The sequence below is a fragment of the Pristiophorus japonicus genome, chromosome 11, assembly GCF_044704955.1.
Source record: "Pristiophorus japonicus isolate sPriJap1 chromosome 11, sPriJap1.hap1, whole genome shotgun sequence".
Classification (NCBI taxonomy): domain Eukaryota; kingdom Metazoa; phylum Chordata; class Chondrichthyes; family Pristiophoridae; genus Pristiophorus; species Pristiophorus japonicus.
The window spans coordinates 102,874,133-102,946,221 of NC_091987.1; the positions used below are offsets into that span (position 1 = coordinate 102,874,133).

Sequence of the window (72,089 nt, forward strand, 5' to 3'; positions counted from 1 at the left end):
TCGCTACTGTCTTTAGTCAAGAAATGTGTCCTGAATGGGGACTGGGCAGCCACGTACGTGGCATGCCCTGGTGAATTTAAACCATTTCACAGGTGCAAGGATGAACTCTCGATTCAGGCCGATTGCCAACTATGGGGAAACCGAGTAGTCATGCCCCAGATGAGCAGAGAGGCGTTCATCTGAGAACTCCACAATGAGCACCCGGGCATTATGATGATGAAGGCAATTGCCAGGTCATACGTTTGGTGGCCAGGGATAGATGCAGACCTGGAACTTTGTGTTCGCAGGTGCAACACATGTGCCCAGCTGGGCAATGCGCCCAGGGAAGCCCCCCTTAGCCCCTGGTCCTGGCCCGCCAAGCCATGGTCACGCATCCGTGTGGACTATGCAGGTCCTTTCATGGGAAAAATGTTTTTGATTGTAGTAGACGCCTACTCCAAATGGATTGAGTGTGCCATTTTAAATTCAAGCACATCCTCTGCCACAGTAGAAAGTCTATGGGCAATGTTCTCCGCCCACGGTCTACCGGATGTCTTGGTCAGCGACAATGGCCCGTGCTTTACAAGCATTGAGTTCCAGGACTTCATAGCAGGAAATGGTATCAACCATGTCAGAACGGCACCATTCAAGCCGGCCTCAAATGGCCAGGCGGAACGAGCAGTGCAGATAATCAAACAGGGGATGCTCAGAATCCAAGGGGGTTCCCTACAAAGCTGCTTATCACACCTCCTGTTGGCCAATAGATCCCGACCACACTTGCTCACAGGGCTTCCACCTGCAGAGCTGCTAATGAAAAGGACATCTCAAAACCAGGTTATCCCTCATACACCCCACCATGAAAGAAATTGTTGAGAGCAGGCGCTGGTCACAATATGACTACCATGACGGGAATGCGAGGGTGTGATGTATTGATGACCCTGTCTTTGACCCTGTCTTTGTCCTCAACTACGCTGCAGGGCCCAAATGGCTCGCAGGCACTGTGATTGTTAAAGAGGGGAATAGGATTCTGGTAGTGAAACTTACCAATGGACAAATCTGCCGCAAACACGTGGATCAAACAAAAAGGAGGTTCAGCAACCCCATAGAAGAAGCGAGGAAGAACATGATGTAGAGTTCACTCCACCACAGGTGACCGAACACTGGAACCAAGTGGAGGAGAGCCCAGTCACTGTGGGCAGTCTGGACAGGCCTGAGGCACTGCAAACAGCAGACACTCAGGCCAGCGCCCAACAACCGGAGCCCCAACTCTGGCGCTCTACAAGGGAGCGTAAACCACCAGAGAGACTCAATCTGTGCTCCCAATAAGACTTTGGGGGTGAGGTGATGTCATGTATTCAACTGTCATTGTAATCCATGTATAAACTGATCTAAGTTGTACACCATGAGAACACTGACCACTAGGTGGTGAACTTGTGGGAGACACGCCTAACCTGGACTTTCAGGTGTAAAAGGGGAAGCTCCACCCACCTTCATCACTTCAGTGCTGGAAAATAAAGGTTACTGGTCACAGAGTGACCTTCTCTCTAGTATGGGCCTCGTGTGCATTTGTACTGTATAGTAAGGACATATTACAATCCATTTGGAGTACGCATCTAAAACCACTAAGAACATTTTTCCCAAGAATGGGCCTGCATAGTTAACATGAACCCTGGACCACAGTTTGGAGGGCCAGGACCATAAACTTAGTGGCGCCTCCCTGGGTGCATTGCTTAACTGTGAACATGTGTTACATTTGTGCATGCAGGACTCCAAGTCTGCATCGATACCGGGCCACTCAGGTGGGATCTGGCAATCGCTTTCATCATTACAATGCCTGGGTGGGTGCTGTGGAGATCACTGATGAAAGTGTCCCTGCCCTTTTTTGGCACCACTACCCGATTACCCCATAGGAGGCAGTCTGCCTGTATAGACATTTCATCTTTGCGCCCCTGGTACAGCTTTATTTCCTCCTGCATCTCAAATGGGACACGAGACCAACTCCCATGGAGCACACAGTTTTTTACTAAGGACAGTAAAGGATCCTGCCTCGTCTAGGTTAAAATCTGTTGGGTGGTAACAGGTGATTGCTCACTCTTGAATGCTTCCATTACCATGACTCAATCTGCGGGCTGTGCCATCTCCACCCCTGTGGTGGGCAATGGCAGCCTACTGAGAGCATCGGCACAGTTTTCTGTGCCTGGCCTATGGCAGATGGTATAGTTGCATGCGGAAAACATGAGCGCCCATCTCTGGATGCGGGCTGATGCATTCGTATTTATCCCTTTGCTTTCAGAAAAGAGGGATATAAGCGGCTTATGGTCGGTTTCCAATTCAAATTTGAGCCCGAACAGATATTGATGCATTTTTTTTACCCCGTAAACACACGCTAACGTTTCTTTTTCCATCATACTGTAGGCCCTCTGTAAAGTCCTGTCCCCTCAGTACAGATTCACAGGAGGCATATAGTGAAGTCAAGGTCACTCTGGAACTGCACCTTTTATTTCACAGCTCTGGAATGCTGCACTTGCCTGAGACCTGTCCTTATATACCTGTCTCTTGCAAGTGCACCCCTGGTGGTAAAGTATGCTGGTGGTTACAGGTCATATCTTATTACAGTCATGTATAGCATGTTAGGATACAGTTATATATAATAATGTAAGATATATGACATCACCCTCCCCCAAGGTCTTATTGTCTTTATAGGTTCAGTCTCTCAGGTGGTCTACGCTCTCGTGTGGAGCGTCTGAGTTGTGGTTCAGTTGTTTGCCTTGGTGTCTGTTTTTCTTTGGGTGTGGTTGCTGGTATCTCGCCTGGGCTGTCTGTTTCAATTGGTGTGATTGTTGTTGACTCGCCTGGGCTGTCTGTTGGGATTGCCCTTTCCTCAGGTTGTTCCCTCTGTCTGTCCACCAGGTGTGGTGCGAGTTCCACATTGTAGTCTGCCGTTGGTTCCGCAGAGTTGTTGGTAAATCTGCTTTTGACTTGGTCTACATTCCTCCGGCAGGTTTTGCCATTGTCCATTTGTGCTACCAGTAGCCTGTTTCCTTCCTTGCCTGTTACTGTCCCTGCAAGCCATTTGGGACCCCTGCCATAGTTTAGTACAAACACTTTGTCCCCTATCTCATTCCATCTCCCCCTCGAATTTCTGTCATGGTACTCAGTCAGCTTACAGCGCTTTGCCTCAACGATTTCGTGCATGTCTGGGAGGATTAATGAGAGCCTTGTTTTTAAAGTCCTTTTCATCAACAGTTGCGTGGGGGGGATCCCAGTCAGTGAGTGCGGACGAGATCTGTATGCCAGCAGCAGTCGCGACAGGCGACCCTGCAGCGTGGGACCTTGGATTTTAAGCATGCCTTGTTCAATGATTTGCACTGCTTTCTCCACCTGGCCGTTGGAGGCCGGCTTGAACGGTGCCGTCTTGACGTGATTTATGCCATGGTCAATTATAAAGTCTTGGAATTCTGCGCTGATGAAGCACGGACCATTGTACTGATCAATATGTCATGGATTCCGTGCATTGCAAACATGCTTGCGAGGCTCTCCACAGTGGTGGAGGTTGTGCTCGAGTTTAAAATGGTGCAGTTGATCCACTTTGAAATGATTCTACAACTACGAGGAACATTTTGGCCATGAATGGGCCCGCATAGTCTTCGTGCACTCGCGACCACGGTTTGGTAGGCCAGGGCCAGGGGCTCAGTGAAGCCTCCCTGGGGGCACTGCTGAGTTGAGCACAAATGGTGCACCTTCGGACGCAGAGCTCCAAGTTCGCGTCAATACCAGGCCAACAGACGTGGGATCTGGCTATGGCCTTCATGAGAATGAACCCCGGGTGCTCGCGGTGGAGCTCCCGGACAAATGCCTCTCTGCCTCGCAGAGGCATGACTACTCGGCTGCCCCATATCAGGCAGTCTGCTTGTAGTGATAGCTCATGCATGCGCTTGTGAAAGGGTTTTAATTCTTCGGGGCAGGCATCGCGAGCCTCTGCCCAGTCACCGGTTAGGACACATCTTTTTACTAAGGATAACGTGGGGTCGCTGGCCGTCCAGGCTCTGATTTGGCGAGCTGTCATGGGCAAACCTGTGGACTCAAAGGCATTGATTGCCATGACTATCTCACAGTCCTGTTCGTCAGACCCTTCCGTGGTCGCCAGGGGTAGCCTGTTGGGCGCGTCGGCACAGTTGTCTGAGCCTGGTCTGTGCCTTATGGTATAGTCGTAGGACGCCAGCATGACTGCCCATGAATTCGCGCCGAGGCGTCGCCGTTTATTGCCTTGCTCTCAGATAGGAGGGACGTGAGGGGCTTGTGGTCGGTTTCTAACGAGAACTTGGCCCCGAAAAGGTATTGGTGCATCTTTTTGACACCGTACACGCACGCGAGCGCCTCCTTCTCTACCATTCCGTACCCGCGCTCTGCCCGCGAAAGTGACCTGGAGGCATAAGCTATGGGTTGTAATTTGCCCGCACTATTGACATGTTGCAAAACGCCCCCGACCCCATATGCTGAAGCATCACATGTGAGAACTAGCTTTTTACCTGGGTCAAAGAAAGTCAAAACACTGTTGGAACACAGAAGGTTGCGTGCCTTATTGAAGGCACATTCCTGGGCGTCCCCCCAAAACCAATCGCACCCCTTCCTGAGTAGCACATGGAGAGGCTCCAGCAGCGTTCTTAAGTTCTGCATAAAGTTCCCAAAGTAATTGAGTAGCCGGAGAAAGGCGCGCAGTTCTGAGACATTCCGGGGCCTGGGTGCCAGGCGAATTGCTTCTGTTTTGGACTCTGTTGGGCGGATTCAATCAGCGGCAATCCTTCTGCCCAAAAATTCAACCTTGGGTGCGAGAAACAGGCACTTGGGTTTCTTGACTCGTAGGCCTACCCGATTCAACCGCTTTAGTACTTCCTCCAAATTACGGAGATGGGAGTCGGTGTCCCTACCCATGATAAGTATGTCGTCTTGAAATACAACCGTCCCCGGGATGGACTTGAGCAGACTCTCCATGTTGCGCTGGAATATGGCAGCTGCCGACCTGATGCCGAATGGGCATTGATTGTACATGAAAAGGCCTCGATGTGTGTTGATGGTGGTGTGTAGCTTGGATTCCTCGGCCAATTCTTGCGTCATATACGCAGATGTGAGGTCTAATTTTGAGAAAAGTTTACCTCCAGCCAATGTGGCAAATAAGTCCTCCGCCCTGGGCAGCGGGTACTGGTCCTGTCGGGAGACTCGGTTTATGATAGATTTGTAGTCCCCACAAATTCGTACGGATCCATCAGGCTTCATGACTGGGACGATGGGACTTGCCCAGTCGCTAAATTCCACAGGTGATATAATGCCCTCCCGCAGAAGCCTGTCTAGTTCATGTTCAATCTTTTCCCTCATCACATAGGGTACAGCTCTGGCCTTGTGATGGACCAGTCTAGCATCCTGTGTGATGTAGATTTTGACTTTGGCCCCTTTGAAAGTGCCCACACCTGGCTGAAAGAAATGTTCAAATCACTTTATAACTGTTGAGCAGGAGGTCCGTTCCTCTCATGACATGGCATGGACATCATTCCATTTCCAGTTTAGTTTTGCCAGCCAGCTTCTCCCCAGCAGTGCTGGGGGGTCTCCGGGGACAATCCACAGGGGAAGTCGGTTCACTGTCCCTTTGTGTGTGACAGAGAGCATGGCGCTGCCGAGGACTGGTACGATTTCTTTGGTATAGGTCCTTAGTTTGGTGTCGACCCTTGTGAGTTTTGGTCTGTCTCTTTTATGCGGCCACAGTTGTTCAAATTGTTGAGCGCCCATGAGAGATTGACTCGCTCCCGTATCCAGCTCCATGTTGACAGATATCCCGTTGAGTAGGACCCTCATCATTATAGGAGGTGTCCTGTTGTCGGAGCAGCGGCCATTGATTGTGTTGACCCGCTGTACACCGGTGTCCCGGGTACTGTCCCCACCATGTTCTGGTCCGCTTTCCGACCCATCCGATTCGTATACCAGCCGAGCTGCTGTTTTTTTGCACATGCGGGCCAAATGCCCTGTATATTCACAATTTCTGCAAACAGCCTGCTGAAATCGACATCCCCTTGACGAGTGCCCACCCCCACACCTCCAGCACAGACCTGTTCCATTGTTCAAAGTGTTTCCAAAGAATGAGCTGCGTCTGGCTGATCTCTCTTGAGCTTCTCTCAGTTTGTAGTTGATTGCTCGCATTGTGGGTTGATGAGGTGTGAACGGCCGTTCCTGTGGCCTTTGATGGCTTCTGCCTGCTGTCGAGAACCTATTCTCTCGGTTTTGTCTGTGTGTGTGGGTAGCAGCTTGTTTAGTGTTGTGAACTTCTTCTTCCGATATTTCGTTAGTTGTCGTACCTGCATTGTAAATCAACTTTGTTTCTTCTTCCCCTACCAAGAATATCTGTGCAACCAGTGCTGCTGCCTCTAAGGTCAGGTTCTTGGTCTCTATGAGCTTTCGGAATATGCCTGCGTGGCCTATTCCTTCAATGAAAACGTCTCTCAGCATTTCTCTCCTCAGTTCATCGGAGAACTCACATAAACTAGCCAACCTCCGAAGTTCCGCCACGAAGTCGGGTATGCTCTGGCCCACACAGCGTCTGTAGTTGTAGAACCTGTGTCTGGCCATATGTAGCTTGCTCACTGGCTTCAGGTGGTCTCTTACCAGTGTGCTCAATTCTTCAAACGACTTGCTTGCTGGTTTCTCGGTGCCAACAGATCCTTCATTAAAGCGTATGTTTTCGAGCCACAGCTGGTCAAGAGATGGGCTCTTCTCTTGTCTGCCTTATCGTTGCCTAACCAGTCTTTGGTTACAAAGCTTTGCTGGAGCCTTTCTATAAAATCCTCCCAATTGTCTCCCGCATTGTACTTTTCATCTGATCCGTTGTTTGCCATTCTGTGGATTCTGTAATCCCGTAACTCGTCGCCACTGTAAAGTCCTGTCCCCTCAGTACAGATTCACACGAGGAATGTAGTGAAGTCAAGGTCACTGTGGACCTACACCTTTATTTCACAGCTCTGGAATGCTGCACTTGCTTGAGACCTGTCCTTATATACCTGTCTCTTGCAAGTGTACCCCTGGTGGTAAGGTATGCTGGTGGTTACAGGTCATATCTTATTACAGTCATGTATAGCATGTTAGGATACAGTTATATATAATAATGTAAGATATATGACACCCTCTCAGCCTTAGACAGACTTCTGGATGCATAAGCAACCGGTTGCAATTTCCCAAATTCATTAGCTTATTGCAATACACACCCAACCCCGTACGACAATGCATCACATGCTAGTACCAAATGTTTACATGGATTATACAACACAAGCAATTTGTTTGAACATAACAGCTTCCTAGCTTTCTCAACAGTATTTTCTTGGCTTTTACCCAATACCCATTCCTGTCCTTTACACAGTAAAGAGTGCAGGGGTTCTAACAATGTGCTGAGACCCGGGAAGAAGTTCCCAAAATAGTTCAGAAGTCCTAGAAACGACCACAGCTCCGTCACATTCTGTGGTCCCGTTGCGTTCTTGATTGCCTCCGTCTTTGAATCGGTGGGCCTGATGCCATGCGCCGCGATTCTTTTCCCCAGGAACTCCACTTCAGGTGCGAGGAAAATGCACTTCGAGCATTTTAGCCTGAGCCCCTCACGATTAAGCCGACTAAGGACCTCCTCCAGGTTCTGCAGGTGCTCGACGGTGTCCCAACCTGTAACCAAGATGTCATCCTGGAAGACCACAGTGCGCGGGACTGACTTCAGCAAGCTTTCCATGTTGCTCTGGAATATCGCTGCGGCCGATCGAATCCCAAACGGGCATTTGTTGTAAATGAAGAGCCCTTAGTGCGTATTGATGCAGGTGAGGCCTTTCGATGACTCCTCCAGCTCCTGCATCATGTAGGCCGAGGTCAAGTCCAACTTCATGAACGTTTTCCCTCCCGCCAGCATCGCAAATAGGTTGTCTGCCTTCGGTCGTGTGATGTATGTAGCACTCAAATCATTGACTCCACACAGTATTAGGTGTTGTAGTAACTGCTGTGACCTTGGTCCTTTATTGTGTAACTCCAGAGTGCCTCTCAGGTGTGGTGAGCAGCCTTTTATACTCTGTCTTGCAGATACTTTCGGGTCTCTCACCACAGCGCCCCCTGTGGTGCACCATTGTAACTATACATTTAATGTACCTGGACAATACATAACATCTCACTCCCCCGGCCCCCCAGTTCCAAAAGCACATTTCCCTCCCCCCATGTAGAGATTATGCTTGCAATCCAGTGCAAGCATGTGGTATTTGCAGTCCTTGCATGGGTGATGAAGAACACAAACATAACCTCCAATAGAAAGCAGGTACACATAGACAGTACATTTGTATGGTACATATAGATGCATTGAAGAGTTATATCAAAAGGTTGCAGGTACACTGAAGTTATTTAATCCCAGCTCCACTGGGTGAGGTATGGTGGCAGCATACTGCCACTTTTTGCCCGAGGTAATGGGCTGCGCTGAGACAGGGTATCGCAACTAGTGCGTTGCCTCAGTTCTCAGCAAATAGTTGCCTTTGCAGCTCATCTGCAGCCGCTGAACCATTGCATGAATCACATTAAATCGGAAATCGCATTAATCCATTAGTCATGTTAGTCACAGATCCGTTAACCCTTTTACTTGTGCATTGTGATATTAACTCTTTTCACCAATCATATCAATCATTTTAACCACAGTAATCATTTTAGCATCAAAATATTAACTCGTCATAAATCATGTCATCATACAAATCACAGTAATCATTTTGACTCACTCTTGCCCTTACAAAAGTCTCTTTGTGGGGACCGCCAATGGTGTAAGGCCCCTTTAAGACTCCCGGGTACATTTACCTTTTAAGATGCCATCTTGTTTTTCCCACGAGGCTTCCACTGGGTGCCGCCATTTTAGGTGCTCTGCTTGCCTTTCTCTGCAGAACTATGCTGCCACGTGGCTCACCACCATCTTGAGCTCGCTGTGCTGAAGCCGAAACCACGGGACGCTTGGGTGTCCCTGTCCTTGAACACTTGCACCTCGGAGACCTGCTCGTACTTGGAGAGCACTTCTTCCAGGGCCTGCTCATCTGTGTCGAGATTGAGACCACCGATGAACAGCTTTCCTTCTCCGGACCCTTTTGCGAGGTTGGTTTGCTTGTTGTTTTCCCTGCTGGACTCGAGCCTGTTGCTGCTTAACGGCTCGCTCTTGACTCTCTCTCGGGATCCACCACACTTCGACCGCACCCAGAAGCCACAAAGCACCGGCCCCCGCACCGCTGCATCCTCTGGAGCACCCCACGCAGCTGACCTTTTTGCCCGGGAGCCGCCACACACACACACGTCCTCCGGTACCGGCCTCTGCCTGCGGGTCGACGGTGCCTGCTGGAGCAGCCCGTCGAAGCCCTTCTTTCTTCTCCAACTCGGTCGGCGCTGCTACTTGTGAACACGGGGGACAGCGGTCTGTGGAGGAGTTAAATCTTCCCAGCTCCCACAGACCTTTCCCATCCATCTCCTGCCGAGTAGCGTCGGCCCATCGCCTGCAATGATCCACAAAGGTAAACCGTGCGTCTCGCCACCGTGAGATACCTGCACATCCGCTCTGCCAAGAACAGGTATCAGTTCCTTGGTGTAGGTACGCAGCTTCGCCGTGACCGGGACCAGCTTGGGTCGTGCAGCTGGGTTGATCCACAGTTTATATCAAAAGTTTTCTTACTCATCAGCGATTGACCCAACCCCGTGTCCACTTCCATACTCACTGGGACTCCGTTAATCTTGACTTCCATAATCACTGGGGTCGAATTGTCGGTACAAGTATACAGTCCAAACGCATCATCTTCTGCTACCTGCTCCTCGCTGGATAGCGGATCATCTACCATCTCCTCAGCCACATGGTGAGTCGTGTTTCTTTTGCACATATGCTGAAGGTGGCCTTTCGTGTGGCAGTTATTGCATGTATACTCCGCAAACCTGCACCGGTGAGCCCCATGGCTTCCTCCGCAGCACCAGCATGGTGCTACTCGATTAGCCCCTCTCAGCGGACTCTGAGTTCCAGGACCCTGAGGTCCGTGCTCGCTGCCCTCGGCAGAGCCACGTTCTGCAGTTTTGTCCGTGACGGGCGCTATCCTGTGGACAGTGCCTGCCGGGTTCGAGACTGTGTGGATCATCTGCTTGGTGCTGCAAGTTGAGGTCATAAATGCCCGGCTGATGTTGATGGCTTGCTGCAGGCTGACTATAGGTTCAGTGGATAGCAACTTGTGAAGGAGACCCTCATGGCCAATCTCCATAACAAAGACGTCTCGCAACGCATCGTCAAGGTGTGTGCCAAAGTTGCACGGCGCCGTGAGTCTCCTGATGTCCACAGCATATTTGGTGACATCCTGGCCCTCAGGTCTGCAGTGGTGGTAGAATTTGTGCCTGGCCGTGATGATGCTCTCCTTCGGTTTCAGTTGGTCACGAATGAGTTCAATCAGCTGCTCATATGACTTCTCATTGGCGCTTGAGGGTACCAGCAAATCCCTGATGAGACGGTAAACCTCATCGCCACAACTGGATAGCAATATCGCCTTACGCTTCTCTCTCAGTGCGTTCATGTCCCCTGTCTGGTCGTTTGCTATAAAGTAGTATTCGAGCCTTTCCGTAAAGGCCTCCCAGTCATTACCCACTGTAAAATCCTTTAGCGAGCCCAAAGTAGCCATGGTTGCATGAAGCTCGTCCGTGCCATCGTCGCCAATTTGTGATGTATGTAGCACTCAAATCACTGACTCCACACAGTATGGTGTTGTAGTAACAGCTGTGACCTTGGTCCTTTATTGTGTAACTCCAGAGTGCCTCTCAGGTGTGGTGAGCAGCCTTTTATACTCTGTCTTGCAGGTACTTTTGGGTCTCCCACCACAACGCCCCCTGTGGTGCACCATTGTAACTATACATTTAATGTACCTGGACAATACATAACAGGTAGCAGGTATTGATCCTACAGTGAGAAACGATTGATAGTTACTTTATAATCACCACAGGTTCTGATGGTGCCTTCTCCCTTGAGGACTGGCACAATCGGACTGGCCCACTCATTGAATTCGATCGGCAAAATGATGCCTTCTCGTTGCAACCTGTCTAGTTCAATCTCCACCCTCTCTCTCATCATGTAAGGTACCGCTCTCGCCTTGTGATGGATGGATTGCGCCCCCGGAATCAAATGGATCTGCACTTTTGCTCCTTGGAACTTCCTGATGCCTGGTTCGAACAGCGAAGGTAACTTATTTAGTACCTGGGCACATGAGGTGTCGTCGACGGATGTCGTCCCAGTTCCAGCATATCTTTCGCAGCCAGCTCCTGCTGAACAGCGTGGGGCCATCACCCGGTACCACCCAGAGTGGTAACTTGTGCACCGCTTCATTGTAGGAGATCTTTATGGTAGCACTGCCGATTAAAGGAATCAGTTCCTTTGTGTACGTTCTCAGTTTACTATGAATGGGAATCAGGACTGGCCTTGAGGCCTTGCTGCACCACAATTTATCGAAAGTCTTTTTGCTCATTATGGACTGGCTTGCGCCTGTGTCCAGCTCCATGGACACCGGGAATTCATTTAATTCAACCGTCAGCATTATCGGGGGATACTTTGTGATAAATGTGTGCACCCCATATGCCTCTGCCTCCTCGGTCTGAGGCTCTGGTTCGTCATGATCCACCATTGATCTGTCCTCCTCTGCAACATGTGGTTTGCAGGATTTGCAGGGTTTGCAGCTCGCCTGCACATACATTGGTGGTATCCCATTGTTCCACAGCCCTTGCAAACGTATCCTTTGAAGAGGCATCCCCACAGCACCAACAAGGTGTTAATGGCCTTGTATTCACCACCCTTAATGGTGGACTCTACATTTCAATTAGAAAATAACATTACTTTTTTCACAATACTTGCAGCAGCACTCGTGTGCTGAGAAATTTGTTTGATATTGTCACTGGTGCCGATAAACGCCTGGGCTATTGCTATGGCTTTTCCATGAGGCCATATGTTGGTGCCCCATAAACAGTAAGTAGGATCGCCCTTCGTTTGGCAACATTTGCTGCTCCTTCCAGCTCGTTGACCACGAAGTATTGGTCGAGTCACTCCACGAAGGTTTCCCAATCATCTCCCTCCAAAAATTTCTCCAGGATGCCCACGGTTCTCTCTATTGTTGCGGTGGGGTTCATCATTTGTATCTCATCGCCAGTTGTTATGTCTTGAATAAAGAGTCAGACTAGATATTGCAAGCTCAAAGTAAGGTGTAATCGTAGTCCTTTATTACAGATTTTAGAGTGCCTCTCCAGTCTGTGAGGCCTCCTTATATACAGGTGCTCCCTTGGAACTACAGGGGATAAGCCCTCTGGCGGTTAGACATGGTATTTACAGGTTTACATACATAACAAGATCCTAACTCTATGGTTAAGGGTTTTGACTCTGCCCAAGCCTGCCCATTAGCCGTAAAACCCACCAGTGTAGGATTTGGTGAGTGGACAACCATGCTAGAGGTTCCTATATCTACTAGATACTTTCCCCTAACTGTTTCCATCTTCACATCCACACATGGCCTACCCCACTCATCATATATGAGCGGACACAGGTATTCTGGCTGGGTGCAACGTCATAGCGGGGATGCCGACGCATTGGATCGCTTTTCTCCCACTGCTGCGTCCAGCTTTCCTCCACCCGTGCCTATAACCTGCTGTAATGTGGCCATTAAAATCTGTCCAGGACCTTCTCCTGGCCTTTTTTTGCCCCAGCACCCTTGTCTCCTAGCTTCCCTCCTTTTGAGAGCCTACAATCCTTGCTCCAGTGTCCCAATCTCCCACAGTTAAAACATTTGCCTTTAGATTGACCCGCATTATCCCACTCCTGTCTCCATTCTTTCTTTTGCCTAACCTCTCCTTTTACTTCGTGCACCTTTCCTTTTAGTTTCTTCTCCTCCCCTTGCCTGGACTTAAAAGCAAGCATTAATTTTCTCAGCAATCCTGCCTCTGTATTCTAGAGATCGTCTGGGTCAAACCATGCTTCAACCTTTGCTCTGAGCCGTGGCAAACTGTTAGCCATTACGGTTCTCAGCCAATGGTTTCTGGGTTCCCCTATTAAGTCTGTCCGTATCCGATTTCCTCCAGTGGCCCTTAAAAAAGTCGGTCACAGTCTTCTGCAAACGTATCAGGTGATTTGTTTACTTGCTGCTTCATCTGTGCTACCTGCCAGAACGGACTATCCTGACTGTACCCTAGCGCTGCCATGATTTCCTCCTTTAAGCCCTGTGGGGTTCCTCCACCTAACTTGGTGGCTTACGACAAGCTCTGATAAAGCTTTCCTTCCAGCGAGAGCAGTGTTAGCTTCACTTTCTCCTCCTCGCTGCAGTTATTTATACTCCCTGTATGCTCTAAATTAGCAAAATGAACAGAGGCATCTCCTCCTTGCTTTAACTTTACTACACCTGTCAGCATCTCCTGCAGCTGAAGCAGTGTGTATGGAATCACATAGTCGCTCTGTAATTGAGCCGGTTCACCATTTGGTGGGGGTGGGACGAATTTCTGGTGTCTCAAAGGACACATTGGTTTCGGGGGTCCCAGTGCCTCGGGAGCCGGCCGATTCTCGCTCTACTCGGGTCCATTGACTGACTCTTTCCCCTCTGAATCCCAGCCTTTCTCTTCTGTTCCGTGTGCCAGGAGGCAAACCATCCCTTTGGCCCCGTTTAACTCTGCCGTTAGCTGGCGGATCTTTTCCTTACAAGGTCCGTGATCTGCCTTCTCGTAACCCTGTTTCTGCGCTACCTGGTAGGCTATCTTGATTTTCCTGAGCTGTTCCTCTGCCTCTTAGGCTTTTTCGAATTGTCTTTCACTTTGCTCGTGGTAGGTTTGCTGCTGCTTTTTACACTCAGTCACTTGGCACTGTAAATATTCTAAGTGATTCCGCGCCGTTTCTTCCTTCATACCTTGTTCCTGCCTTTCTTTCTCGAAACTGACTACCTTGCCCTTTAACCCTTTATTCTCCTCCTTCAGCTTTCCTACCCTTTCCCTGAACAGTTGTCCCTGTGAGCCAAATAAACTTTTCTTTTGATCCTTTGTGGTTACTACTGACTGTCCACTCTGCCGCTTTTTCCTGCGGATCCCTAGAGTGCAGCATTTCCCATGCCCATGGCTCTGAAATGTCCAATTTGTTGCATATATATATGCAGCTATCTTAGCCTCCATGGACTTCCTACGACTGTTCTTAGCTGCGGGCTCTACCATGTTTTGTTGTGGTGAGTCCATTTCCAGTGCCCCTGGCTGAGAAATTTTCCCGACTACCTTGGTCTCCCCTGAGACCACCTCATAGTGACCTGCGGTTCCTGTTACTCAGGCTTCTCTCTTTGGCTACCCTATTCGACCCGCGATGACTCTGGCCTGTCAGAGACGGTTTCTCTCCTGGTCCCTTAGTCGCCCTTGAGATCACACTTGATGTCACCCTTGATATCACCCTTGGCCTCCCTGAGACCCCTGTTTCTCAGACTACCCGCGAATACTTTTTGACTTCTCTCGATGACTACCCCAGTCAATCGGGATTACTCCAGCCTATCCAAGACTGTTTCCTTCCTCTGGCTGCCCCGTCCATCCGTGAGATTATCCCTGGCCCCCCTGAGACCCCTTTTCACAGACTACCCATGACTACTTCTCCCAGTGGCTGCCCTAGTCAGCCGGAGCTCTTCGGCTACCCTAGTTGCCCTTGAGATTACTTGGATCTCCCTGAGACCCCTTCGCAGACTACCTGCAACTTTCACGGTGGCTACCCTAGTCAAGCTGGGATTACTCAAGCCTACCCAAGACTGTTTCATTCCTCTGCTGGTTGCCCTAGCTGCCCTTGAGAAGATCCTTTTGGTCTTTCTCAGACCCCCGTGCAGACAATCTGCGACTTCTTTTCTCGGTGGCTACCCTAGTCAGCCCGAGATTACTTCTGCCTGTCAGAAACTGTTTCTCTCCTGGCTGCCCTAGTCGCCCTTGAGAAGTTCCTTTCGACTATCTTAGCCAACCTTAGACTTAATCAAGCTTCCCTATGGATTCTTGCCCTGGTTTTGTGTCCGTGATCCTATTCCCAATGCCGAGGTCCTTCTGCGGTCGCCAATTCTGTAGGGCGTGTATATGTTTTACGCTCTACCCTGATTCTTTGACCTCAGAACTTATAGGGGAAAAGGACAATGTGTGGCACAAAAGTTATGCTTAACCCAGTGTCAGTTTTATTACGCAGAAAAACTAACCAAAACTACAGAACTAGACTTCAAAGAGAAATCGACTGAAGACATACAATTACCCTTCCTGATTGTAGCTATTGTAAGTTCATGATCATTGGTTCCGTGGGCGGTTGGTTATTCTTTTGGCCGTTCTCTGCAGTGCTGTTCCTTCCGTACATGTTCCGTACCTTGCTTCGGTAATACGCTTCCATTTCCACGTCGAACGATGATGGACGACTGGTGGTAGGTGTACGTGTACCTGTAGTGTACCCTTCTTTTTCTGGCTGTCCTTCTCTGCATGCATGTGTCCTTCTACTTCTTCTCCTGAGCTGCTTCTAGCTCGCATATTTATATCCATGTTTTGACTGATCTCCCGCCATCTGATAATGTGTTTGCATCAATACGTTGTTTTGTGGTGATCCTGATTGATTGACTGCAATAATGGACTTGACTGTTCCCAGTTTGCACATGGAATCTGCGAGACTCAAGATGACTCCCCATCTTAACATCTCGTTTCCCCAAAATATGCACCTGTGGTGAGTCCTTTGTTGTCCGGTCTTCTTGCAGTCTCCAGTGAGCTTGTTTTTCCCCATCTTGGCCAATCAAGTTCAGGGACTCATGTAACAACTCAATTGTTATGCATAAAGTCAGTTTTTGGTTCATGATCACAGAATGTCCTTAATTGGGGTGAGTCACCACCTGCCCTAAAACTTGCGCCTTTTTGCTCCCATTGTCCAATTTAATTCCAAAAGCTTGTTTTAAATTCCAAAAGCTTGTATTAATCAATTATTTTAGTTCATGGTCTCTTTCTGTGCTTTTCTAAAGATTTATAACCTTACAAAAGGGACCTTGGAGTGTTTGTCCACAGATCCCTGAAAGTAGCAGGCCCAGGTGGATAAGGTGGTTAAGAAGGTATACGGAATGCTTGCCTTTATTGGCTAAGGCATAGAATACAAGAGCAGGGAGATTATGCTTAAATTGTATAATACTCTGGTTAGGTCACAGATGGAATACTGTGTGCAGTTCTGGTCGCCGTATTATAGGAAGGACGTGATTGCAATGGAGAAGGTGCAGTGGAGATTTACAAGGATGCTGCCTGTAATGGAGAATCTTAGCTATGAGGACAGATTGGATAGGCTGGGTTTGTTCTCATTGGAACAGAGGAGGCTGAGAGGAGACCTATTGAGGTGTATAAAATTTTGAGGGGCCTGGACATAGTGGATAGCAATGGCCTATTTCTCTTGGTGGAACAGTGAATTACGAGGGGGCATAGGTTTAAGGTGGTTGGTGGGAGGTTCAGAGGGGATTTGAGGCGAAACTTCTTCACGCAGAGGGTTGTGGGAGTCTGGAATTCATTGCCTGGAAAGGAGGTAGAGGCAGAAACCTTCACCACTTGGATGGGCTTGAGGTGCCGTAACCTAGAGCGGGTAAGTGGAATTAGACTGGATAACCTCATGTTGGCTGGTGCAGATACGATGGTAAATACTTCAGGGAATCTAATATGGCCAGAGTGATCTCCTGAACTAGTTTTGATCACCTGGCTGGGTCAGAGGAATTTCCCCAGATTTTTTTCCCCCAATTGGTCTGGGATTTTATCTGTTTTTTTGCTTCTCCCAGAACTTGTATGGCTCCGGGTGAGGTGGAGTATAAAATGTTGTGATACATAAAGTATCGCAGTTGTGGAGGGTGGATTGGTTGGGCTGGATGCTCTTTACCTGTCCGCCATTGTTCATTGTTCATAGGTTTATATGTAACCTTCAAGGCTGCTGACTGAGGGCCGTGTGGCTCTTTGTCAGCCACCATGGACACGATGGGCCGAACAGGCCTTCTTCTGCGCTGTAAATTTCTATGTTTCTATCCCTAATATCCCTTGAGAAAGTAGTGGTGATCCACCTGCTTGAACCGCTGCAGCCTGTATGGTGATGGTACTCCCACAGTAGCAATATATTTCCAAATCAGAATCGTGTGTAACTTGGAGGGGTACTTGGAGCTAGTTGTGTTCCCATGCACCTCTTGCCCTTGTCCTTCTAGGTGTAGAGGTCATGGATTTCGGATATGCTGTCAAAGAAACCTTGGCAAGTTGCTGCAATGCATCTTGTAGATCGTACTTACTGCATACACGGTGTACCGATGGTGGAGGGAGTTAATGTTTAAAGTGTTGGATGGAGTGCTAATTAAGTGGACTGCTTTGTCCTGGATGGAGTTGAGCTTCTTGACTGTTGTTAGAACTGCACTCATCCTGGCAAGTGGAGAGTATTCCATCACACTCCTGACTTGTGCCTTGCAGATGGTGGAAAGGCATTAGGGAGTCAGGAGGTGAGTCACTCGCTGCAGAATACCAGCCTCTGACCTGCTCTTGTAGCTACCATATTTATGTGGCTAATCCAGTTAAGTTTCTGGTCAATGGTGACCCCTGGGATGTTGATGGTGGGAGATTTGACCATGATAATTTCATTGAATGTCAAGGGGAGGTGGTTAGACTTTGTCTTGTTGGAGATGGTCATTGTCTGGCACTTGTGTAGCATGAATACTACTTGCCACTTAACGGCACAAGCCTGAAAGTTGTCTGGGTCTTTCTGCATGCGGGCATGGACTGAGGAGTTCATTATCTGAGGAGTTGTGAATGGAACTGAACACTGTGCAATCATCCCCACTTCTGACCTTAAAATAGAGGAAAGGTCATTGATGAAGCAGCTGAAGATGGTTGGGCCTAGGATGCTGGCATGTGGAACTCCTGCATCGATGTCCGTGGGCTGAGACGATTGGCTTCCAACATCCACAACCATCTTCCTTTGTTCTGGTTATGACTCCAGCTTAATGGAGAGTTTCCTCCCTGATTCCCATTGACCTCAATTTTACTGCGGCTTCTTGACGCTACACTCAATCAAATGCTGCCTCGATGGCATGCTATTGTACACTTCTCATTGAATGCTGGCTTGATGCTAATGGTAGAGTGAGGAATATGCCATGCCATGAGGTTACTGATTGTGGTGGAAAACAATTCTGCCTTTGCTGATGACCCACAGCGCCTCATCGATGCCCAGTTTTGAGCTGCTAGATCTAGATCTAGATCTAATGTACTAGAGATGAGTATTTTGTATAACTGCCTTGATAATAAGATATTATAACAGATTATGTTGGTTGATATGGAGTGCTTTTCCTCTTCAAGGTGGGAAGATTGAACATTTAGATTGTGTAATTTATTTGGGTCATAAAAAATACACTGCTTTTCAAATTAAGGGCTGTTCTTTTAGGAATATTTGTTATTCATTTACTAACATGTTACCTTTCCCAGTACAGAATGTTAAACAGTAGCAGCCATGGGCTCAGTTGGTAGCACTGAAGTCCCACTCCAAAGATTTGAGCACACAAATCTAGTCCAGTACTGAGGGAATGCTGCACTGTCGGAGGTGGCGTCTAGTAGATGAGACATTAAACCGAGGCACCGTCTGCTTTCCCAGGTGGACGTAAAAAATTCCAACTACTATTTCGAAGAAGAGCAGGAGAGTTATCCTCCGTGTCCTAGCCAAAACGAATCCCTCAACAAACATCACTAGATAAACAGATTATCTGGTCATAATCACATTGCTGTTTATGGGAGGTTGCTGTGCAAATTGGCTCACACGTTTCCTACATTACCATAGTGACTACACTTCAAAAGTACTTCATTGGCTTTAAAGTACTTTAGGAAATCCTGAGATTGTGAAAGGCGCTATATAAATGCAAGTCCTTGCTTCTTCAAATAGGTGAAGGATGCCAAACTAGTGTGTCACTCATCTTTATTTTAATCTACATTCGTTTGACAAAGGGACTGTATTCGGAAGGCTAAACCATCTTTTTCCAGCGGCTGACGGATCTGCTGTATAATTTTCAGCATTTCTGTTTTTATTACATGACTAATGTTCTCTGGTTATCTTTAAAGCATTATATTTCCGTTGCATGTGCGTTTATCGTCTTCATTTAAGCTTTTCCTCAGTTTGAACAGTCACGTTTATTTGGCAATGAGCAAGTCAGCTAAAAACAACCTTTCCTTCTGGAAACATCCGCTCATCAGCCTCAATTTCTCCTGTCACTTTGAAAACGATTCGTTTGCTCCCCTCCCTCGTATTTATCTGTAAGCTCTCTCCCAGTAACGGTCCTTTTGATACAGGAGCCTCTCCTCCTTTCTGATTAAACAGCGGATGACTTAAATGTTTCTTTTGAAAGCTCTTCTGCAAACCTGCTTCGCTTTTTTGGGGTTTCATTACGTTGGCAGAAAGCAAAACAAAAAGTATAGATGTTTTTGTGTGGTGGAGGAGGGAGAGGGGGATGCAAGAACAAACAAAAAGAGCAATTGCAAACTTTTCCTTTAATTTAGTGTTGACCATGCACTGAAGACTCAAGTCTACTTGACTTCTTGCTGGCGCGTGGCGCGTTGCATCTCTCCGAAATAGCAGGAGGCGAGTGCTCGGCCAACCGAGCTTGCTGATGAAATGACGCTTGTCATTGATACCCAGCCACGCCCCGCCCCCTTCGCCCCACATCGCAACCAATCGAAATGTGTATCTACCTCGGACCGTCCAATCGTCGCCTGGGAAAGGCGCGATTGGCCGCCAACCAGCAAGCTCGGTTGATTGCGAGGTTATATAAAGGAGTCGGCGGCACGGCAGTGGGGGAAAAAAAAAGCCGAGTTGTCTCGGAGGCTTTTGGCCAGTGAGGGAGGTATTGAGCAAGTTAAATATAAAAGAGAGAGATAGGGAGTGACCGGCGACATTAGTAACTCTAAGGAGAAAGATTTTAAAAAACTATATATATATATATATATATATATATTTTAAAAAAACACACCAAAGAAGGAGGAGGAGGGAAAAAAAAACTTAATTTATTTATTTAAAAAAGAAGAAAATAGGGGCCTGGAAAATGGCCGGCGACAGCGGCACGTACGAGGTCGTCAGCCGGTATTTAAAGGACGGGGATGAGCCGTGCTTCCCCGGCTCGGAGGGAATCGCCGGTGAGGAGAAGGACGACGATGACGACGAAGAGGAACAATCTGGAAGGAAGATCGCCGCCTCGGGCGACTGGTCGTCGTCGTGCTCGGCCTCCTCCTCCGGGTACGAAGTAATAGACGGGACCCTGTACCGCAAGCGGCTGGAGCGGGGGGCCACCAGTTACACCGAGGTGCTGCTGGCCGCCGCCGGGGAGCAGCGGCGCGCTGTCATCGCCTCCTTCCACCAGCAGCCGGCCGCCGGCCAGCGCCACTGCACCATGGAAGAGACCTACAGAAATGTTTCTGAGAACTATTGGTGGGAAGGTGGGTCCGGTCGCCTGACTCGAATAAGTTGTTTCCCCCCCCCCCCCCCCCCCCCCTTAAGGGAGAGGGATCATGTGTTCTTAAGTATCTCGAATTTTTTTTGGTTAAAATCCCTCTTTTCTAATAAATGCACTTGTGTGATGGAATGCATTTGCCACCGAGGAGCTCAAAATCTTCATTGGAATATTTCTTTATGCAAACTTTCTTCCAAGAGGATCTAACTGTGTCAAGGGTGCCCTCCCTAGATCTGATGTTTTGTCATGTGATGACAATTTTGCTTGCTTCAAACCTTGAGATTCCCCCAAGAAAACTAACCCCATGAAATGTTTGTGTCCAATTTATGAAATTTGTTAAGTAATGGGTTTGATATTTCAAGTGATTGTTGGGAGTGGTGACATCAGATTTTCTTTAACCCCTTCACCCTTTTTCAACCAAGGAATTGCTCAAGGTCCAAGTGGGGTGTGAACGAATATTGACCAGCACGATTTCTAAACTCATTTTCTATAAACTTTTCTGGACTTTTTCTTTCTTTAAATTCCATCCGCACTATTGAGCTGCTCTCTACCCCAATTTTTGGTTTCCTTAAAGCTTTTCAGACCCAGCATGATTTTTTTTTTGGGGGGGTGGGTGGAAGGTAATCTGTACCCATGCAGTGAACATTTTTGCTATTGAACTGACTGCTAGTGGTGTACAAATGTGATTTGGGCTGATGCTTCCACTCTTTTTTCCCCCACCCCCAGCTCGTTTCTGGGAAGCTAGGCACTTCTCCAGGAGGTCTAGCTGAGATAGAGAACTCTTATGGAGTGTTTTTTTTGGGGGGGGGTGGGGATGGTGGCGGCAATGTGTTGTATTTTAAGAATGGTGTTAGTGCACCAACCTGCTGACTAACATAAAACTAAAATTTAGAGATGGAGGAAACTTAGATTGTTTTACATTTTTGAGAGTAGTGATTCCTGTGGTACAAAGGAAGTGATGTAGCTAGCGTTTCTGTGGACAACCTGATGACTTATGAAAAGGTTAATGATGTCATGTTTGTTTGAAAATATAAGCCATATCCTGGTCAAACAAGTAACTGCTTTGTTCCGTTCCATAACAATGCAAATTGAATTATCAGTTACATGTTTGAAGTCCTCAATTGACTCAGCTGGATTTGAATCATGGAACCCTTGGCATTAATTGCCGAGTGTAAAGGTTAGGATGGAAATCTTATAGTTTGGTAATTTTTATGCAGTTGGCTCATTGTTTGAGAGGAACTGTACCAGCAAGTTGTTTAAAAGTCCATAGATTTTGTACCTACTTCAGTATTTTCTGTCACAAGTGAACTCTACAATTTGAGTAGCTCATCAAGAGCCTCTAGTGGTAGAAAACCAATATTGCAGTATTATGGTAAAAGTTGATTTCCTGCAAAATTCCAGACTATGTTGAGTAGGGTTCCTGGACCAGTATGCACATAGAACAATTTTCCATGCTGTATTTTATTGCCCAAGGAGTTTGATCAGAAATGTCTTGTGGAATGGTAAGTAACACTCGTTGAATTGTTGATCAAGTCTTTTGAATGCTAACTTTCCTTTCCACTTTCAATAACATTCTGCAATACTATATTCACTTCATGTGAAGGGTGACATGAATGGATGTGAGTTTGATCAGTTGGGAGTCTTGTCAAGTGTAAATCAGCAGTGGTTTCATGAGAAATGGGCCCTATGAATATCTCCCAAATTTTAGCACTTGCAGCAAAGCTTTGGAATGTAATTCAAAATTGGCTGCAGCAATTGCATACAACAAATATTACGTAACACTGCAAGCATGTGGTATGTTTGCTATATTGTGATGGCTATAGAGTGAGTTTTCCCTTTTATTGGGCTTTATTCATCAGTTTGCAGGTGCCTAGGAAGGAGTGGAACTGTATGAGTCAAGTTCCAAGTGTGTCAACTGAAATAATGTCATCTTTTGACTATATCCCTGGAAAATAGATTAAAGTGTAAGATAGTTGATGAGCAGTGGCAGACATTTAAGGAGATATTTCATAACTCTCAACAAAAATATATTCCGGTGTGAAGGAAAGACTTTTAAGAGAAGGGAGAACCATCCATGGCTAATTAAGGAAGTAAAGGATGGTATCAAATTTAAAAACAAAGGCATACAATGTAGCCAAGATTAGTAGGAGACCAAAGGATTGGGAAATTTTTTAAAACCAGCAAAGGATGACCAAAAAAATAATAATAGAGAGAAGATGGATTGAGAGTAAACTAGAAAGAAATATTAAAAAAAATAGTAAGAGCTTCTGCAGGTATATAAAAAGGAAGAGAGTAGCTAAAGTAAATATTGGTCCCCTCGAGGATGAGACTGGGGAATTGATAATGGAGAACAGAGAAATCGCAGAGACTTTGAACAAATATTTCATATGGGTCTTCACGGTAGAAGACTCTAAAAACATTCCAATAGTGGATAATCAAGGGCTATAGGGAGGGGGGGAATGAATACAATCACTATCACTAAAGTAGTAGTACTTGGTAAAATAATGGAACTAAAGGTGGACAAGTCCATTGGACGTAATGGCCTGCATCCTAGAGTCTTAAAATAAGTGGCTGCAGAAATAGTGGATGCATTGGTTGCAATCTAGCAAAATTTCCTGGAGTCTGCAGAGGTCCCAGCAGATTGGAAAACTGTAAATTAACACCCCTATTTAAAAAAAGGAGGGCGATAGAAAGCAGGAAACTATAGACCAGTTAGCTTAACACCTGTCTTTGGGGAAAATGATGGAGTCCATTATTAAGGAAGCGGTTGCAGGACATTTAGAAAATCATAATGCAGTCAAGCAGAGTCAGCATGGTTTTCTGAAAGGGAGATCATTTTGACAAATTTTCTGGAGTTCTTTGAGGATGTAACGAGCAGGATGGATAAGGAGGGACCAATGGATGTGGTGTATTTGGATTTCCAGAAGGCATTCGATAAGGTGCCACATAAAAGATTGCTGCACAAGATAAGGGCTCACGGGGTTGAGGGTCATATATTAGCATGGACAGAAGATTGGCTAGCTAACAGAAAACAGAGTCTTGGGATAAATGGTTGACAAAAAGCAACTAGTGGGGTGCCACAAGGATCGGTGCTGGGGCCTCAACTATTTACAATTTATATTAATGACTTGGATGAAGGGACCGAGTGTAATGTAGCCAAATTTGTTGATGATACAAAGATGGGCGGGAAAGCAAGTTGTGAGGAGGACACACATAATCTGCAAAGGGATAGGGACAGGCTAAGTGAGTGGATAAACGTTTGGCTGATGGAGTATAATGTGGGAAAGTGTGAGGTTATCCACTTCGGCAGGAAAAATAAAAAAGCAAATTATTATTTAAATGGAGAGAGATTACAAAATGCTGCAATTGTGCATGAAACACAAAAAGTTAGTATGCAGGTACAGCAAGTAATTAAGGAGGCAAATGGAGTGTTGCCCTTTATTGCAAGGAGGATGGAGTATAATAGCAGGGAAGTCCTGCTACAACTGTACAGGGTATTGGTGAGACCACACCTGGAGTACTGCGTACAGTTTTGGTCTCCTTATTTGAGGAGGGATATACTTACATTGGAGGCAGTTCAGAGAAGGTTCACTTGGTTGATTCCCGAGATGAAGGGGTTGACTTATGAAGAAAGGTTGAGCAGGTTGCGCCTATACTCATTGGAATTCAGAAGAGGTGATCTATTGAAACATAAGAAACTGACTGAGGGGGCTCGACAAGGTAGATGTAGCGAGGGGGGGGGGGGGGAACCTGGAGTATAGTTTAAAAATAAGGAGTCGCCCATTTAGAACTGAGATGAGGAGGAATTTCTTCTGAGGGTTGTAAATTTGTGGAATTCTCTGCTCCCTGAGAGCTGTGGAGGCTGGGTCATTGAATATATTTAAGGTGGAGAGAGACAGATTTTTGAATGATAAGGGAGTGTGAAGGGGTTATGGGGAGCGGGCGGAGAAGTGGAGCTGAGCCCAAGATCAGATCAGCCATGATATTGAAAGGCAGAGCAGGTTCGAGGGGCCAAATGGCCTCCTACTGCTCCTATTTCTTATGTTATGTTCTTAATCACTTGCTTCAAAAAAGCTTTCTATCTGAAGTTTAAGGCTGTTCCCTGAAGGACTGGAGGAAATATTCTCTAACCACGAGTGGAAATCTGAAGTCCTTGAAGGTCAAATGCATAATACCCTGTACTTGTGTACAAGAAACTATTGCTATTGTAACAGGATATAGCTGATGCTGGGATTCTCAAATACTATATATAACGGACCCACATACAATGACTTTTTTGGAAAGTGAAATATCCAATGTCACTTATGCAGCAAGAAGCATAGGAATTTTAAGACTGATGTTGAGATTGATCTTATGGATATCAAAATGTGGAAATATATGTATAGAAGACAAGTAGTGAACTAGTTGCTAATATATTTAGGAAAATCAGAAAAAATAAAATCCTGTTTCTTGGTAAGTTGCAACAGGATAAGTATCAGTTGTAATACAGATTTTACTGTAAAGAGTCTAATTTTTTAAAGAAACGACACATTAACAATGTGAAAAAAACATTGAAATATTAAGGTCTTTCAAGGGTTGTCTGCATAGCTGCAGCCTTGAGGTCCATAATATTAGCAGTAAAAGTCATTACGATCATGTAGATAACTCCAGTAATGTGACCCGAAATAGCAATTGAACTCTTGGCACAGATCAATATGCAGAACACTTGTGAAGAATAATTTCAAAAGAGTAAAGTAAGAATATTTAGAAGAAAATGTACAGAATCGCACAAAACAAATATGCCAGAAACATGGGTGAGATGGAAAAATAGGAATGCTGTAAAATCAAAGGGAAATTCATCAAATAAAGGGGAAGAAATTTGGGGTGCTAGCTTTTGAAAGTTGAAAAAATTAGTAGTAGAAGCTAATGTTTTTCAGCTTATTAAAAATTCAGTGTATGTGCTACAGGAAGGAAATGGAGCATAGAAACATAGAAAATAGGTGCAGGAGTAGGCCATTCAGACCCTCGAGCCTGCACTGCCATTCAATAAGATCATGGCTGATCATTCCCTCAGTACCCCTTTCCTGCTTTCTCTCCATACCCCTTGATCCCCTTAGCCGTAAGGGCCATATCTAACTCCCTCTTGAATATATCCAATGAACTGGCATCAACAACTCTCTGGCAGGGAATTTCATAGTTTAACAACTCTTTGTGTGAAGAAGTTTCTCCTCAACTCAGTCCTAAATGGCCTACCTCTTATCCTAAGACTATGTCCCCTGGTTCTGGACTTCCCCAACATCGGGAACATTCTTCCCGCATCTAACCTGTTCAGGCCCGTCAGAATCTCATACGTTTTTATGAGATCCCCTCTCATCCTTTTAAACTCCAGTGAATAGAGGCCCAGTTGATCCAATCTCTCCTCATATGACAGTCCAACCATCCATGGAATCAGTCTGGTGAACCTTCGCTGCACTCCCTCAATAGCAAGAACATCCTTCCTCAGATTAGGAGACCAAAACTGAACACAATATTCCAGGTGAGGCCTCACTAAGGCCCTGTACAACTGCAGCAAAACCTCCCTGCTCCTATACTCAAATCCCCTAGCTATGAAGGCCGACATACCATTTGCCGCCTTCACCATCTGCTGTACCTGCATGCCCACTTTCAGTGACTGATGAACCATGACACCCAGGCGTCGTTGCACCTCCCCTTTTCCTAATCTGCCATTCAGATAATATTCTGCCTTCATGTTTTTGCCCCCAAAATGGATAACCTCACATTTATCCACATTATACTGCATCTGCCATGTATTTGCCCACTCACCTAACCAGTCCAAGTCATCCTGCAGCCTCTTGGCGTCCTCCTCACAGCTCACACCGCCACCCAGTTTAGTGTCATCTGCAAACTTGGAGATATTAGACTCAATACCTTCATCGAAATCGTTAATATAAATTGTAAAGAGCTGGGGTCACAGCACTGAGCCCTGCGGCACTCCACTAGTCACTGCCTGCCATTCTGAAAAGGACCCGTTTATCCTGATTCTCATTCCCACTGCCACCCCGCCTGCTAAATCGAGCACTCCACTTCCTTCCCAGAGCGCTACAGGACGCAGGCGGGGCGGTAGTTATGCAGTGTTGCAGAATGGGCTGTGCAGTGCTACCGCGCTCCGCACCATCTTCCCTCCCTTAAAGGGAAGGGCCATTGCTGCAGGTGTGCATTGGGACCAGTGAGCTGGTACCCGACGGGGCCAGATCGTGGCTGCCATCAGCCGCATGCACTCCAGCAGAGTGCCGGGCTGGTCAATGGCGACCGAAGAGGAATCAAAACAAAAATTGAAAAGCACCATTTTTGAAATATTGTACTTAATATTGTACTTGCCTCGGCCACCTCCCCTTTAACTTCTGCCCCCGAAGCACCCGGCCTCCCGATCAACGTCTCCTGCAGCTGCTGGTGTTTTCGCTTGGCGATGCTGCAGTGGGCAGAACCAAAGTTCGGGTCTGGGCACGATCGGGGCAGTGTGCATGGCAGACGTCATCACCTCTGGGCGAAGGAGATCGGGACGCAACATTTTACTGCCGCTGCAAACCTCCCGTCGATGTTAGCGGGAGTTGATCATCTTGCCGTGCCTGGTTGATAAGTGGTTGGGGTCCGTTATCGCCCACCCAGAGGCGATAACAGGAGGCGCAAAGGAGGCCAATTTCTGGGCCTAAATGTCAACACCAAGAATAATTTTACAACAAGCACTATTTAAAAGCCAGTAATAGACAATGGAACACCGAAAATCCAGTGTCAATCTTCTGAACAAAGTAAGATTTTAGACACTTCTAATATGTAGTTGTGAATGCATTGCTCTATTTTACTGTTCTGGTTGTAGATTCCCTGACTTTGCTTTGTTCATTTAAGAATATAGCTATCCTAGTGAGAAGACTATATCAATCAAAACTATAAGGTCACTAACTTAAGTAATGTGATCTGGAGTATAAACACGTTCCCAGATACAAGGTTTAGAAGAGAGCAAGAATGTAAATGTAGTTTCAGAAGTTCCAGGAAATTCTTTTGGATTAGTTATGTGATTTTTTTTTTCCCCACACAGCCATCAGAAGCCCCATGTAGTTTACATGGATATTTAAGAACAGCATCCATTAACATTTCTTTGGACGGAAGTGGTGCAACAGCAAATGTGCACTTGATGCAAGTACTTCCTGTAGTGTAAATAGTTTAACTGTATATCTTTCTTCTAATGCAACTTTATTATTCTTTTTTTAGGAATGTTTCCAGACATCAGAGACTATGTCCAGGGATGCAATCAGTGTAAAGATGGGCGAGATAATCCTCTGGTAAGTGTTGGGGAAATAAGCAGATATATTAAATTTGATTGTAACAAATAAGTGAAGGGGTGGGAAAGGCTATAATGCAGTGTGATCATGTGAATTCAGTAAGGTTTTTTGCTTAACCAGTCATAACTTTCCTCATAGATTTTGAGGCTGTTTCATCCATCATTTATGTGCTGGTGCTAGATCTCCATTTGGAGCTGAGTGTTTTCATCTAATTTTTCTGCCCTTTCCTTGTATTTCCAAATCTTTATCCAATCCTGTTTTAAATAATGATATAACATCTGCTGCAATTAACACTTGTGGTGAAGCATCCCAGCTCTGATAACCAACAACAGCAACTTGCATTTATATAGCTTCTTTAATGTAGTAAAACATCCCAAGGCACTTCACAGGACCATTATCAAACAAAATGTGATGTTGAGCCACATAAGGAGATACCTGTATTAGGACAGGTGACCAAAAGCTTGATCAAAGAGGTAGGTTTTAAGGAGACTCTTAAGGAGGAGAGAGACGGAAAGACTCGGATTGAATTCCAGAACCTAGGGCCGAGGCAGCTGAAGGCACGGCCACTAATGGTGGAACGATGGAAATCGGAAATGTGCACGAGGCCAGAATTGGAGGAGCGCAGAGATCTCGAAGGGTTGTGGGGCTGGAGAACGTAACCGAGATGGGGAGAGGCAAGGCCATGGAGGGATTTAAAAACCTGGATGAGAATTTTAAAATTGAGGTGTTGGTGTAGCGGGAACCTGTATAGGACAGCGAGCGTAGGGCTGATGGGTGAACGGAACTTGGAGCGAGTTAGGATATGTGCAGCAGAGTTTTGGATGAGTTCAAATTTATGGAGGGTGGAAGATGGAAGGCCGACCAAGAAAACATTAGAATAGTCAACTCCAGAGATAACCCTGTGTGTTTGTAGTTGAGGAACTCTTCTACTTTCCCCCTTTGCTCTTCTATTGACAACACCATGTTGCAGATTTTCTGACTAGGGGAAACTATCTAACCCGTCAATATTTAGAAAGCTTCTATTAGGTCACCCCGTAACCTCTTTTCCAGTGGCAAAAGCCATTTATCATAACTACAACCTCTCATTCCTGATAATGTGAATCTTCCTTGACTCCATTATACTTGTACAAATTGAACATTCCATTTGTCCAAAATGTATTATTCCACCCTTTATTTTGCTTGAACTGCACCTGTCACCTATCTGTCCATTCCACTAACACATGTTACCTATAATTTCCTGCATTCTTCCTTACAGTTTGCCATGTAACCTAATTCAATTCCAGCAAATTTTGATATTATTCCTCTTGTGTCCATGTCCCAGTCATCATTTATATAAATGGAAAACCAACAAGGGAGGTTCCAATGTCGATCTCTGAGCACATCACTACCTATATCCACCAACCTGCAAAACATTAATTTACTCTTGCGTTCTGTTTTCTGAACTCCAGCTATCTTTTTATTCATACAACTGTATTCCCTTTGTAACAAGTATTTTATGTCCCATCCTATCAAATGTGTTCTGAAGATCCACATGTACATCATCCACCACATTCCCTTTATATACTCTGATTTCTTCCAATTTGAATTAAATTAGTCAAGCTCAACTTGTCATTTTACAATGCCACATCTTTCTAACTGTGTGCTAGTTTTGTCTTGCATCAGTTTCGCCACAGCCAAGGTAAAACAAACAGCCTGTAACTTCCTGATCTATCATTTAGTCGATCAGGAGTATAACATTGTGACCCTCCAGTCCTTTGACACAATTCTAGTTTCCAAAGATTATTTGGAAAATTATGGTTAATGCTTCCTCTCTAATGTTAATCAGTATTTTGGGATACATGCTGTCTGTGCCTGGTGACTTACTATTTTTGGTCCCCTTAACTTTAATAGTTTCCTTTTAATGGCCCTGAATTTGCGATCGGCGGCGTAGCTAAGGAGTACGCTGCCGACCTCCGAAAGAAATCTGCACTTAGCTGGTGCGAGGCCTCCTTCGAATATTTACGGTGTTTTGCTGCGGAGTTTAGCATAGTGGGGCGGTGCTCCAGTTAGGAAACAGAAATCTCCGATGCCCCTTCATGTTTTTTTAGGCTCTGATTAATAAATAAATCAGTATCTCATTCTTGGTAGAGTTGGGTTGGGATCAGGAGATAGGTGGATATCGATACTTACTTTGAAGATTTTTTTTATCATGACGGGTGCATATTTCAAGCTGCTGCATATCACTGCACCGATTTGCACCAGCCATAAAATGTTACTGTGTAATTGCTGGTTAGTTGGCGGGAAATTAGCCCAACTCTGTGCCAGCAATAAGGATTTCACATGGAGCGAATGATCTGTCAAGTCGGACAGAACTTGACAGATCGCAAGGTCGGGATTTAGAGCATGTGTAAACGCATGCGGAAATCCCAAACTTGCTGTCCCTTTCAAAGGCGCTATGACTGTATACTCCGAGTACGCTGACCTGCCGACCGCAAATTCTGCCCCATTTATGTACAGTAGTGACTGTTTACATCCTTTTCAGATACTCATACTGTTGTGTATGGAGAAAGAGTCAGACTGAGCTCAAAGTAAAGTGTGACCTTAGTCTTTTATTGCAGGTCTTCAGAGTGCCTCTCCAACCTGTGAAGCCTCCTTAAATACCTGTGCTTCCAAGGGATTATGGGATCCCTTGGGACTCCAGGAGATGAGCCCTCTGGTGGCTGTACAGAGTAAATACAAGTATACATGTATAACAACACTCCTTCCCCCCCCCCCCCCCCCCGGCCCAAAGTCAATAGTGTAACTATTTACAACGTGAGTCGATCTGGGGTCCTTCTTGCCCTGGTTGATCGTCTCGGTTGTTGTTGATGTTGTTGAATCATTTGTTGGGCCCTCGCTGGGCTGCTGTGCAGCTGGCCTTGCTGGGCTGCCTGGTGTGTTGGGCTCTGTTGGGCTGCTGTGGATGATGGGTTCTGCTTCGTGGTCAACTGTGATGCCGGTTGCCACTGGTGTGTATGTTGGGGGATCAAAAAAGGTGGAGCCCAAGGTGGGTTGCTCAGGATAGTCCGTGAATCTGAGTTTGATTTGGTCCAAGTGTTTCCGGTGAATGAGTCCATTTGAAAGTTTGACTCGAAACACCCTGTTCCCCTCTTTGGCCACAACAGTGCCGGGAAGCCACTTGGGACCTTGTCCATAATTTAATACAAATACAGAATCATTGATTTCAATCTCACGTGACACATTTGCGCTATCATGGTATGGACTTTGTTGAAGCCGCCTGCTCTCTACCTGTTCATGTAGATCAGGGTGAACTAACGAGAGCCTTGTCTTAAGTGCTCTTTTCATGAGCAGTTCAGCAGGTGGGATCCCAGTGAGTGAGTGTGTGGGTGGGGTCCCGTGCAGTAGCTAAGCAGGACTCTGGATAGACGAGTCTGCAGTGAGCCTTCAGTTACCCTCTTCAAGTCTTGCTTGATGGTTTGCACTGCTCTCTCTGCCTGACCATTGGTTGCTGGTTTAAACGGGGCAGATGTAACATGTTTGATCCCGTTATGGGTCACGAATTCGTTGAACTCAGCACTGGTAAAACATTGCCCGTTGTCACTCACCAGGACAGCGGGTAGGCCGTGTGTGGCAAACATGGCCCGCAGGCTTTCAGTAGTGGCAGCGGACGTGCTAGCTGACATGATCTCACATTTAATCCACTTGGAGTAAGCATCTACAACCACAAGGAATATTTTACCCAAGAACGGGCCTGCATAGTCGACGTGTACCCTCGACCATGGTTTGGAGGGCCAAAACCATAAACTTAGCGGCGCCTCCCTGAGTACATTGCTTAACTGCGAGCATGTGTTACATCTGTGAACGCAAGACTCAAGTCCGCATCGATACTGGTCCACCACACGTGGGATCTGGCTATCTCTCATCATTATGATGCCTGGGTGGGTACTGTGGAGGTCATTGATAAAGGTGTCTCTGCCCTTCTTGGGGACCACTACTCGATTGCCCCACAGAAGGCAGTCTGCCTGTATAGACATTTCATCTTTTGCCGCTGGAATGGCTTTATCTCTTCCTGCATTTCCACTGGGACACTGGACCAGCTCCCGTGAAGCACCCAGCTTTTGGCTAGAGATAATAAAGGGTCCTGGCTTGTCCAGGTTTTGATCTGCCGGGCAGTGACTGGTGATTGCTCACTCTCAAATGCCTCCATAACCATGGCTTGATCTGTGGGCTGCGCCATTTCCACCCCCGTGGTGGGCAATGGCAGCCTACTGAGAGCATCGGTGCAGTTTTCTGTGCCTGGCCTGTGGTGGATGGCGTAGTTGTAGTGGACAACGTGAGTGCCCATATCTGGATGTGGGCTGATGTGTTGGTATTCATCCCTTTACTCTCTGAGAACAGGGATATAATTGGCTTATGGTCAGTTTCCAATTCGAATTTTAGCCCAAACAGGTATTGATGCATTTTCTTTACCCCATAGACACACGCTAACTCTTCTTTCTCAATCATGCTGTAGGCTCTCTCAGCCTTAGACAGACTCTTGGATGCATAAGCAACCGGTTGCAGTTTCCTGAAATCATTAGCTTGTTGCAATACACACCCGACGTCACATGATGACGCATTACATGATAGTACCAAACGCTTACATGGATCATACAGCACAAGCAATTTGTTTGAGCATAACAATTTTCTCGCTTTTCCAAAGGCATTTTCTTGGCTTTTGCCCCAAGCCCCTTTTCGTAGTAAGACATGCAGTGATTCTAACAGTGTAATGAGACCCGGTAAGAAGTTACCAAAGTAGTTCAGGAGTCGCAGAAATGACCACAGCGCCGTCACGTTTTGTGGCCTCGGTGCATTCTAGATTGCCTCCGTCTTCGTGTTGGTGGGCCTGATGCCGTCCACCGCAATCCTCCTTCCCAGGAACTCCACTTCAGACGCCAGGAAAATGCTCTTCGAGCGTTTTAACCTGAGCCCCAAGCGGTTGCGTCAACTAAGAACCGGCTCCAGGTTCTGCAGGTGCTCGGCTGTGTTCCGACCTGTGACCAAGATGTCGTCCTGGAAGATCACTGTTTGCGGGACCGACTTCAGTAAACTTTCCATGTTTCTCTGGAATATCGCCGCCACCGATCGGATTCCCAACGGGCACCTGTTATAAACAAAAAGACCTTTGTGCGTGTTGATGCAGGTGAGGCTGTTCGATGATTCCTCCAGCTCCTGCGTCATGTAGGCTGAAGTCAGATCCAGCTTCGTGAACATCTTTCCTCCCGCCAGTGTTGCAAAGAAGCCGTCGGGCTTTGGTAGTGGGTATTGGTCCTGCAGGGATTGTTACTTTGTAATCGCCACCGATACTGATGGTGCCGTCTCCCTTGAGGACTGGGACGATAGGATTGGCCCACTCGTTGAACTCGATCGGGGAAATGATGTCCTCTCTTTGCAGTCGGTCTAGCTCGATCTCTACCCTTTCTCTCATCATGTACGGTACTGTTCTCGCCTTGTGATGGATGGGTCGCACCCCCGGAATTAGGTGGATCTGCACTTCTGCTCCTTGGAATTTCCCGATGCCTGGTTCGAACAGCGAAGGAAATTTGTTTAAGACCTGGGCACACGAAGTGTCATCATTGGGTGATCGCACTCGGACGTCGTCCCAGTTCCAGTGTATCTTTCCAAGCCAACTCCCGCCGAACAGCATGGGACCATTGCCCGGTACCACCCAGAGTGATAGCTTGTGCACCGCTCCATCGTAGGAGACCTTTATGGTAGCACTGCCGATTACAGGAATTAGTTCTTTCGTGTAAGTTCTTAGTTTTGTGCGAATTGGAGTTAAGACTGGCCTTGAGGCCTTATTGCACCACAACCTTTCGAAAGTCTTTTTCCCCATAATGGACTGGCTCGTGCCCGTGTCCAGCTCCATTGGCACCGGGAGTCCATTTAGCTCAACATTCAGCATTATCGGGGGACACTTTGTGGTGAATGTGTGCACCCCATGTACCTCGGTCTGAGGCTCTGGTTCGTCGTGATCCGCCGTGGATCTGTCCTCCTCTGCAACATGGTGGTTTGCAGGTTTAACAGGCTTTGCAGCTCGCCTGCACACTTGGTGGTGTCCCATTGTTCCACAGCCCTTGCAAACGTACTCTTTGAATCGGCATGAATGGCAACGATGATCACCCCAGCAGCGCCATCAAGGTGTTAATGGCCTTGCATTCATCACCTTTGATGGTGGACTCTGAGACATCTGATGACATGTAGCTGCAGGTATGTGTGACCTGCCCTGTACGTTACGATGTGAAAACAACATCACTTTGTTCACAGTACTTGTAGCGGCACTTGTGTGCTGAGAGATTTGCTTCTTATTGTCACCAGTGGCAATGAACACCTGTACTATCGCTATCGCCTTAATCAAGTTTGGGGTCTCTACAGTCAAAAGTTTGTGAAGTATGGTTTCGTGACCAATGCCAAGTACGAAAAAGTCTCTGAGCATGTGCTCCAAATGTCCTTCACATTCGCAATGTCCTGCAAGGCATCTTAGCTCGGTGACATAACACGCCACTTCCTGGCCTTCAGACATTTTGTCGGTGTAGAACCGGTAACTCGCCATCAGAACGCTTTCCTTCGGGGTCAAATGCTCTCTGACCAGTGTGCACAAATCATCATACGATTTCTCTGAGTTTCGCTGGAGTGAGCAGATTCTTCATGAGGCCATACGTTGGTGCTCCACGGACGGTGAGGAGGATCGCCCTTCGTTTGGCAGTGTTCTCTTCCCCATCTAGCTCATTGGCCACAAAATATTGGTCGAGTCGCTCCACAAAAGTTTCCCAATCATTTCCCTCTGAGAATTTCTCTAGGATGTCCACTGTTCTCTGCATCTTTAGGTCTGCTATCTGTATCTCGTTGCCCGTTGTTGTGTGTGGAGAAAGAGTCAGACTGAACACTTGAGCTCAAAGTAAAGTGTGACCGTAGTCTTTTGTTGCAGGTCTCCAGAGTACCTCTCCAACCTGTGAAGCCTCCTTAAATACCTGTGCTCCCATGTGATTATGGATCCCTTGGGACTCCAGGGGATGAGCCCTCTGGTGGCTGCACAGAGTAAATACAAGTTTACATATATAACACATACATTTGCAGCTTCCTTTGTGAAAGCTGAGGTGATTTTACTTATTAAGTATCTCTGACATTCCCTCATTCACGTACAAGAGGTCAGGTGTCAGTATAAGTACTCAAGTACAGGTGGCAGAAGGTTGTGTGTTCAAATCCCATTCCAGAAACGGAGAACATAACCTAGGCTGATACTTCAGTGCAGTACTAAGCAAGTGCTGCACTGTCAGAGGTGGCGTCTTTCAGATGAGACTTTAAACCCAAATCTACTCTCGGATGGTTGTAAAATAACCCAAGGCACTCTTCGAAGAAGATCGGGGTGTCCTGGCTAATATTTACCCCTCAACCAACATCACTGAAACAGATGATCTGGTTATTATCACATTACTGTTTATGCACAAATTTGCTGCCATGTTTCCTAGATTACAACAGTGACTACACTTCAAAAGTACTTAATTGACTGTAAAGCGCTTTGCGATGTCCTGAGATTGTGAAAAGCGCTACATAAAATGCAGGTTCTTTCTAAGTAGTCTCACTCATTCTTTGACTATTCTTTTACTTATCTGCTTGAAAAATATTAACGATTTTACAACAACAACTTGCATTTATATAGCATCTTTAATATAATAAAACATCCCAATGTGCAACAAAGGAGTGTTGTCAAACAAAATTGGACACTGAGCTACAAGTTATTTGGACAAATGACCAAAAGCTTTTAAGAGGTAGGTTTTAAGGAGTGTCTTAAAGGAGGAGATAGAGGGGCGGAGAGGTTTATGGTGGTAATTCTAGAGCTTTGTGCCTAGGCAGCTAAAGGCACGGCTGCCAATGGTGGAGCGATTAAAATGAGGGATGGGCAAGAGGCCAGAATTGGACAAGCACAGAGATCTGAGTTGTCGGGCTGGAGAAAGTTAGAGGTAGGGAGGGGTGGGATGGGATCATGGAAGAATTTGAAGACCAGGTTGATAATTTTAAAATTGAGATGTTGCCAGATCTGGAGTCAATGTAGCTTAGTGAGCACAGGAGTAATGAATGAACGGGACTTTTAGCCACAAATCACCAGAAATCTGGAACACTTTCTCAGTCTGCATTACATATTTTTTTAATTTAATTTGTGCATTGGAGACTATTCTTGGAGTAAAATTTTCACTTTCAAAATTGAGCCTAAAATCAAATCAATTCAGAGGAACCTAAGCCTTGGGTTAATAGAACCTAAGGAACATGTTGATTTTTACTAGAGTTCATGTAAGCATTACTTTGAAGAACATAATGATCAAACGGGTTTCAACAAAAGGCTGATCATTAACAGTCCGACAAAACTAATGCAGAATTGTTTATTTGTTGAGCAGTTCTTTTTCTTGGGTTTTGATCGTTGTATTGGTGACACAAAACAGTGTACTTTTTGTGTGTATTGAGTGTTTATATTGTTTTGAGCCCAAATGCATGTTAAAATTCAAAAGCAATGATCACGCTCATCATAAATAACATCCATTGTATATCATAAATATACCAGACAACAACTGTTCTTGTCTATTTGTCCCATTTGCTGTTTTGTTATATTAATGTGTTTCACCATAAAATGGCAGGAGATTAGTTTGTGGTTGTGATTTTCCAGTTTTGTTTTAGGCTGTCTGGGAAGGCTGCGATCAGCAATATGATGATTTCCCAAATGGGAGGGATAGAGGGAAAATCTGAGGAAGGGTCAGTCAAAGCCACGATCGTGCTTGTATTGGACAAGTTGGAGCAGCACTGCAAGGGCTGGCAATGTACTACCTGCTCCCCTGACTAGGGAATTTTGCATTACTTTTGGCATTGGGAAAAGGAAGATAAAAGCAGATGTGACTCAGAATGGAAAATATATGTTGTAAATTTATATACTTTTTTTTGGCAGATTTCAGAAGAAAGGCATATAACTCATGAATTACCTACACACGGCACCAAAGTGCTTGAGAGATTGAACAGTCAACGTTCTAAAGGACTTTTTTGTGATGTAACTTTGATAGTGGAGAAAACATCCTATCCAGCTCACCGTGCTGTGTTGGCAGCTGTTAGTGAATACTTCCAGGATCTGTTTTCAGAGAAAGGATCTACTTCTAATAAAGTTGTGGATTTGAAAGGTGAAGAACTTTAAAATAATTCTTTTAACATGTTTTATTTCTAATGTCCACTTAACCCAGTGATGATGTACTCACTAATGAATCAGAAGGCCATGGGTTCAAGCCCACTCTAGGGAGTTGAACAGATAATCTAGGCTGATACTTCAGTGCAGCACTGAGGGCATGCTGCACTGTCAGAAGTGCATTCTTTTGGATGAGATATTAAACCGAGTCTCTGTCTGCCTGTTCAAGTGGATGTAAAAGATCGTATTGCACTATTTGGAGAAGAGCAGGGGAGTTCCTCTAGTATTCTGCTCAACATTTATCCTTCAATTAACACATTCTTTTTAAAAAAAAACAGATTAACCAGTTATTTATTTCATTGCCTTTTGTGGGACTTTGCTATGGACTATTTGGCTATTATGTTTGCCTATAAAACAATCAGTTCATTGGCTCTAAAGTACTTTGAAACATCCAGATGACGTGAAAGGCACTATATAAATGCAAGTTTTTTCTTTCTAGTACTTGTACAAGTGTTACAAAATGAGGTTTTGCCATACTTGTGGCAATTGCATATATTTATACTTCTAAGCTTTGGTCAAAGCATAATCGCTGTTTAGCTACAGACTGGCAGTAGAGTGGAATAAAAAACACAAAATTCTGGAAGTACTCAGCAGGTCTGGCAGTATCTGTGGAGAGAGAAACAGAGTTAATGTTCCAGGTCGATTCATCAACCTGAAAAGTTAACTGTTTCTCTCTCCACATATGCTGTCTGGCTGAGTATTTCCAGCATTTGCTGTTTTTATTTCAGATTCCCAGCATTTACAGTATTTTGCTTTTGTGCTAGTCGAATGGCCTGTTTTTCGTATTCTAGATTCTACTGAATGACCAAGGTTGATACCTAGGTTTTTAAGGTTAGAGGGTTTTCTCATATTGGTTGTAAAAGGCTGATTACTTGTGCTGTAGCCAGGAGTGTCCAACCTATAGCCCTAGGGACACATGCTACCATGGAGTCTTGGCAATCTGACTGTTGAAGCCCAGCTAAGCCAATTCAATAAATAAATAAAAAAATCAACTAATAAATCTAATAGGCAGTTCATGAGAAACTTCTTTACTCACAGAGGTGAGAATATGGAATTCACTACCACATGGAGTAGTTGTGGCAAATAACAGATGCATTTAAGGGGAAGCTAGATAAATACATGAGGGAGAATAGAAAGATATGTTGATAGGATGAGATGAAGTAAGATGGGAGGAGGCTCGTCTGGAGCATAGGCATGGACCTGTTCGGTCAAATGGCCTGTTTTCTGCACTGTAAAGTTTTACGTAATATATGTAATTCAGTTTGTGCTTATATTTTTTATTAACCGATTCATTTGAATTTCATGGGCCTGAAAGTTTGGAAAGGGCTGTTCGGAGCATTGTTGCCTCATTGGTGGATGAAGCCTGAATTGGAACGTTAAGATCTGTTAACATCAGCAACTTGAGAAAAATGCAAATTAAGGGATTTAAACTTTTTATGTGGGTCCAAGGCACCATGCTGTCTACTTATGTGTCCCTTAGCTATAAGCTATGTTGTTCTTTCAGCTGGTAGTTTAGAAAGCCTTTTCCTGTATTGGAAGTCCAGCAACTATGGACTTGTATTGTTTCCATAGTTGTTAAATCAGGACAGTTGCAGTGGTTGTCCACATTCTCGAAGCGTTAGAAAATTAAATAAAACTGAACAAAAAACCTTTGAAGTTAGACAGATGTGTTCAATGTTGACTACATGTGAAATTCATTTTTTGTGACTGAGGTAATGTCATACAAAATTTATATTAATGAGACATTTTGTATTCTCAATTTGTAACTTTGAAAATGGGTTTCATTAAATAACTATTTTCTATAGTGGAATGATTACTTTATTATTTAACAACTATTAAGTTACAGTACCTTCCTCGTGATAAAGCAGTTTAAGTGCTTTTAATTGTTTAAACACATTTAATTTGGCTTTACATATAATGTTAGTAATAACTATCCTGATGTTTAGGTTTATAATTCAAACAAGTACACCGTTAAAATCAGTTTTGAAAGAATAGTGAAACCCTCAGATATACGCACAAACGTATGGAAATGGAAACCAGATTGTGATATTCAATTCAAAAGCAAAATACTGCGGATGTTGGAATCTGAAATAAAAACACACAATGCTGGAAATGGAAATCTCAGCGCGTCAGGCAGCATCTATGGAGAGAGAAACACCATTAACGTTTCAGGTCGATAACCCTTCGTCAGAACTGGCGAATGTTCGAAATGAACAGATTCTTAAAGAGCACTGAAAGGGGGGAGGGGAGGAAAGAACAAAAGGGAAGGTCTGTGATGGGGTGGAAGATGGGAGAGATTTGAGACGAAAAAGGGATGATGGGCCGACTTGAGATGGTAATGGCAGAAGTTAGAAAAAGATTAATCTAGATAGGGTATGAATGGTGGAATAATTACCAGCTGCCATGGGAAACAGAGAAAAGAAAAAATACATAAGATCAGTGGGGGTTTAAAAAAAGAAGGAAAGGGAGCAAAATATGGGCAGAGGTTATGGTCTGAAATTGTTGAACTCGATATTGAGTCCAAAAGGCTGTAAAATGACCAAACGATATGCAACCATTGGATGGGATACGCTGTTGCATTTGTTTCTGTTGAACAATTGAGATAACTGGAAATGTAGATGAGAGCATTAACATTGACGTTTGAAAAAAATGTGCTCTGTGATGAACTGAGGGAGAATCAGTACAACTTTTTCAGGAAAGAGCTAAAATTCCAGTGTTCTGGAAACCTTTGGGGTACAGCGTGATGGCGATCCTGAAGATGAATTACCCTGTATATTACTGGATGAAGTCACAATTTGTTGTGTTTATTGATGGTGCTATCAGAAAATGTTGGTCCATTTATAGGTTTCACAATTCAAAGGTGAAGAACTTTTCTTTCCCATTGTTTTACCTCCATTGTTGATGAAAATTCAAAACATCTCGTTAAAAATAGAATAACTATTGCTTGTAGAAGCAGAATTTGAGAAACGGAGTATTGGGGAAATTCACTGTTGTAATAAATTGGTAGAATCATTCTGCGATAAAATTATATTTATTCTTTGCCTTCTAGGTTTCAGCAGCAAGAGTTTCCTTCCACTGTTGGAATTTTCCTACACATCTTCATTGTCCCTGAAACCAGATTATTTTGCTGAGACATCGGCTTTAGCCAGACACCTGCGGATTTGGGAAGTGGTTGAAATGTGTGCAGCATTGTACAAATTGCATGGAACTGGGAACAGTAAAGCACATAAGGAGGAAGGCAACAAAGAAGAAAAAAAGGAATTCTCTTCGTTTGAAGTTTTTATTGATCAATCTTTAACTGGACCTAGACAGCATGTTTCTGATATTTGCTACAAGTTTGGCCAATTAGAAGGTGGTACAGCACAACAGAAATTGGATAATTTTGGTAGAAATGTATTTTCGCCAAGACCGCATTCAGCAATCATTCAAGGAGACACAAAAGTCTCGGATTTTACTGTTAAGCTTCAAGAAATGCAGTCAGGACTTTTCAAAGACAAAGTGACTCCAGTACATTCTGCAAGTTCTGTCGATAGCCTTGGAGTAGAGACATTTGAAAATACCAGTAGACGATTTAAATTATTAGGCTTTTATGATAAAACTCCATCTAAAATCTTCTCAAAAGTTAAATCCTCTCCACAAAGGTGCCCATCTGCAAGTAAGGCACTGAGTAACATTCCTAATTCTTTAGATCTGAAATTTGCTGACATGTCAAGACATCAAAGGAAATGCAGCTTTAAGAAAATTCCCATAAAGTCCAAACCACATACAAGAGTATCAAAGCACTTGGATCATAATATTGCTGACACTCAGGACAACTCTGGTTGTAAAGGAGTGAGCACACTTCTCCGATCACCTGTTAGACAAACTGCCACGGAAGAAGAACTTTATTCTCCTAACACAACCGAGAAGTACAAATTACTCAGTGTATTAGGGTTAAGGAGAAAGACTTCCGTTACTGATAGTGAAGAGCAGGTTAGTTGGAAACAAAAAAGGAGACTTAGAAAGCCTAAAGTAAAAAATTATTCACTGCTTACTGGAACAAGAAGAAGAAAAATAGAGTGTGCAAAAATTCAATTGCAAGAAGAGCAGGTTAAAGCAAAAGCACTTGCCAATTGCTTTGTTGTCATTGAAAAGATTCTACCAGTACAGAAACAAAAAGGAGACAATCAAAAATTAAACAAAACATTTTTTGCACTAAACAAATCTGGACCTTTAAGTCATAAAAATAATTTGTCTCTGGGTCATACTGGAAAGAAAATTGTTTGCATTCCACCTAAAACACAAATAAATAAGTCTAAAGCTAAAACTAATGTCGGCTGGAACTGTTGTCTTGACAAGAAAATCCTACAAGGGAATAAATGCAGTCAAGGTAGTAACAGTAGAAATGGTCCTTTAACAAAAAGCTCACAACAGCGCAAAACAAATCCCAACGTTTCTACAAAGGGTTCGAAGAATGGTAAAAAGTTTTCTGCGGCGCAAAAAGCAGTGTTCTCAAAAACTCGGGCAAGCAACAGCAAGGATACAAAAGGGAGTCCATTGCCTAGAAAAGTCAGCTGTGCGACGTGTGATATACATGTAAAAAGTTCTTCCTTGCTGACAGATCATGGTCCTAGCAGCAAATGGAAGACTAGACATTCGTACAATTCTGAAGTAAATTGTAGAAAGTGTAAGTTAATGAACTTGGACCATAAAATTCCAAGTTGTCCACCAAATGCTGCTCTTCTGAGAGGATGCACGTCAAAAAAAACACAACCAAGGCATAAACCATTAGATAGCTGTAATTTTCATCAGACTCCGAAACCAATGGAATTATTGTCTGATGACACTTGTGTGGCAGTAACATCCAAAAATAATGTGATGCAAGTTCGAGATGAGAATCCTTTAACCCAATTGTCAGCAAAAGCAGGAGAAGATAATGTCAGAAAGTTTAAGGGGAAATATGAAGGGAAAAAACTAGTTCCAGATGTTGACCAAAACACTTCTGGAGTAGGAAACAAGCAGAAGGCAACAACTCAACTGAATAGGAAGCCGATTAGAAACTACCAGCCAAATCCATCACACCTGGGGTCTAAACAAGAGACAAAGAACCAAGAACATTTAAAAACTGCTTTTAAGGACCGAAGAAAGCAGACTCTAGCCTCTTCAAGTGACACCCAGCAATCTAGAAGGAAAAGAAAACACATGGAGTGCCGATCTTTAGATGCAGAAAACCAAAATTTGGGTGCTTATTTGCACAGCATGCAGCCTGATGGAAGTATTCCAGTACTGGGTAAAAGGAAACGCATACCTACACAGAAACTGATTGAAGCTGGTTTGACCTTTGGATTTTTTATGTTCCCTCATAAGGAAAAAATTGACCGGGTGCCTGCCCGAACTAAAAGTAAACAATCAGATTTGTCTCCTAGTCACACGATGATGAAGGACAACCGTGCAACTATGGCAAAGGTGGCTGTGAAAGGAAATTCTAAGATAGCCACTTCTAACAAAAGGGCAGCAGTCAATAGAAGACATAATTGTTACAAAGCTGAGCCGAGCTTTGGTGGGAGAAAGTCGTCCTGTTCAGAAAAGCTGAAAGGAAGTGAAGCAACAAAAATAAAGAAAATAAAACCCATTGTCTTGTATGGAAAGAAGCTAAAAAATTTAAGCATTAAGAGTACACTGGGGAGAAAAAGGACAAGATGTCCTGATGCTCATGTTAACACTACAAAGAAAGATACACAACTGTCTACCTCGCAGAAGGCAATAAAGTTGCAAAGAGTAGCCAGTGCTAGTTCGAAACTCATAGGTTCCAAGAACCTACCAAAGGTATGCTTCCTTTGTTATTGAGAATTAAGGACAGCATTTTTAATCTTAAGAGGTTGGATGACGAGATAAACCATGGGTGAAGATTGAGTGGTTATGTCATTTTATACCCAAGTTAATGAGGACCAGTGTACAAAAGCAAGGAAGTTAGGCCAAATATTTATAAATCACTAAAGCTGGAGTATTATGTCCAGGTCTGTGTGCTACACTTTAGGAAGGATGTCAAGGCCTTGGAGCTTTACTAGAATGGTACCAGGGTTGAGGGATTTCAGTTCAGTAGAGAGACTAGAGAAGCTGGGCTTGTTCTCCTTGGAACAGAAATGTTTAAGGGGAAATTTAATACAGTAGAGACATTCAAAATCATGAACGATTTTGATTGAGTAAATAAGGAGAAACTGTCTCCACCAGCTTGAACAGGCGGTAATCAGTGGACACAGATTTAAAGTAATTGGCAAAACAGCCAGAAGTGAGATGAGATTTTTTTAACACAGCAGGCTATGTCCTGGATTGCACTACTTGAAAATTAATAAAAACTTTCAAAGGGAAATTACACACATACTTTATGGGGAGAAAATTGCAGGGCTATAGGGATTGATCAAGATCAAAGATCAAGCACGATGGTCTGTAAGATTCTCTGATTTTGTATTTGCTTTAAGTTAACAGTCGAGTACCTTTTATCACCCTGTGTCAGAATTAATGAATCTGAGGTCAAGTGTAGAAAGGGCCAAACACACAATTCTTGATTTAGTGATACTGCAACTTTGCTATCAATGCAAAACAGTTTATTGTGTGAATAGACTTGACAGTGTGAAGTAAGGTTCTGATGTGACTTTTAAACAGTCTGGATGGGCAGATCATTTCACACTTGGCCTTGACACTACATGGGGTGTAGTTCCAGTGCAGTCCAAATTTGTATTTAGAAAGTGGTCAGAATGTCCTTTAGATCTTGGGGCTTTATAAATTTACCACAGTCTCACTAATCTTAGGACGTGGATGTTCCTGCCCACTCTCCCCTAACTAACTACGGGAATAATGGAGCTCTGCATGTGTGTAAGCTTTCATATGTGAAATCCCTCTTGGCAGGCAGAGTATACTTTGGAGCCAACAACAGTCTGCAACATAACTGGTGTTGCCTACTGCACTTTATCGCCGGGGTTCTCTGTTTTGTCTAACTGAGTAGGTCTTTTCTGGTTTTGACACAACCCAATGGCACTCCTTTAGCGTGCTTTCTGTGGGGAGTGCAGTTCTTGGGTTGCTGTTGCCTATTCAGTACACCTTCCTACAATGTGGGATTATTGATTTTTTTCAAGCCAATAATTATCTGTATAAAATCAGTGATAAATACTGTAACTTGGGCCATGCTTTTGAATATGACCTATGTTGGCTTTGCAACAAATTATACATAATAGGAGTTTTCAAAATTTTTCTGAAATGTGTATTATCTTCAAAACTTTTCGAAAATCTAAAAACATCTGGTTATGCCAAGTGACTGCTCGTGGGAATTTAAAATGCTTTTCAGGATGCATTTGTACTGCATCAAGTGAACTGGTTGCTACTGCATTCACCTCTTATTTGGAGACCTAATTTTTGGATTCTTCCAAACCCCAATCTTACCAGGTTATCTCAAGGGCCTGGAATACAAAGTGTAGGAGTTTATGCTTCAGCTTTGCAGAGCCTTGGTTAGACCACATCAGAAGTTCTGTTCAGTTTAGGACACCGCACCCCAGGAAGGACCTTGGAGGGGATACAGCGCAGATAAACCAGAATGATGCTGGGGTTTAAAGGATTAAATTATGAAGGCAATTGCATTAACTTGGATTGTTTTCCCTTGCATGTAGAAGGTTGAAGAGTGATTTAATTGAGATGATTAAAATTATAAATGGATTTGATAGGGTAGACAGGGAAGCTATTTCCTTTGGTGGGGGAATCCAGAACAAGGAGCACAATCTTAAAATTAGAGCTAGGCTATTTAGGAGTGAAATCAAACGGGACCTTTTCGCAGAGCAGTGGAAATCTGGAATTATCTCCCCCAAAAAGCTGTGGGTGCTGGGCCAATTGAAATTTTCAAGACTCCGATCAATAGATTTTTATTCGGTAAAGGTAAAAAGGGATATGGATCAAAGATGAGTAAATGAAGTTGAGGTACAGATCAGCTGTGATCTAATTGAATGGTGGAACAAGCTTGAGAGGCCGAACGGTCTACTTTTGCTCCAATGTTTCAAAGCACCCTAAAGCCCACTAATGATGTTGTGCCGTAATATGTGTGGTAATGTTACAATGCTCAAGAGAGCATGTGCACAAATTTGCAAAATTTACCAGCAGTGAAAAATATTTCATGCGTTATTCTTGGGAACAATTATTTTAAGATTATGCATAATATTTCCGATCTTGTCTGCACTGCTGCTAAAATTTCCAATATGCCCTCACTCCAGTATACTTTTAAACTTGGAAATTTACACTGTGGTCTGAGATCTGCAGTTTGGCTGTGAAATGCTTCGGTCATGGAGTCTGCTTGGAGGAGGGTGAGAAATTAGTTTGCCTGCCCCAGCGTATAGCGTTGGCCTCTGCTGCGAGTGCAAAATCAAATGAGTGGGTGGGCATTCTAACTTTCAGCTGGAAATAAAATGGGTGTGCTATTTGTTCCCCTGACCGACCTCCATTTCACTGTAAAATCAGTAGAAAGAGTGGAGATTTGGGTTAGATTTGTTCATGTGTGTAACTGCCTTGAGAAAATGAAATCTCCAATGTCAGATATCATAAGTTTAGTTAACACATGATGATCTGTAAGAGGAATTTCTTGGAAAATCATTGCAGCCTACAACTCTGCATCTTTCTGGCATGTGAAACCACATACTTTTAATGCTGCTTAATTGCAGGGATTCTGCTCCTTGAAGGCAATACCTGTACTAGAATACTGTAAATGGATTTCTTGACCAATAGATTAAGTGTTGCTTGAGCTAGAATTTAGCTCCTGCCACCATCTGTACACTACATAGCGGACCCTTTAAGTAAAGTTACACTCCACTCACACTATGTTTAACGTTGGTATGAGGCAATTTTGGCTTCAAATCGCCGCTATGATTGTACAGTGTAAATTGGGTATTGAGACTGAACCGACTCCAGTAGATTGAGTTTACCTTTTCCAGGAAACCACTTTGTACCAATATTACAGTTGTCGTGTGAATGTGTTTAGAATAGCAGCTAGGAGGGAACTACAATGCTGCAAGAGAATATAAATCGCATAATCAAAATTCAAGAGTTTAAACATTCTGTTAAGTATTTAATTTCTTTTTACCTGGATATATAAAATGGCAAGTTAGTCAGATGAGTGATCTATAAGTGATCCCTCTATTACACAGAAGCTCATCTGTACTCTCAACAGGAGCAGAAAATGGGGACTGAGGAATACTAAGCAAAAGTGGCTTCATATGAAAAAGCAGATACATAACACCATCATGCAATGGGCAAAACATGCAACAGGCAAAACAATCAGTTGTATATATCTTTTGTTTCACTGAGGTGCAGCACATCCTTGAAGTGGCATATTCTTTAATGGCAGGCCCGTGTGATTACATGTAATATTACTACAAATATATATTCTTTTTAGAATTTGCGGGGAGCTGCACAAATCCTGAAGAAAATGCAGCCAAAAGTTAATGAAACATTAAAACTGACTATGAGAAGAAAATCTGTAGCTGGAGAAAAAGTGAAAAAGACCAAAGCTTCAGAATCCCACACCTGCTATGAATGTAGCACAACATTCACAAATTGTGACTCTCTGTTTATGCACAGAGTGAGACACACTAAGGGAAAGCACTGGCCGTGTCTGGTAAGTACCATGACCATTGTCTGAACTTGCATCAATAAGTTTAGTGAAATGTTTTGCTTAAAAGGGGAAGCAGCCATTGGGCAGTATTCTTATTCCAAGAACTCCCCATCTTATGCAAGAAGGCAGCCTCAGGAGAATTTTGATGGACTTGTATTGCTGATATAGACAGACTTGGATTATGTATCCTTCCTTACTAGGCCATTCTGAGGTCGTCAACTGGGTTATCCTAAAGTAGGTCTATAGTAAACATTGGACAGTGACACTTCGGACCAGCCTCAAGCTGCTATCAAAACTCCGACTTTCCACGCACTCTACCCAATCATGCAGCTGTCTCAGAAATCTGCACCCCAGCCAGTAACGTGGATTAGTGCGTTTAAACAGCTCCAGAATGGTTGTCAGCCAGTTTAAAGTCACAACTTCCACAGTTCTCTATGGAGCTGCATAGATGCTCTGTAACTAGAACAGTCAAGGAAGGAGGCTGACCCAACTCATGGAGCTCCATATTGGCAATATGATTTTAATTTTTTTTTTTAAATCCTGAAGCATATTCTAGAAAATGGAGCTTTTGAAGTGAGGAAGGCACGAAGTTTCTAAGAATGCGTTCACCTTTTAAATAGTGACGCTTTATGAATGTAATAAATCACTTAATGTTTTCAGGGAACGAACCATTTCCCCAAAGTGGGATGTTTTTCTAACTTTTCAGTTCATGTGCTGACACAAAATATTAATATTACAGTAATTAAGCTATGTCAGAAATAGCATTATTACAAAAGTGTGAACAGTTTTAATTATGTACTTTTGTCCTCCTTTTCCTTTTTTTTTCCATTTTCAATTTTTACTTTTGCCATCAGTTCTTATCATAAGCGCCTCTAACTTTTCTAACCAGTTGAAAGCCCAGGTAATGCAAATTGATATGGTTGCATCGTGCTGTTTCCCATGGTCTGATTTAAATTACATTGCATTGTTCTCCATTATATTGCAGATTCCCATGTAATGAGCATCTTTAACTTAATCAGTAACTGTAAACCAGAGGCCCTGATTACCTTAAATGACATCTTGGCACAAATAATCTTCTATTGTCTATAACTCATACAATTTCTAAAAGGTAACCTGTGGAAAATGTTTGTTTTTAGTTGTGTGATAAATCCTTCTTTCGCCGGAAGAATGTCCAAGTTCATCTTCGTTGTCATAGTGAGAAGTTGTACAGATGCAAACTCTGTATCACAAAATCAAAGAAAACAAAGTCATTTCAGGCCAAGTAAGTGTTAATATTTGTTGCTGTCTCCCTGACTGCAGAACCTTAGATTAAACCACAATACAATGATTCCACAGACAGACAGTGTCATTGTGTAATATGTAATATAAATGTGTAACATCACAAGTTACATGGTCTTTTGGCTAATGTTTATCTGAAATGTTTTGGATTTAAAAAATCTACCTTCAATTAAAAAATTGTCTAGTACTGCACTATCCAGTAACTTGAAGGGGAGAGTAAACACTTCTGGCATTTAAATAAGTGGCAGAACATCTTTCTGCTCAGCAGTGGGATGAAAATGAAGAATTTGCACTTTAGTCAATACCATGGGCCTGAATTTGCGGTCGGAGGCTTCCTGTGGGCGAATGCAAGAAAAGAACAAACCTTACCTGATGGTGTGGAGGTTCATGGCCTCAAGTTCCTGGGCCTCTGCGCATATCATACATAAAGATCCATGTATCTCGGGGGCGCTTGCGGTTCACAAGTGCTCCATGGATCACGTGGGCCAGGCTAACCAATGAAAAAGGGGATCCCCATTATGTTTATGGGAATTCCATTTACGTACGGAATCTCCATAAACATCAATAGGAATCCCCTAAAAACACAATTACACACCAGTTAAATGAAAATAAATTACATGTTCAAAATTAATTAAAATACAATTAAATTAAACATTTAAAACAAAAATATAATGTTTTGAATAATAAATATAATTAATTTTAAATATTTTTTTATGTTGAAATTATTATTTTTTAAATTATTTAAATATTTATTTAAACTCTTGCGCTGGTAAAAGAAGGCCATACATCTGCTTTTACCAGGCGTAAGATTTTCAAGGACATTCGCTGGGCAGTAGTAGGGAAACACTCTGCAAGCAAATATCCATTCACCAGGGATGTGGATGTTCTGTCAAGCTCAAACTTGACAGATCACATTTTCCAGGTTTTCACGCATGCGTAGCCTTGTAAAAATTTTCTTTAGGCACTTATCCAATTCCCTTTTGAAAGCCACGATTGAATCTGCCTCCACCACTCTTTTTAGGCAGTGCATTCCAGATCATAATCACTCGGTGTAAAAAAGTTTTTCCTTATGTCACCTTTGGTTCTTCTGCCATTCACCTTAAATCTGTGTCCTCTGGTTCTCGATCCCTCTGCCAATGGAAACAGTTTCTCTCTCTCTACTCTGTCTAGACCCCTCATGATTTTGAACCCCTTTATCAAATCTCCCCTCAATCTTCTTTGCTCTAAGGAGAACAAACTCAGTTTCTCCAGTCTATTCACTTAACTGAAGTCCCTCATCCCTGGAGCCATGCTGGTAAATCTTTTCTGCACCCCCTCTCAAGTCTTCGCATCCTTCCTAAAGTGAGATGTCCAGTTGTGGCCGAACTAGTGTTTTATAAAGGTTCATCATAACTTCCTTGTTTTTGTACTCTGAGGGTAGACTTTCTCCAAGGCCCTCACCACCTGATTGCCGTCCAGAAAATGTCGCCCAGAAAATACCACTAAGTTTCATCAGTTAACGCCAGCGAAAGTTTCTACTAATTAGGTCATTAAAACCGCCCGGCGAGAAAATGGTTCTTACACCAAGATTCTGGGTGGTTACAGCCGAAAGTAGTGAGAAATGTGGGTGGTTCCTAAAAATGTTTTACAAATTTACTCCAAGGCTGCGGTTGGGCCTAGGGAGGGGTGAAAACTCAAAAAAAAAATGTTTTCACTTAAACAAAAAATAAAAAGTTATAAAACATTCTCAAGACACTTTTTAACATAATCGCCATTTTAGAATTTAAAAAATAATTATAAAAAACTTTAACTCACCGACTGCCCTGTATCAGGCAACTTTTCGGGGGTGGTTTCCTCGGCGGAGTGTATGGGTCCTCCATTGAGGCAAAACTTAGATCCTGGTGGTTTTCTTGGCGGTGCACGCAGATGCACGTAGGCGGTAAATAAATAAATTAAATAAATAAACTTTCACCGGGCGTTTTTTCATCAAAAAACAGCTATATGGCTGAGAAAACCACCAAAAATGAAGGTGAAACCAGCCCAGGATCCTATATGCTTTTTTAACTGCTTTCTCAACCTGCATTTCCATCATCAAGTTGTGCACATATACCCTCAGATCTCTCTGTTCCTGCATCTGCTTTAGAATTGGATCCTTTAGTTTATATTGCCTCCCTTCATTCTTCCTACCAAAATGTATCTCTTCACACTCTTCTGCATTAAATTTCATTTGCCACGTGTTCACCCATTTCACCAGCCTGTCTATGTCCTCTTGAAGTCTATCACTATCCTCCTCACTGTTCACTATACTTCCAAATTTTGTGTCATCTACACATTTTGAAATTGTGCCCTGTACACCCAAGTTCAAGTCATTAATGTATATCACGAAAAGCAGTGGTGCTAGTACCGGCCCCAGGGGAACACCACTGTATACCTACTTCCAGTCCAAAAAAGAAACATTCACCACCACTGTTTCCTGTCACTTAGCTAATTTCGTATCCATGTTGCCACTGTCCCTTTTAATCCACGGGCTTCAACTTCGTTGGCAAGCCCACTTTGTCAAATGCCTTTTGGAAGTCCATGTACAAGACATCAACTGCATTGTCCTCATCAACCCTCTGTTACCGCATCAAAAAATTCAATCAAGTTAAACACGATTTGCCTTTAACAAATCTGCGGGCTTCCCTTAATTAAACCACATATGTCCAAGTGACAATTTTGTCCCACATTATCGATTCTAAAAGCTGCTCTATCACCAAGGTTCACTGACTGGCCAGTAGTTGCTGGGTTTATCATTGCACCCTTTTCTGAATGCGTGTAACGTTTCCAATTCTCCAGTCCTCTGGCACCATCCCCATATCCAAGGCGATTGAAAGATTATGGCCAGTACCTCTGCAATTTCCACCTTTACTTGCCTCAGCATTCTAGGATGCAACCCATCCGGTCCTGGTGACTTATCTACAGCCAGCCTTTCTATCAATCTTTAGCCCATCCAGCATCTCAACTACCCCCTCATTCACTATGATTTTTGCAACATCTTCCTTGATAAAGACGGATGTGAAGTATTCATTTAGTATCTCCACCCCTCCTTACTATTTACTATTTACTTGCCTATAGAAGACTTTTGGATTCCCCTTTATGTTGGCTGCCGATCTGTTCTCATAATCTCTCTTTGCAGCACTTATTTCCTTTTTCACTTCCCCTCTGAACTTTCTATATTCAGCGTGGTTCTCACTTGTATTCTCAACCCGACATCTGTCATGTGCCCCTTTTTTATGCTTCATCTTACACTCTATCTCTTTCGTCATCCAGGGTGCTCTGGCTTTGGTTGCCCTACGTTTCCCCCTCGTGGGAATGTACCTCAACTGTACCCAATCCATGTCCTCTGTAAAGGCATCCCATTGTTCAACTTGATTCCAATTTACCCTGGCTAGGTCTGCTCCCAACCCACTGAAATTGGCCATCCTTCAATTAAGTATTTTAACTCCAGATAGCTCCTTGTCCTTCTCCATAGCTAATCTAAAACTTATGATACTACGATCACTGTTCCTTAAATGTTCTCCCACTGACACTTGATTTACCTGACCCATCACATTCCCTCGAACCAGATCTAGCAAACTGCATATTAACGATCCTATCTACATGGCGACTGGAAAAGTACAAACGTGATTTTGTACTTCCAAGAATCACTGATAGATGGTGCTGTTATTTCAAAAAAATCATTGTGCCTTAAACCAGTTTCTCTTGTGTCCAAATGATTTGAGCAATGTGGAAATTTGAAATCTTGTTTTCCATGGGGTTAAAAATAAAAGTGGTTTCATTTAAAATAGATTGGGAATTAGCAATGTTTTATTAATATTTGAGAATAGTAGGATATTTTGTTTATTTTTCTATCACTATTATGCTTTGCTAATTTACGACATTAATAAATGAGCTCAGTTAAAGGTTTGCAATGTTTAATAAAAGTTGAAATTGTGTTTACATAAAATTGATGTTTTGAGGGTATAAGTTGAACAAAATATGCTCTCTTGTATGGGTCAACAATGTGTTTTTCCCCACTGTTTTTAGTTTCAAGTAAATTGCTAAATTGGAAGTAAGTTTGTGAAATATTTTATTAGCAATGATAATTGGAAAAACTCTGCTGTAGATAGAATCTGCGAAGATACGTAATTTGTTTTCCATTTGCTGCAGGCGATGAGAATTATCAGAGCGGTGTTTGGGTCAAAGAGTTCAAGTGGCTATAGTTGTGAGTTGGAGACTGAGAACTGAATTCATTTTAGTACTTCCAAAATTACGCTACCATTCAAAACAACAAGAATTATGAGAAGATGGGCTGAATTTCATGTACACCCTGGTGCTTACATTTCCACGAGAAGATTAAATATCCATTGGGTCTCTTCCAACATAATCCTCCTTCAATGAGCAATACTGCTTGTGAAGCAAATTATCCCCCCCTCCCCAAAAAGAAAAGTCAAGACATTTTAAAATTATATACCAACTCTTAAGTGGGCTGTCTTCTGAAAGTAAGAGGGTCAATTCTTTGTCCCAAAAATGAAATCTCGCTTGATTGTTTTATTTCTATCCATTGAGGGTACATACTTTGACTGCAGCAGTTTTTTTTACCCTGTGGTCTACTACTGGTTAATTTGGGATGGATAAAAACTGTGCCTTTGAGATTAATTGTGTACAATAAAAATATATGGTGGTTACTAAAGCCCCTCTGTGGGCATAAAACAAAAGCATGAATGATTTCTATGCACTGGAGCTTGGAAACTAGTAACTTGATAGAATAGGAATCTTATTTGGTGTTGATCTGTGGTTATAGTCATATACTTGCTGATGTAACCCTTACCGCTACAATGAAGCAATTGTGCAAAACACTGTAATGTTTTGTAGATAACTGGATATAATTACTGTTGTAAATATTGCAGAAAAATGTATGTTCAGTCTATATTTAAAAGAATGTGGTTACCCAATCAACTGTCTACACTTAACTCCTAACTAGTGAACAATCTTATTTCATTCATGCTATAAATTTATATTTATGAAACTAAATGTAAAGCTGCAGTTTTCACTACTTGAATATTTTTAAGACGTTTTCTTAATGTATCTTTAAACCATTGCACGTTTTATCTCAGAAGTATACCAGCTATTTTTAATAAGGGAAAATTTTTAATTTTTGCAAAAAGGGTGCTTACTGTTTTAAGTCATGCAACAGAAAAGGCCAGTTAATGTTTCAGGGTGCTTTTTCATCTGCTAATCTAACCAGTTCAGCGCTAAGTGATTAAACATTTTAAAAATGTATTCCCACCCCTCCGACACACACACACTCTCCTTCTCTCCCACTCAGGTCTTGTTTAGCTGGATGTATTTTAGAGAGAAATAGCATTAAGATGCACATTTGACTTTTTGTATGATTTTCACCTTAATCCTTTCTTACAATGTCATTGTGTATGCTGGATTAGCAATTTTTAACATTTTAATTGAGTTCAAAGCTAATCTGAAAAGATTGGAACAATCCTCTCATCTCAACCTTGCTTTGGTTTTAACAGGTTGAAATTAGCTAGGAAATTTGAAACATTTGTACTGCAGAATTAGGAATCTTTTGGCTTTGCACCATTGTTTACTCACCTGTGCTCTAATTTCCAGTCAGTTGTATTCTCTTGAACTCCATACATATGTGCTCCTTTCTGAATCTTTCCAGTTATACAAGTAGACTATCCTCTAAATAAACTCTTTATTTGTGGAACAGACAGTCTTGCAGAGTGGGAAATAAGAATGGGCCTTGTAGAAATTGGATATATATTAACAATTTATTTAAAATAGCCACAGCTGAAGCTATATTATAATCAGAATTATTTTAGAGCCTCTATAATCTGCTCTTAAAGAAAAGAATGCTTTGTATGTTTGGTTTTACTTTGTCACGCTACGGGTAGTTGCCTAGATAGACCATGAAAAATGGATAGGATGGCATTTTAAATGTGAACTACAAATCTAACATGCTAATTGGTTTAATTGAACAAAGGAAAACTTTACTACACAAGTCATTTTTTGGTTCCAAAAGCTATACTAGAAACCTTCCTCACATATATAATATCTTAGTTATTCTTTTACTGTATGATTCTTTAAACTAGATTTTATTTGAAGGGAAAGTTACCTGAATAATCAAAGCACAAATGCTGAACAAAGTGACAAATGTGCTTTTAACATGATAAATATACCTCCAGTTTATCATGGTTTTTCCTCCTTTAGTCTCAGGTTCAGTGTATTCTGTTATAGGGCTTTATATATATATATATAAAAAAAAGAACTGCTTAAATTTAAGCCACAATTTATTAAAATGTTCTTAATATAGCTGGTGTGTACCTTATGCACTATGCTTTTTTCCAGGAACGATGAGTAGATTATTCTTGTATGTAGTGATGTGCTACTGTATAGTGGCTTGATTCCTTACAAAAAAACGTCCTTGAACTGTTAACTATTTACTGTTGAGGTTGAATTTGGTTCCCATTCCAAATATTTTAAACTTTCAAGAAATGTAAATTTTGTATGAACGTTAACAATCTGAAATTTTGTACATAAAATTTTTAAAGGAATTTTAGTGTTGAGGTTTTTAGAATATAGTTTTGAAAACCCCAATGAAAGATGAATGAAATGGTTTTTATTTTACTATTTTGCAATTTAACTTTTGCCAGGTAGATTCAGGATAGATTTTTAAGTAATGAAAAGTTTTGATCTAATAAGGTACTTGTTATTATGTATATTGCAGATTTATGTATGTGATTTTCACCATTTTTAATAAAGGTATATATGTAATGCTGTATGTACCTCTTGCACACACTGTTCAAATGTTATATGCTGCTTTTCATATAAACTTACAGGACTTCACTTTTACCTCTACTACGTCTTTGATCATACTTATGCAATTATATTAAAGCTGTCAAATATTTAAAATGGGATGTTAATTTCATAACTTTGCTTTACATTTGCTGAGTAAAATAAAACACAAAACCTTGTAAATAAAACCATAATGTGAAGGTATCCAGAGTAAAGTAAGGTTTCAGTTCAATATTACCTGCATACAATTTTTGTGACTACAGTTTTAGTGAAGTGAAAATTGCCATACCTTCAACACTGCAGAATATATTTCGACCTATGTGTGAACTTAGTTTCCAGGTGGAAGCTGATCCCTATCTAATTGTTTTACTTTGTTCCTTTTATGTTGAGTATGCAGAACCAATAAACATTTTCCTGAAGTAATCTGTCTGTGGTTCTAGTTCAGCTGGTGAAATGACTTCTCAATCACTTCTCTTTACCGCCCACCCCCTCCACACACACACAACCTGGGCCAACATTATGATTGGAACCCTGATCAGTTCTGGATGCTGATTATGTTACAGTATTGAAAAGTCCAGTACCACCAGGTCCTGAGCCCTTGCTGGTATTGCACTTTCTTTCTTGTTGCAGATGGGTCGTTGGCATCCAGGATGGATGCAGATCTTATAATGGCAGTTGTTTGGAGACTAGCTAGGCAAGTCTTTCTGGCACCACAGTTGCCCAACTCTTAATTCAATGTTGCTTAATTCTAATATGAATATGAATTTTTTGATCACTAAATTACTACTTTACGGTTTTATTTATATTGCTTAATTTGCATTATGGAATTTTTTTTTAGTGCAAAAAAGATTTCTAATTATCAGGGGCAGACTGAATAAATTATATGGTAGGCTGTGCCTGCAGCATGAATGTTGTATTTGATGCCCAGATTTCACGGGTGTTAAGAGAAATTGGAGAAAACGTAAAAGCGTTGATAAATATTTAAAATTGTAGCATCATTAAAATAAGGCTTGCAAAAGTTTTAGTACATGGTAAATTCATTTCTTACTGATTTAAAAAAATAGGCATGTTTATAATTGAAATGGAATGCCCAATTGCAACTGAAACCGATTTGAGCAGCTTAGTTTAATTGTGTTATGAGTAAGTTTCATTTGATTGTGTTGCTCTCGAGTACTGTAAACTGACTTTTATTTGTGGATGTTTATAGCTGAAAAGTTTGCATTGCATGCTTGTAATGCATGCTGGATTTAGAATTTCCCATGTTAATCAAAATTTTTTTTCTTGATAAACATGTAGTCATCAACATTCCTGCGGCGGTCTGGAGGTTCCGCGCAGGCGGCTCACTGGCTTCTACAGAAGAAACCGTGCATGCGTGAAAATTTGAATGGGCCGCGCAGCCAGTTAATGACCTTGCAACTAAAATAAAAATTAGAATCTTTAATGAACATTATGCATCAAAGATTAGGTACAATTCACACTGATTCATGTAATAGAAAGCTAAAACCAAATAAGACCAGAGACATAAAATTGAAATTAAATAAGTAATCGATAGCTGGATATAATTTTAAGGCCAATCAAATAGAACCACAAAATCTTACAGCACAGAAGGAGGCCATTGTGCCTGTGCTAGTTCTTTGAAAGAGCTGTCCAGTTAGTCCCACTTCCTTCTTTCCCTATAGCATTGCAAATTCTTCCATGGGAACTATATATTGAATTCGGTTTTGAAAGTTCCTATTGAATCTGTTTCCAGCTTCTAAAAACTTCTTGCACTAAAAAAATTCTCTGCTCCCCTTTGATGCTTTTGTCAATTATCTTGAATAGGGAAGAGAGTAAAGTCAGAAATTGTGCTGTAAGCACAAACAGGAAAACTAAAAGATCAAAAGTGATCAAACCAGCAGAGAGAAATAAGAAACATGAGTAAAACATTAAAGCTGAAGGACAGGTTAGGGGGTGTCTCCCAAATAAGCATTCTTTATACAAACGCACGGAGTATAAGGAATAAATTAATTAAACGGTAGGTGCAAATTTGACTTGGAGATTGATATGGTAGCCATTACTGAATCATAGTTGCAAGACGGTCAGGACTGGGAAATAAATATACCAGGTTATAAGGTCTACAGGAAAGATAGGGAAAATGGTAGAGGAGGAGGAAAAGCCTTCATGATTAAGGATGAAATCACTTAAATGATGAGGGCATTTTTTTTATTTGTTCCGGGATGTATGTGTCGCTGGCAAGGCCAGCATTTATTGTCCATCCTTAATTGTCTTTGAGAAGGTGGTGGTGAGCCGCCGCCTTGAACCGCTGCAATCCTTATGGTGAAGGTACAGCCGCTGTGCTGTTAGGGAGGGAGTTCCAGGATTTTGACCCAGCAACGATAAAGGAACAGCAATATATTTCCAAGTCAGGATGGTGTGTAACTTTGGAGGGGAACGTGGTGCTCCCATGTGCCTGCTGCCCTTATTTTTCTAGGTGGTAGAGGTTGTGGATTTGGGAGGTGCTGCCGAAGAAGCCAAGATGAGTTGCTGCAGTGTATTTTGTACATGGTACACACTGCAGCCATGGTGTACCAGTGGTGGAGGGAGTGACTGTTGAAGGTGGTGGATGGGGTGCCAGTCAAGCTGGCTGCTTTGTCCTGGATGGTGTCAAGCTTCTTGAGTGTTGCTGGAGCTGCACTCACCTAGGCAAGTGGAGAGTATTTCATCACACTCCTGACTTGTACCTTGTAGATAGTGGAAAAGACTTTGGGGAGTCCGGAGATGAGACACTGGTCGCAGAATACCCAGCCTCTGACCTGCTCTTGTTGCCATGGTATTAATGTGCCTGGTCCAGTTAAGTTTCTGGTCAATAGTGTCGCCCAGGCTGTTGATGGTGAGGGATTCGGTGATGGTAATGTCATTGAATATCAAGGGGAGGTGATTATCTCCAAGATAGTCATTGCCTGGCATTTGTGTGGTGCGAATGTTACTTGCCACTTATCAGCCCAAGCCTGAATTTCGTCCAGGTCTTGCTGCACATTGGCATGGACTGCTTCATTTTCTGAGGAGTTGCGAATGGAACTGAACACTGTTCAATCATCAGCGAACATCCCCACTTCTGTCTTTACGATGGAGAGAAGACCATTGATGAAGCAGCTGAAGATGGTTGGGCCTACGGCACTGCTCTAAGGAACTCCTGCAACGATGTCCTGGGGCTGTTATAATTGACCTCCACCAACCACAACCATCTTCCTTTGTGCTAGGTATGACTGCAGCCCGTGGAGAGTCTTCTCCCTGATTCCCATTGATTTACAATTTTACACTGACAACTGCTGCCTTGGTGTCAAAGGCAGTCACTCTAACCTCACCACTTCAGCTCTTTTATTTGTGTTTGGACCAAGGCTGTAATGAGGTGTGAGGCCAAGTGGTTATGATGGAATCCAAACTGAGCATCGGTGAGTAGGTTATTAGTAAGTAAGTGCCGCTTGATAGCACTTGTGTTGATGGCACCTTCCATCACTTTGCTGCTGATTAAGTGTAGGACATACCAAGGCAGTTTTTCACATTGTCAGATAAATGCCAATGTTGTAGCTGTACTGGAACAGCTTGGCTAGAGGCGTGGATAGTTCTGGAGCACAAGTCTTCAGCATGACAGCTGGGATGTTGTTGGGGCCCATAGACTTTGCTTTTTCCAGTGCGCTCAGCCGTTTCTTGATATCACGTGGAGTGAATCGAATTGGCTGAAGACTGGCTTCTGTGATGGTGTGCAACTCGGGAGTAGGCCAATATAGCTCCCAATTGGCACTTCTGGCTGAAGATGGTTGCAAATGCTTCAGCCTTGGCTTTTGCACTTGCGTGCTAGGCACCGCCATCATTGACGATGGGGATATTCATGGAGCCGCCGCCTCCTGTTAATTGTTTAATTGTCCATCACCATTTATGACTGGATGTGGCAGGACTGCAGAGCTTTGATCTGATCCGTTGATTGTGGGATCGTTTAGCTCTGTTTATAGTATGTTGCTTCTGCTTAGCATGCATGTAGTCCTGTGTTACAGCTTCCCCAGATTGGTGTCTCATTTTTAGGTATGCCTGGAATGCTCTCTTTTGCACTCTTCATGGAACCAGGGTTTGCCCCCTGGTTTGATGGTAATGGTAGAGTAAGGGATATGCTGGGCCATGAGGTTACAGATTGAGGTGGAATACAATTCTGCTGCTGCTGATGGCCCACAGTGTCTCATGGATGCCCAGTTTTGAGCTGCTAGATCTGTTCTGAATCTATCCCATTTAGCACGGTGGTAGTGTCACACAGTACGATGTGTGTGCCTTCAGTGTGAAAACGGGACTTTGTCTCCACGATGACTGTGCAATGATCACTGCCACCAATGCTGTCTTGGACAGATGCATCCGCAGCAGGTAGATTGGTGAGGACGAGGTCAAGTAGGTTTTTCCCTCGTGTTGGTGTTCTCATCGCCTGCTGCAGGCCCAGTCTGGCAGATATATCCTTCAAGAATCAGCCAGCTTGGTCAGTAGTGGTGCTACTGAGCCACTCTTGGTGATGGACATTGTACTCTGGGTGGGGAACTTCATTCAGCTCCCTTGCTCCCCTCAGTGTTTCTTCCAAGTGGTGTTTAACATGGAGAAGTACTGATTATTCAGTTGCGGGAGGGCTGTAGGTGGTAATCAGAAGGACGTTTCTTTGTCCAGGCTTGACCTGAAGCCAAGTGATTCATGGGGTTTAGAGTCAACGTTGACTCCCAGTGGGACAGGGCATACCCAAGGATGGTGATGGAGGAGTCTGGGACTTTGGCTGAAAGATATGATTCTGTGAGTATGACTGTCAGACTGTTGCTTGACTAGCCTGTGGGACAGCTCTCCCAATTTTGGCACAAGTCCTCAGATGTTTGTGAGGAGGACTTTGCAGGGTCGACTCGGCTGGGTGTGCCGTTGTGTGCAAAGCCAGTGCCGAGGTTGATGCCGTGTGGTCCGTCCGGATATTGTCAATGATAACGAAATGGTGGACGTGTTGAATAATTACTTTGTGTCAGTATTTGCAGTAGAGGAAGAGGATAGCATGCCAGAAAACCTAAGGAAAGTAATATTAAATCAGGGACTGGGAGTCAAGAAAATTAACAAACAAAATAACAATAATGAAGAAAATAATATTCAAAGTGTTACAAATCTCCAGGACAAGATAGTTTCCTTCCAAGGGTTTTAAAGGAAGTAGGTGAGTACATAGCAGATGCCTTAACTATAATCTTCCAAAGTTCTCTCGATTTCAGGAACCGTTCCTTTAAATTTGGAAATTGCGCAAGTCATTCTGCTATTTAAGAATGGTGAGAGGAGGAAACCAAGGAATTATAGACCAGTTCGTCTAACATCGGGAAATTACTAGTCTATAATTAAGGATAGGACGACTGAACACAGTGAAAATTTTCAACTAATCGGAGAGAGCCAGCATGGATTTGTAAAAGTTAGGTCATGCCTGACAAACCTGATTGAATTTTTTGAAGAGGTGTCTAAAGTAGTGGGCAGGGGAATGTCTATGGATGTTATTTATATGGACTTCGAGAAGGCATTTGATAAAGTTCCTCAAAGGAGACAGTTAACAAACCTTGAAGCTTATGGAATTGAAGGCAACTTATTGACCTGGTTAGGAAATTGGCTAAGCGGCAGGAGACAGAGAATAGGGATAATGGACAGGTACTCTAATTGGCTGGATGTAACTAGTGGTGTCCTGCAGGGATCTATGTTGGGGGCTCAACTATTCACTATTTATTAGGGGCTTAGATGATGGGCTAGAAAGCCACATCTCCAAATTTGCCAATGACATAAAGATAGGCGGCATTGTAGCTGGAAGGATAAAATTACAAAGTGATACTGATAGATTAAGTAAATGGGCAAAACTGTGGCAAATGGATTTCAGTGTAGGCAAATGTAAGGTTATCCACTTTGTACCTTCGAAAGATAGAACAGGGTACTTTCTAAATGGTGAAAAACTAAATACAGTGGAGGTCCAAAGAGACTTGGGGTCCAAATACATAGATCATTAAAATGTCATGAACAGGTGCAGAAAATAATCAAAAAAGTTAATGGAATGATGGCCTTTATATCTAGAGGAATCGAATACAAGGGGGTAAAAGTTATGCGACAGCTATACAAAGCCCTGGTTAGACTACACCTGGAGTACTGTGAGCAGTTCTGGGCAACACCTTAGGAAGGATATAATGTCCTTGGAGGGAGTGCAGCATAGGTTTTCCAGAATGGTACCCGACTCCAGGAGTTAAATTACGAAGAGAGATTACACAAGCTAGGGTTGTATTCCCTGGAATTTAGAAGGTTAAGAGGTGATTTGATTGAAATGTTCAGCTTCACCATGTAACTGAAGGCCCTCATCCCTGGTATTCTGGTAAGTATCTGCACCCTCTCCAAGGCCTTTTTCCTAACATCTGGTGCCTAGAATTGAGCACAATACTCCAGCTGAGTCCTAACCAGTGACTTTTAAAGGTTTAATGTAACTGCCTAGCAGAAGATTGGGGGCAGAGGTTCTGATCTTAATCTCTCAAATTTTCTTAGAAATGAAAATTGTACTTGAGGACTGCCAACATAAATCTTCTGTTCAAAAATTGATGAACCAGGTTATTATAGACTAGTCAGCTTAACATTGGTAGTGATTAAGCTTCTGCAGACCACAATATGAGATAAATAAAATACAAGAAAGACATGGGTTAATTAAGGACTGAAGCATGGATTTGTAAAACGCAAGTTGTGTCTAACAAATGTAATAAAAGTTCCTTGATATAGGACATTCATTAATAAGGTTAGGGTGCATGGTGGAATTTGATTATTAATGGATGTTTTTTGGACTTGAGTGCAAATATTGGAATCTTATAGGGATCAATGTTGTGATCATTGCTATTGGCCTTGGATTTGGAGACACAATATTGACATTTGTAAATGACACAAAAACGTGGAGTGTGTTTAGCTGCGGAGGGCTGTAAATTATTTCAGGAGGATATAGATGCCAGATAAAATTTAATACATTGGAACAGATATAGGCCATTCAGCTCCCCTGAGCCTGTTCTGCCATTCAGTGAGATCATGGCTGATCTGTACTCTAACTCCAACCACCCGCCTTGGCTCGATATCCTTTAATACCCATGGCTAGTAAAAATCTATCTCTAATATAGAGAACTCTCCCTAGTGGACTACTGTTGTAATGCAACTGCTGAAGTAAATACAATAAAGGGTCCATGACAAGTTCCTGTAGAGCCATCTTGTAGTCTGTGTGTGTTTGTGATGTCGTAAAGAATATATCACATTGGCAAATGAGGATAGGATTTCTAGACTCCCTAGCTGAAATATTTGTTGGTGGATGATTCCTGCCAAACAATAGAGAGACTTTAAGAGGTTCTTTGTTTTGCAGCACAGCTAAAAATCCAAGGTAAATTTCAAGCACACCATTGACATTGCCAGAGTCCAGATGGTCGCACCTATGGGAATAATAGGGTAGTTGGGTGTGTTCCATCATGACCAAGAGGTATTATGGAGTGTATGTGGAGCAGCTAGAAATGTTTTTCACTGCAAATAGAATCGTCAAAGTCCCCAATGATGATAAACTGTAACCGGATGGTGTTAGAAAGAAAACAGGCTATTTTCCTGACTGAAGTAGGTCCCGAGGTGTATGAAACCCTGAAAAATGTGCTTGTTCCCATCAAGCCAAAGGACACAACACTGATGGAGATTCTAACTAAGTTAGAACAGCACTACGATCCTGAGTCCCTGGAAATTGCTGAAAGTTATCATTTTGGAAAACGAGATCAATTAATTGACGAGAGTATCAGTGAGTACATTGTGGCTTTAAAAAGACTATCCATTCACTGTCATTTCAAAAACTTTGCATGACCGGTTTTTTTGGGGGGGATGTAAAATGAAGCAATGAGAAGAAAGTTGTTGACGATTCTTAACTTGACTTTTGATTTAGCTTGTCACACAGCTGTGTCGATGGATATGGCTGACCAATGCTCCCGAGAATTTTGCACCATTTCCAGTCGTCAGACAACCGAGGTGCATCGCCTGCACGTTAAAAGTAAAAGGCAGTTGGGCTCCAAGGCCTCAGCAACTGGCCAAGTTAACAATGCATTGAGGTCATGCTATTCGTGCCTGGGACAACACATTGCTCAAAATGATCCATATGTGAAAGCAGAGTGTTTCTTATGCAAGAAAACTGGACATCTTGCGAAGGCATGCCAACTGAAGAGTAAACCGATGTTCAAAGCTAGAAGTAGAAATCACCAGACACTACATGGCATTGAAGAGAAGCAACTGGATGAGTAGGTTCTGGTGATACATGTCATCAGGAGCATGAGGGTACCTAACAATGATTTGCGAAGTATCGTCATCTAAGTAGATGTTGCAGGAACCAGGATACCCATGGAAATTGACACATCTGTGAGCGTAGTACCGGGATCACTATAACTCGACAAGTTGAGTAATTTTCCACTGGAGAAGTCGAAGATAGAGCAAATTCCTGTGGTAGGATGTATCACCGTACTGGTGAAATACAAGGATCAGTTTCAGAGCTTGCGTCCCAGTAGTGGCAGGAGACACATCTGCCTTAATTGGTAGACATTGGTTGGAATCACTGAAGCTGGATTGGAATGAGAGTTTTCGTGTTGAAACGAGATTTGCATCCCATACCATACACATTCAAGGAGAAAGTTGAGCAAGAACTCAAAAGACTAGAGACCGAGAACATTAGGTAGATCTAAGTAATTGTGCTACACCCATTATTGTTGTACCTAAGTCCGATGGCAATGTTGATGCTATGTCCAGGTTGCCATCCCCATCACAAGTTACACCCAATAGGGAAGAAGTGAGTGTTCTATTTTTCATACATTGATGAGCTGCCAATCACAGCTGAAGAGCAACCATATGTGACTTAGTTATGTCAAAGCTGTATGATTAAATAGCAAATGGCTGGCCAATCAGAGGAAGATATTCATCCATACTTCATTTGTAGGAATAATTATCAGTGGATAAAAATTGTCATGTGGGGTGCAAGAGTAGTTATTTCAAATAAGTTCAGGTCCAAATTGTTAGGAGATCTTCATGTCCAGCACCTGGGAATGTTCTTGACTAAGAGTTTTGCATGCAGTTACTTGTGGCTAGGTCTGGATAAAGATATAGGGCTGGATATTCCGCTAGTTTGCACCTCGTTTATCGATGTGGCGCTGCGGCAAATGATGTTTCTGGACGTCAAACGGTCCGTCTAGGATTTTGCGCCCGGGTGGAACCTTTAGTGTTGGTTTTACTGTGGCATTAAAAGTTATCGCTCTGACCTCTGTTTGGACCATCATGATGGCGTAAATCGTTGTGCAAGGCTGCGCTAGCGCCCAGGGTAGAACTTTTGGACATTATTCCTGATTTAGCGGCTGCCCCAAAATCCGACAGGGATAAGCTGGCATTCCCATGATACAGCAGGCGCAATGGCGGCATCTTTGAATGGAAGGCGGACCATTTCATATTGGTGTTGTCAGAGACTATGGTTTTGCGCCGAATGCTGCATGAATCTACAGCTTAAATCAAGAACTTTCATGTGAGTTATCTCTTTGCTAGTCAGGTCACAAGGGCACAGTACGCATAGCGAATGGAATTTCAAGTTCCCAATGAGCAGGGACAGCCAGGCTCTGAATGTTTGCTTAAACGGGGCAGGGGAGGTTTGAGCGAAGCCTCGTGACTCAATGTCACCATGCTGGCTATTCCACCACTTACACTGCAAATGAGACACAAGACAGCAATGTTTACGGTCAAGGAAATCTTTCATGAAAAATGTAAGAGTATAAATCCACCCCCCCCTGCCAACAAAGCCCACAATAAATCAACAGATACACACTTATGGACACAAAACTGCATCCTCCAATGAACAACATGAAGATAAAAAGAAAAACTACATCCTCCAGTACACAATATGCAACATTCATTAAGAATGAATTCTGCAGTGCACAATATGAAACCCCAATTAACACTGCATTTTGCAGTGCACTACATTTGCCCTCATGCCTCTCCCACCTGCTGTTCCTCCTCAATGTGGTGTCAGGTTATGCAGCAAGGCTTGGGGGCTCAGACAGTGGAGACAGCATCTGAGAACGCACTGGACCAGCTCCTGGCCTGGAAGGCCCGACTTCCAACTGGTGCACGTCTTCCTCAGCGTTACCAGTCACAGCTGGTTCAGGTGTTAACTGTCATTGGTACGTGGTTGGCGAGTGAGTGGTGGGAGTCAGAATGCCAGCACGTCCTGTTTCCCTGGAGCCACATGGTCATCGATGGGGCTGGGCCTTAGCAACCAGTGCACAATGTAAAGCATCACCTTGCTGGCCTACTTTCGCACCGTCACTTCTCCATGGGACAGTGGGGAACGCAGAGAGTATGGAGGCAGATAGGGACTGCGTCACTTGCCCAAGCTGAAGCAGAGCTTGTGCCTCTGATGTGCCCGAGTCTGCTACATGATACAATACTCAGTAACCCCCTGGAGTCGGGAAGTCGGTGAGTCAGGAGACCGGGAGGTTGGTGAGTCAGGGGGCCATGTGAGTTCGGCGAGTCGGGAATTCGGCGAGCCGGGAGGTCGGCGAGTTGGGAGGCCCCATGAGTTCGGGAGTCCCGGAGGTCTGAGTGTTCGGGAGGTCAGGAGTCCGAGGAGCAGGAGGCCCGGAGATCGTCGAGGAGTTTATTTCTGGCAAGGAGCTCACATCTCTCGGCTGGGCAGATAAGTGATTAGCTGTTTGATTGGTAAGTATCTCTCTTTCTCTTTTTCTTTCTCTTTTTAACCAGATAAGTCTAAATAGAGGGATGACAGGGGAGCTCAGTCTTGTTGAGTGCATGTCCTGCAGCATGTGGGTAGTCCTGGATGCTTTGCGCGGCCTAGACAACCATGTGTGTAGGAGGTGTTTCCAGCTTCAACTACTCGAGCTCCCCGTTTTGGAGCTTGAGCAGCGGGTGGAGTCACTCCGGTGCATCCGCAAGGCTGAGAGCTACGTGGATAGCACGTTTCAGGAGGTGATCACCTCGCAGCTTAAAAGTGTGCAGGCAGAGGGGAAGTGGGTGACCACCAGATGGATGAAGAATGCTCGGCAGGTAGTGCAGGAGTCCCCCCCGAGAGCATCTCACTTTCCAACCGATACTCTCTTTTGAGTACCGATGAAGGCAATGATGCCTCTGGGGAGTGCTGCCAGAGCCAAGTCCAAGGCACAGGGGTGACTCAGCTTCACAGGGGGGAGGGACAAAGAATAAAAGAGCTGTAGTGGTAGGGGATTCAGTTAGGGGAACAGACAGGTGTTTCTGCGGCCGCAGATGTGATTCCAGGATGGTATGGTGCCAGGGTCAAGGATGTCACAAAGCGGATGCAGGGCATTCTGGAGGGAGAGGGTAAACAACTAGAGGTCGTGGCCCATGTCGAGACCAATGACATAGGTAGAAAGAGGCATGAGGTCCAGTAGGCAGAATTTAAGGAGCTAGGAGGAAAATTAAAGGATAGGACCTCAAAGGCAGTAATTTCTGGGTTTCTACCGGTGTCACGTGCTAATGAGTACAAGAATAGAAGGATAGAGAGAATGAACGCGTGACTGAAGAGTTGGTGCAGGAGGGAGGGCTTTAAATTCCTGAGGCATTGGGACTGCTTCTGGGGGAGATGGGACCTGTACAAACCAGACGGGTTGCACCTCAACTGCAGTGGGACCAATATCCTTGGGGAGTTTTGCTCGTGCTGTTGGGGAGAGTTTAAACTAGCTTGGCAGAGGGATGGGAACCTGAGAACAAATTCAATAGGGAACAAAGTAAAGCTGAAACTTCATAGCAAGAATGTAGAAAGTGAATCAGTAAGACAGAGGAAACAAGGGTTAGTAAGTAGTAATCAAGGAGGTCTTCCGGTGCTAAATGGTATATACTTCAATGCAAGGAGTATAGCAAGTAAGGCAGATGAGCTGAGAGCACAGGTAGATACTTGGAAGTATGACATTATAGACATTACAGAAACGTGGCTGAAAGAGGGGCAGGTTTGGCAGCTCAATATTCCTGGTTGCAGGATTTTTAGACAGGACAGAGAGGGGGTAAAAAGGTGGGGTGTCGCAGTATTGATTAAATTATTACAGCTGTGAGAAGGGATGATATGTTAGAAGGATCATTTAATGAGGCTATATGGGTCCAATTGAAAACTAAAAAAGGGGCGATCACACTGCTGGGCGTGTATTATAGACCCCCAAACAGTGAGAGGGAGATAGAAGAGCAAATATGCAGGCAAATTGCTGTGAAGTCCAAAAACTATAGGGCAGTAATAGTAGGGGATTTCAACTATCCTAATATTGAGTGGGACAAATTTAGTATGAAGGGTGCAGAGGGTGCAGAATTACTAAAATGCATTCAAGAGAACTTTTTTAGTCAGTATGTAACAAGCCCAACATGGTAAAGGGTGGTTTTGGATTTAGTTTGGGGGAATGAAGCTGGGCAGGTGGAAGGGATATTAGTGAGGGAGCACTTGGGTGCCAGTGACCATTAGGAATGCTAAGAGGGAGAATGAAAAATTCTTGGCAAGTAAAATTAAGGAAAACCGAAAGATGTTCTATAAATATATTAAGAGCAAGAGGGTAACTAAAGAAAGGGTAGGGCATATTAGAGACAATGAGGGTAATTTTTATCTGGGGGTGGAAGATATTGGTATGGTTCTTAATGAATACTTTGCTTCTGTTTTCACAAAGAAAAGGGGCAATGTAGGTACTGCTATCGAGGAGGAGTGTGATATTCTGGATGAAATGAACATAGTGAGGTATTAAGGGGTTTAGCAGCTTTGAAAATAGATAAGACCCCAGGCCTGGATGAAATGCATCCCAAGCTGTTGAGCGAAGTAAAAGAGGAAATAGCAGAGGCCTTAACCATCATTTTCCAGTCCTCTTTGGACTTGGGTATGGTGCCGGAGGACTGGAGGACTGCTGATGTGGTACCTTTGTTTTGCGGCTCTGCTTCTGCTGCCCCCTCCGCTTTGGGGCTATGTTGATGTCGATGATGGTTCGGATTAGGCGATGGTCCGTCCAGCAGTCGTTGGCTCCTGTCCATTACTTCCCATATCTCGGGAGCCTCCTATCAACAAGAGCAGGCATCGACGATGAGATCCAACACTGCCTCCAGTGCACCAGTGCACCAGTGCAGCCTTCGGCCACCTGAGGAAAAGAGTGTTTGAAGATCAGGCCTGCAAAACTGCCACCAAGCTCATGGTCTACAGGGCTGTAGTAATACCTGCCTTCCTGTATGGCTCAGAGACATGGACCATGTACAGCAGACACCTCAAGTTGCTGGAGAAATATCACCAACGATGTCTCCGCAAGATCCTACAAATCCCCTGGGAGGACAGACGCACCGACATCAGTGTCCTCATCCAGGCTAACATCCCCAGCATTGAAGCACTGACCACCTCGAGTCTCATCGCCGAGATCATGCAGCAATCAAGCGCAGGCAGCAGAAAGAGCATGCAACAAACCAGTCCTACCCACCCCTTCCATCAATGACTATCTGTCCCACCTGTGACAGAGTCTGTGGCTCTCATATTAGACTGTTCAGCCACCAAAGAACTCACTTCAGGAGTGGAAGCAAGTCTTCCTCAATTCCGAGGGACTGCCTATGATGCTGATGACCCTTGTTTAAGAAGGGAGAAAGGGATAGGCTGAGTAATTACAGGCCTGTTAGCCTAACCTCAGTGGTGGGAAAATTATTGGAAAAAATCCTGAAAGACAGAATAACTACATTTAGAAAGGCAAAGATTAATTAGGGACAGTCAGCACGGAATTGTTAAGAGAAGATCGTGTTTGACTAACTGGCCAGATCAGCCATGATCTTGTTGAATGGTGGAGCAGGCTCGAGGGGCTAGATGGCCTACTCCTGCCCCTAATTCTTATATTATGTTCTTATGTTAACCTGATTGAATTATTTCCGAGGAGGTAACCAGGAGGGTCGATGAGGGTAGTGTGTATGATGTAGTGAATATGGACTTTAGCAAAGCGTTTGATAAGGTTCCACATGGTAGACTGGTCATGAAGATTAAAGCCCATGGGATATGGGCAAAGTGGATCCAAAATTGGCTTAGAGGTAGGAAGCAAAGGGTAATGGTTGATGGATGTTTTTGTGTCTGGAAGGATGTTTCCAGTGGGGTTCCGCAGGGCTCGTTCACTTGCTTTTGGTGGCATACATCAATGATCTAGATTTGAATATAGGGGGTATGATTAAGAAGTTTGCAGATGACACTAAAATTGGATGTGTGGTTGATATTGAAGAGGAAAGTCATGGACTGCAGGAGGATATCAATCTACTGGTTAGGTGGGCAGAACAGTGGCAAATGGAATTTAATTCGGAGACGTGTGAGGTAATGCATTTGGGGCAGGCTAATAAGGAAAGGGTAGATTAAACGGTAGGCCACTTAGAAGTGTAGATGAACAAAGGGACCATGGAGTGCTTGTCCACAGATCCCTGAAAATAACAGGCCAGGTGGATAAGATGGTTAAAAAGGCGTACGGAATGCTTGCCTTTATTGGCCGAGGCATAGAATACAAGAGCAGGGAGGTTATGCTTAAGTTATATAAAACTCTGGTTAAGCCACAGCTGGAGTACTGCGTGCAGTTCTGGTCGCCGTATTATAGGAAGGATGTGATTGCACTAGAGAGGGTGCAGAGGAGATTTACGAAGATGCTGCCTGGAATGGAGAATCTTAGCTATGAGGACAGATTGGATAGGCTGGGTTTGTTCTCATTGGAAGAGAGGAGGCTGAGAGGAGACCTCATTGAGGTGTATAAAATTTTGAGGGGCCTGAATATAATGGATACCAAGGACCTATTTCCCTTGGTGGAGGGGTCAATTATGAGGGGGCAAAGTTTTAAGGTGGTTAGTGGAAGGTTCAGCGGGGATTTGAGGGGAAGCTTGTTCACGCGGAGGGTTGTGGGAGTCTGGAACTCAGTGCATGGAAGTGTGGTGGATGCAGAAACCCTCACCATATTTAAAAGTTGCTTGGATGGGCACTTGAATTACCATAACCTGCAGGGTACGGACCTAGAGCTGGTTAGTGGGATTAGACTTCTTGTTGGCTGGCGCAGATACGATGGTAAATACTTTAGGGAATCTAATATGGCCAGAGTGATCTCCTGGATTAGTTTCGATCGCCTGGATGGGTCAAAGAGGAATTTTCCCAGATTTTTTTCCCCAATTGGCCTGGATTTTTATCGTTTTTTTTGCCTCTCCCAGGAGATCGCATAACTTCAGTTGGGGTCGAGTGTAGAATGTTGTGGTGCAAGGAGTGTCGCAGTTGTGCGGGGCGAACTGATTGGGCTGGATGCTCTTTACCTTTCCGCCATTGTTCAATGTTCATAGGTTTATATGTCACCTTCGGGGCTGCTGACCGAGGGCTGTGTGGCCCTTTGTCGGCCTGCGCGGGCATGATTGGCTGAAATGACCTCCTTCTGCGCTGTAAATTTCTATGTTTCTATGATCAAGGGCACGCGCCACACTCTCTGGAACTCCATTGTCGCTGCTCGAGACCATCAGCCTCTGAGTGTGGGCAATGATGGCCTCGCTGGAGTCATGGCTCACCAGGACAATCTGCGACCCTACCTCTGTAGCAGTCGCAGTGAGCTTGTCGATGCTCACGGGGATCCATCCCAATGCATCAATGAGCTCATGGTGCATTGCTGTGCTTACCCTGGCCATTTCCACCAGGTCCAGTTCTAGGTCTACCTGTCGGCTAGCAGCCCGACTTTGCTGACTCACCCTCCAGAGAGCTGGACTGCAGGATTCCTGCAAGACACTGGGCCCAGGAGCCTCCGAGACGTCAAACCCCGGGAAGTCAGCCTTGTCACCAGATGAACTCAGTCCCGATGGAACAACTGTTGGGCTGGGATGCTCCACTGGAGCTGTATCATCCATTTTCTCATCCTCTGCACCATGGCCTGACGTGGAGGGCTCCCTCGAGGGATGCTGCGCATCTGGCTGGTCACCTGGAAGTAGAAAGCAACAGACGAGTGGTTAGTGGCAGGGGAGGGGGCAGGTTGACATGAGGAGGGTGGCATAGGACAGGCTCATTTGAAGGTCTGCCGCTACTCCATTATATCTCTCGATGCAGTGTTTTGAGTCGCGCGATCCATTTACATACCCTCAGTATCCGAGGGGGGCTCAGCATCGTCCCCAGCAACTGTCCGACCTGTGACTCCGATAAGGGCCGAGACCCTCTCCTCCACATCCGTCAGAAGTGTTTGAGGCTGATCCCCGCCTGTCCGCAGTTGCTCCCTCCGGTTGTGGGAGTGCTTCGACTGAAAAGACAAAACTGGAAGTGTTAAAAAAGGGTACATCTGCTGTCTGCAGATGCCCACCAAAGTAGTTTAGGCCATACTGTGTGAATGTTCTCGACACTTCCGTTTAATGTGCTTGGATCTTGCATATGCTTCGTCGGTATATATTGGAAGGTTACTGGCATCTAACATGAGGTGTTTAAGAGAACTTTCAGAAAGTGATAGGAGCAGTTACAGTGCATTGTGAAGCACGATGTTAATTATGTGCATAGATCACTCAAAGCCAACAGGGTGCCGAAGTAAGCCTCCCCTTCTGTTATGCATCGGAGCTGGCCGGGGAGCAGAAGAAGCAGCGTGGCAGCCTAGCCCAGCAGTCTATGTGGCCCCTGGCCTGCGAGCACCATCGGAGCAGGCCGGGGAGCAGAAAGAGCAGCGAGGCAGCACACCACTCCAGGGAGCAGCGCGAGCTGGAGCAGGAGAGCAACGGCAGCGAAGAGTGACGTCATCAAGGTCCAGGTCGGTGATTGCAGCGTGGGCAGGTACTGCAGGAGTGGCGAGGTCGGGGCGAAGGAGCGGCGAGAGATTGTAGAAGGACGTGATCAGGGCCCAAGAGAGGTGAGAGTTCAGGGCCCAGAAGAGGCGAGGGCCCTGGGGCAGCACGGGCCAGCCCACACTGCGATATGTGTGCGCACTAGGTCTGTGCAGCAGAGCTGGTCTCCAGTCATCTTGGTTAATCCTTGCCACTGGACCAAGACTTAGCTCTGTCAAGTCTGTATGGTGGCTAGTGTGCAACGGCCACCACACGTTTAAAAAATCCAAGCACAGGCATCTTCCACCCTTCAAGATTTAGTTCGGACCTGGAATTTTAGGTCCATCATTGAAACACCTGTGAACTTTTTGACATGGAAGCAAGTCATCCTCGATTCGAGGGACTGCCTATGATGATGATGCATTGTGAGAGGCACCCCACAGAGTGTTGAGAGGGACAAAAAGCATGAGAAAAATCAGATAGTGTGTTAGATTTATCTTTGA

At 43.9% G+C, this 72,089-nt stretch overlaps 1 protein-coding gene across 1 annotated transcript; it reads left to right on the forward strand.

The window, feature by feature from the left end:
• Nucleotides 1-19,861: 19,861 nt before the first annotated feature.
• Nucleotides 19,862-55,182, forward strand: LOC139276205 (uncharacterized). Its single transcript, XM_070893831.1, has 7 exons — nucleotides 19,862-20,478; nucleotides 27,738-27,808; nucleotides 36,762-36,987; nucleotides 40,099-42,854; nucleotides 46,459-46,680; nucleotides 47,814-47,938; nucleotides 52,123-55,182. The coding sequence occupies exons 1-7, from the start codon at nucleotides 20,088-20,090 to the stop codon at nucleotides 52,127-52,129; spliced, it is 3,798 nt and encodes a 1,265-aa protein (XP_070749932.1). The 5' UTR covers nucleotides 19,862-20,087; the 3' UTR covers nucleotides 52,130-55,182.
• The last annotated feature ends 16,907 nt before the right edge of the window (nucleotides 55,183-72,089 follow it).

Excerpts from the sequence above, each read along its gene's own strand:
- LOC139276205 (XM_070893831.1), top strand. The coding sequence starts at position 20,088 with ATGGCCGGCGACAGCGGCACGTACGAGGTCGTCAGCCGGTATTTAAAG. Across the intron at positions 36,988-40,098 it reads TAAAGTTGTGGATTTGAAAG|GTTTCAGCAGCAAGAGTTTC; the intron begins GTGAAGAACTTT and ends TTTGCCTTCTAG. Across the intron at positions 46,681-47,813 it reads GAAAGCACTGGCCGTGTCTG|TTGTGTGATAAATCCTTCTT; the intron begins GTAAGTACCATG and ends GTTTGTTTTTAG.